Below are 55,412 nucleotides of genomic sequence, written 5' to 3'. Positions count from 1 at the left end.
TATAAGACCCTATAACAGAATAAATCAATGTAAGCATCCTGCCACCTATCTATCTCTTGTGAATGCCAGCAGTAAGTAAAGGTAAGGACAACTAGGCTGGGAACAGGGTTGTTAGGTTCTTTTCATGAAATATATTCCTCGTGTTGTGTTTATCGCTCTGTGTATAAGTTGTAACGTCCATCCAGTTAACATTAACGCATCACAGACAGACTCCCCTGCCAACCTTTTCAGGGCCCTGTGGTACTTTCAGGATTTTTAGGCATCATTAGTGGTTTGGGATGTGGAGGCTGACACTGCATGTGTAGAGCGGGACTGTCTCAGGTCTCGCACCTCACACTACTGCGCAGTCACCCTCTAGTGTTTATTTTCTCTCAATCATCTGAGGGTACGACCATCACTGCATATTTACTCTCTCATCTTATAAGAAAGTTGGTCTTGGTCTTATTGTGAGCGACTCACTGGTGCAAAGCCTTTTCAAAGAGAGAGAGAAAAAAAGTTTGTCTCTGTAATCAAAATGTAACATCTTGCTTTGGCGCTGAAATGACTTTCTTTTCTGGCTGATGTCACCAAGCTCTCTTATTTTTCAACTCCTCCACCTTGTCATTTAGAGACCATTTTTCATGTTCCAATCAATTCCAGATGGATAAAATCAAGTTTCACCATACGTTATTTTATTTTATTTTTTTCTCTTCGAATATCCTGTTTCACTTTAAAACACGTCACATTACTGAAGTAAAATGGTTGGTTGATTCAGTGATCCAACATGTCACTGCAATTCTGTTTAATGCTGCTAGTGGATAAGAATTTTCACTTAAGGTCAAAATGCAATTGCATTCACAACCTAGTTTACTTGCATTATGCATTTTTTAGAGTTGCACATTGTATTTAGCTTGTTGGTTACTGGCCACATTTTGGATATATTGACAATCTTTAAAACACTAATGTAATAACACAGTTATAACATATGTTAAATCCACCTTAAGCTACTATGCTTGTAGTGATGTGTAGCATTTAAAACAACAGATTTACATTTTTAGTTAGGTGGAGCAAGTTAATACATTTAGAATATTTTCCTTGAATTATTTACTGAAAGTTTACTGTAAATGGGCTTGAAATGAATTCATATAGCCTATTTTGTGCAAGAATTCACCATGTTTCAAATTTATGTACCCTGTCCTTCACAATTCCTTGATGGCTCCTCAGACAAACTAGTGCTACTCTCTTCATGCATTAGCATATTGGTAAAAGGCAACAGGCATGTAAAGAGAATGTAAAGAATTCTTTTTAAGCAACATTTCCTCAGCTAATAGGTCTAGTCCAGAGGAGCCCTCCTTTCGAGGAACGTGCAAACCAGAATACAGCTTACATAGAAACCATCGACCACTGTTTGTACAGTGTGCATTAATGGACTTTATTGCATCGAATGCATTAGTGCATTACTAAGTAGTAGAGCAGCAAAGTTTGTCTACGGAAAGTCCCTGTCTGTTAGTGTCCTAAATATCAGTTAGCTACTGTTAATGTCTTCTCTAATTGTTGTGAAATGCTTCTGCTGATATGTAATGACATGTAGGAGCATGTCCATCTCCTTGAGGCTTTCTCTGTAGACTCCTTGTCCTCACAATACAACTTAGTTTTCTTAGTTAAACATTATAATGGAAAAATATTCCTGGGGCTTAGATTCCACGGCTGCCGGCCCTGAGGTAAACACAATCAACCCCATCATAACAAGAAAAGAAGCTGATTGCTTGTAGTTTAGAAATGTTGAAAGCAGCAAGGTTAGTTAGGTGGCAATGTGATTGTGAACACTGACCGTGTTAGGCATCAATGTGTGTATAAAGCACACATATTAGATGCAACTCAATGCAATTTGAAGTATCCATGCAAAAGTGTTTTTTGTGTAATTCATATTCTTTTCTATTGCATCATGCATGTAAAATACAACTGTATGTAAATACATGCATGCGAGTGGAGGTTTTTGTTAAGTCTTTTGAAGTAGTTCCCCAAAAAATAATTCAATTCTTTCACTGACCCTGTGTACAGGTCAGACTGTGTTACAATCTGGACAAGTTGATGCCAGTTGCTGAAAATCTGAGTTGACAGATTCCTAGAAAATCGTGCAGTGTATGATGGTCACAATATGACTTCTTCCAGTTGGAAAACATCAAATGTTTGATATTTTGAGTCCATTGCAGAACACATATTGTGTTCATTCTCCTAGCAAAAAGGCATGTGTTTCTGTGTTCAGAATGACTTTAAAGTCTGTATGCCTGATGGCCAGCGTTTCCTGTGCAAACATTTTCAACTTCAGCAAGTACTGTATATGATGTCTAGTGTTCAGCTTTAAAACACTTTAAAGAACCAGACAAGTGTTATTTACTCAACTTCGTGTGTTCAAAAGACTCCAGTGAGAGTTGGAAACCAAAGCAGGACACTTTCCCCTTGTTTTCAGTCACTATTCATTTTCAAATTGCTCAAAAATGCAGATTCATTCACAAATATAACAGCACCATGCACGAAACATGATTGAGACGCAGAAACATGAAGGTTTAAACCTTTGTCATGGAAAAAAAAAAACATTGTTAACGATTTCATATTCCTCAAAAATGAATGTGGTTATTCAATTTGAATTTGAGCTCACACTGTGAGCATTTTCATTCGTAAAGGTCAAACTTTAGCCATATTGTTCTGTAGTTTTAAATATGTTCAGTACAAAATGCTTTGTGCTTGTTGGATAATCCGTGTAAAGAATATTTGTTTGATTATGTGTTTTGAATTATTTCCATATCTTTTTTTAAATAAGGCATTTGGCTTTGGGTATATGCATATAATGTACAATAAAATTGTTTCAAAGTAAAGTAAAATGATATTACAGGTGGCCTCTTTGCTAGCACCAGATGGAAAGTTTTTTAGCAGTTGGGGCAAACCTGTAGGACTTTCCTCTGCACTGATGCTGGATTAACCTACTGTTAAACATCTTCCTCTTTCCCTCATATTCCCAGTGTGTTGTTCATGACAGCCAGTAGTTTAGACATCATTCTCTGCCAGAATATGTGTGCTGCACACCACAAAACTGTTCACCAGACCTCTGTACTCCACCTCCTGCCATAAATTTCATCTCATCTCTCTTTCCCCCATTCAGTGAGCTATGTAGCATCCAGTATAGGGAACAGTGAATGAGTGAGCAGTTTTCTATGAACAGATTACTTTGTCTACTTTGTCCTGCAGTTAACATGATTCTTAGAGCTTTGTCTTAGTCTATCAAACCTGATAGCTGATGAAAGCTCTCTGTGATCATCGAAGAAGGCACTACCTTCACCTTTCCTGCCCCTCACTGTATCTTCAGACTCTGGGATTGACAAAGTGACAGCAGTGGGCGAGCGCTTCCAGGGAAGAGCCCAGTTTTCAAAGGTTGGGGTCAGATAAGCAGGTCAGCAAAGGGAGGAACGAGGCATCCTCCCGACTGATCTCAGCTATGTAATGACTGGATGGAATAAAGTTGACGTAGATGGACGTGGCTGTAATGAAGCTGGTGTCTGCAGTAACTAAGACACGGTCAGATATTATGTTTCCTCTCTTGTTTCAACAGGTGGAGGAAATGATGAATGAACAAAGATTAATATTTGCCGCAAGAAAGGCTTAATACTGGGATTAGTCTTGTAGTTAGTGTTAGTGGAAGCAGAAACATGCTGTATTAGAGCATGTCTCTTTAAATGCAAATGAGCTGCGGCTTTGACCCGGCCCCTTTTCCAGAATAGAGTTGTGCCATTACAGCTCATACCTGCTATAAACCATCTGTTTTGGTTCTGATTATTATTATAACTTCTGATATATGGATTTATGAGTGCACACGTACAGAAAGCGGCTGTCACAGCATGTGAGAACTAAACAGAGTTTTCATTCACACACACGTTTACGTTAAAATCATGCAAATCTATTTTGTCTGTGAAGGTAAACAGTTGGGAAATAAATTGCATGTTTATTTTAGATCGGTGTGGCAGCAACAATATACAGTCAATAAAACAATAAATCCACTGCTTTGTTGTCTCCTCGGAGGCTGGGACTCTAAACAGTGTTCTGTGCTCATCTGTGTAGTCGAAGGCAGAACAGTTAGCATGTTTTGCTCAGACTTTCACCATGGCATTAGAACTGGTACATTAGAATGACGACGCCGTGGATGAAAATTTACAGATTAAGGGGCGATAAAATTATAATGAGATCCCAATGAGATCCCTTTGCGCTCATTTCTTCAGACGCTTGCAGAAAAAGGCTTAGCAAAACAAAGTTACTGGGTTAATCTTTTTCATGTTTTCTTGGTTGGTAGATGCACCCGGGAGCTGATTATAGCACTTAAAACCTGGAAAAGTCAGATTTTCATGATATGTCACCTTTAGTGTAAAAAGTAATGCAAGTTCCATAATCAGATTACTTTTTTTACAAGTGAATAGTAAAGTAATGCATTTTTTTTTAATGGGATAGAGGATCAGGAAAGGTCCTTCAGCCGGATTCGAAACTCAGTACACCTGTAACACAATGGCGTTATATGTCTATGAGTTATATTAGCCTTTTTCAATTCCTTCAGCCTGGTGGAAGAAAGGGCTTTTACATTTGCCAAAGTTAGAACATTTTATATTAAAAAACAAACAAGCAAGCCCAGCCTAAATGAGAAAAAGTAACTCAACATTACTTTCCATAAAAAGTAACAATGTAACAAAATGTTTTACTTTTTTAGAGAGTAATGCATTACTTTTAAAAGTAACTTTCCCCAACTGTGTTCAATTGCAACACAGAATAACACACTGCAAATTCATTCGAACTCAATTATCGACTCACTGTAAAATGAAACTTCAGTACTTTGGACTTCAGTATTAATTGCAGGGTAATGGTAATATGTTTGCTTTCTTCTTAAATTAACATTTTATTTCCCCGTCTTTATTTATGTGTAATTAGTGATACAACTGTACGTTATGCCTTGAATATTCGTCTTGTCTGAACTTCATCTAGGTTCAAAGGCGTTTGTTTTTCTTCATGGAAGCTCTGCGTTTAAATAGCTAATAAAATATTTCAACTAGAATCAATATTTTGTGTCTAAGTATTTACTTATGAGTCAAGTAGCCTTGTAATAAGTGGGATAATGTACATCCAGCCATTTGTTATCACAAAATAAAATAAACCTCTCCAGGTCTGGGTTTGCTCTGTGATAACAACTGGCTGGATGCACATAGTCCTTTGCAAAACACATGCTACCAGAACAAGAACTGCAAGAACTCCCTTTCAGATTTGCGGTATATCTGTTCCTTATTCACTGCACATTTTGCTCTTTACTCAGTGCTACTCATTGCTCTCCTACTGGCCTGAGATCTCTGGCTGGGTCAGGAGTGGCAAGAGCGAGACAGATCAAACACCTGAGAGCTATGTCATTGTGCTCTGTCCTAACATTCTCCTCTGGAATTCAGAACGCTCATAGATTTAGCTCAACAACAAAAGGCAGGCTGTTGTCAGTGACAGTGAGTCATCAAAAAGTTGACAGTTTGATTGCAAAAGCTGCACATTTGCATGCTGCAACAATGCCTAGCTAAACAAGACAGTAAGGAATTGTGATTTGTAACATTTGTTATTAAAGATGTGTGTTTCCTGAACACACCCCTATCACACTCCTAGCCCAAACTGGTCGAGGTCGAGGAACTGCTGCTGTGTCAAAATGATGGGAATGCTAAAACAAACAGAGAAAGGTTTTTGGTAGCCATCTACAAATGAATCAACATACAGATGATTTGAAGTTGTCCCTGCATATTAAATAAATATTTAATATATTGAACACTGCTATAACCAAATTTTGAAACAATACTGACCTCTAGTGGTTTTTAATCTACAACCATTCATCCATGAAGCCAATCTAGGTTGCTACAAACAAGTAAGATTCAGTTTAGTTTGTGCCGACCTGGGTTTTATGCACCAAGTGAGTGGCTTGGTTTTTACCAGAGTAACTTCTGCTCCATGGCTAACCTGCTTTGTTTCTGCTTTTGTTCTGGGTAAGAGATCTCAAACCGAAGTTGGTCCAGCTGTAAGCACCCCTGATGTAATAAAGTCACTCCCTCAGGTTTTCTGTGAAGGTTAGTTCACAGTAAGAGAGTTTTAAAGACAAAATCTCCAAGCTTTCAGTGATAATTCATTCAAATTAGTTTGGTCCATTTCTCACTACTAACTATGACTTTTCTCCTTGATAAACTACTAATTTGATGCTTATTAATAGTTAGTAACATCATTTAGGGGGCCAGTTTAAGGAATCTAGAATGGTCAAGGAGAATAAGAAATTAACGTGCTTTATATGTACTAATAAGTGTTACCATTATTTTACATGATTTATATATTATACCATATCCTTAATCCATTACAGTTTATCAATTATCCTAGCAACATGCTAATCATGCTAGAAACATGCTACCATCATGCTAATCATGCTAGCAAAATGGTAGTTGCATGCATTCTGTCAAACTAATCTATCTATCATTCTTTTGAACTAATCTATATCATTCTTTCTAACTAATATATCTTTCTTTGTTTCAACTAATCTATCAATCTAACTTTAAACTATAAACTTCAAACTTCTTTAAACTTCTTCAAACTTTCTGGTCAGGCTTTCTCAAGCCAACTTAAAGTTTGTCTTTTTTTTTAGTTTTACAATTAATATGCTTTAGTTGCATACAGCATGAAATAAATAAGCTTAAAAAAACTACATTTAGAATGTTAAATATTAATAAGCTAAATTACCTAGCTCGCTTCCAGATATTGTTTCAGTCATCTTTCTGTGATGCCACTGAAGTCAGATTTTAATTGCTCACGCTCCAAATTTGATCATGAACTCAGGATCAAAGCCTGGAGGGCCACTGTCCAACTCTAAATAAACACACATGATTAATTAAGCTAATTAAGGTCTTCAGGATTGCTATAAAGTTACAGGCAGGTGAGTTTAATTGGCATTGGAGCTAAACTCAGCATGACAGTGAGCTGAAGAGCCCTATCTTTGAATAGCCCCAATGCACAAGTCAACTGTTTTTATAGCTAACCAGGAAAGTGAAAGTGAGAAGTCATATTTTAAAAGCAACTGCTACCGTACGACTGGCTCTTTCCGTTGCTATAACCTTGAAAAACGTAATCATTCTCTTAATGCTTTTGCCTGCTTGCAACATTTCATTTCTTCAGGTAGCCTACGCCACAGACCCGGTCCCTTGAGATAGACCTGATCTGACATTTCTTCTCTCAAGCTGCACAGATGTTCCAAGCAGTGAGTCAGCATCTTATGAAAAGGAATATGAGATATACCACACGGCCGTCCGCCTGCTGTGAAGGAAAGTGAGGCTGAGGGGATTGATGGGGCGCTCGTCTCAGTGGCTGATATAAGACAGGATGCGACCACTTTGGGTTTTTAAGTCCTTCAGAGCTCTCTGCTCATCTGCTCTTGGAAAATCGATTTTCTTCCTGCTGTGAAGAGACAAGACTGGAATGTATTCATGTCATCTAGAGGAAATTATTACTACAGCCTTATGGGTCACAAGAAGAAGAAGAAGAAAAAACAGTGATGTACAACATTTTAAAGCAACTTTTAAAGCAACAATTTGATTTAGCTTTTCACTCCAGTATAAACTGTGTCACCATCTCATACAGGATATGTCTCCAGAAAACTGTCAGCGAGTGAAACTCGGGCCTAAAATCATGCAGTCTATACGCTGTATTATTGTCATGATCTTCATTTCAAGTAATTTTAGTCAATTCAATTGTCATTTCATCCATTGTTATTAAGGACGTAGCACTATCTGATCACTTCTGTATTTTCTTTGATATATTGATCTCTGCTACCACTGAATCTAGATCTGTCTCTGTCAGAAGGAGATGCATAAACGAGAACACAAGTGTACTATTTATGGAGGCTATATCTTTAACACCAAGCATTTCTGCAGACTCTGTTGATACTCTCCTTGATTCCTTTAACTCAAAAGTTAAGAATGTTATTGATGATATTGCACCAATAATAGTCAGTAAGAAAACAAACAGACAGAAATCAGTTTGGAGAAGATCAACAGCAGTTCAGACTATGAGAAGACAATGCAGAAAAGCAGAGCGGATGTGGAGGAAGACGAAACTTGAAATTCAACTATAGCATCTATAAAGACATCCTTCATGCTTTTAATGTGAAACTAGCCACAGCTAGACAGAACTTCTTCTCAAACCTAATAAACAGTAACTTAAATAACACCCATACTCTTTTTGCCACTGTTGAGAGACTGACAACCCTCCCAAATCAGATTCCCAGTGATATGCTTTCAGACAACAAATGCAATGAGTTTGCTTCCTTCTTTTCTGAGAAGATCATCAATATCAGGAAGGTGATTGGCACATCCTCAAGCAATGCAGAGGTCAGACAGACTAGGCCAAAATATCAAAAAGATACTATGTCTATTTTTGAAACAACTGATAGTAAAATTCTGGAAGACATAGTGCAGCACCTAAAATCATCAACCTGTTGTCTTGACACACTTCCCACATCTTTTTTCAGAAGTGTGCTTGACTGCTTAAAAGCAGATCTCTTAGAAGTGGTGAATGCCTCACTTCTTTCTGGGACATTTCCAAACTCCCTAAAAACTGCAGTTGTAAAGCCCCTCCTGAAAAAGAGCAATCTTGATAACACAATTTTGAGCAATTTTAGACCAATATCTAATCTTCCTTTTATAGGCAAAATTATAGAAAAGGTAGTTTTTTATCAGCTGAACAAATACTTAAACTCAAATGGATACCTGGACAATTTTCAATCTGGTTTCCGACCACATCAGAGCACAGAGACAGCACTCATTAAGATAATAAATGATATTCGCTTAAATTGTGACTCTGGCAAAATATCGATGCTGGTATTGCTAGATCTCAGTGATGCGTTTGACACGGTCTATCGTAACATACTACTAGAGAGACTGGAAAACTGGGTCGGGCTTTCTGGGATGGTACTCAAATGGTTAAGATCATACTTAGAAGGGAGAGGCTATTATGTGAGTCTAGGAGAGCATAAGTCTAAGTGGACATCCATGACATGCGGAGTCCCACAAGGGTCAATTCTTGCACCACTCTTTTTTAGCCTGTATATGCTCAAATAAAAAGTCAAATAATGAGAAAGAACCAAATTGTCTACCACAGCTATGCTGATGATACCCAGATTTACCTAGCCTTATCTCCAAATGACTACAGCCCTATTGACTCCCTCTGCCAATGCATTGATGAAATTAATAGTTGGATGTGCCAGAACTTTCTTCAGTTAAACAAGGAAAAAACTGAAGTCATTGCATTTGGAAACAAAGATGAAGTGTTTAAGGTGAATGCATACCTTGATTCTGGAGACAGACCTTAGTTTCACTAGTCATGTCAAAGCAGTAACTAAATCAGCATACTATCATTTAAAAAAAACATCGCAAGAATTAGATGTTTTGTTTCCAGTCAAGACTTGGAGAAACTTGTTCATGCCTTCATCACCAGCAGGGTGGACTATTGTAATGGGCTCCTCACCGGCCTTCCCAAAAAGACCATTAGACAGCTGCAGCATATCCAGAACGCTGCTGCCAGGATTCTGATGAGAACCAGAAAATCTGAGCATATCACACCAGTCCTCAGGTCCTTACACTGGCTTCCAGTTACATTTAGGATTGATTTTAAAGTACTTTTACTCGTATATAAGTCACTAAATGACCTAGGACCGAAATATATTGCAGATATGTTCACTAAATATAAACATAACAGAGCACTCAGATCACTAGGATCAAGTCAGTTAGAAATACCAAGTTTAACTTCGAATCGCTTGATCTTATGACTGTTTACGAACTGGAAATATGCTTGGACTTCTTCATGTTTACAGAATAAATAATATAAGGGGATAGTTCACCCTAAATTTAAATTCTGTTATCATTTAAGAAAATTAAGTTTCTACAATATATTTAATAGTAGCTTATCGGTGGTGACTGTCAGTTTATGTACATATGGCATAAATATACAGAAAAATATATTAAAGACGTAATCAAACAAAAAATGAACACTATTTATATGTTGCAATTGAACTAATAGCAAAATTTGGTAGTCCTGTATGTTGTTTCAGGGTTGGCATCATCTCTTGTTCTGGATCCAGAAGCTTGTGTAAATCCTAGTTACAGAAACAGAGAAACGAACAGAGACATAATTAGCGTGGCTGCTGATCCAACCAAGTAAAATGAGTTAGTTTAACCCAAGCTAAAGAATAATAATGTGCATTTGATCAGATATAGCTTCAGTACAAGACTATGAGATGCATTATTTTAATGCTTGGCCAACGAGATGGTCCAGTCTAGAGGTCATGAATGCATGAACTAGCTTTTCTGCATCAGAAACAGATAACATGTTTCGTAGCTTGGCAATGTTTCTAAGATGGAAGAATGCTGTTTTTTGTAACATGGGAAATATGATTTTCAAAAGACAAGTTGATGTCTAATATAAAACACAGATTTCTGACTGCAGAGGAAGTAACAGTACATCTGTCTAGTTGCAAACTGTAATCTACAAGATTCTGTGTAGTGTTTTTTGGTGTCTTATCCTAATTTAATAGGAGAAATTATTGGTCATCCAATCTTTTACATTTTTAACACACTCTGTTAGCTTAGATAATTGAGAAGTTTCATCTGCTCTTGTTGAGATACATAGTTGAGTATCATCAGCATAACAGTGGAAACTAATCCCGTATTTTCTAATAATATTACCAAGGGGCAACATATATATTGAAAATAACAGAGGACCTAGGACAGATCCTTGTGGCATATTTTACTGGTTATAATTGAGATGACTCTCCATTTAAATAAACAAAATGGTAGCCATAGTTTTCCATAGTATTTATTTTTATTATATCCATATATTCCATATTATGAAAATCAAAGGCTACCAACTCTTATATTAAGATTTTTCAACCACTAGATGTCACAAGGGAGCAGGGTTATTATAGTTAACTATTAAAATAAAATTGAAAAAAATTAACACAAAACAGCAACTAACAGGACATTTACCTACACAAATCTATGGTCGCAGATAGCAGTTTCAAATGGAGGGACTCACATACAGTAACCATGTGGCTGCTGAAAAACTTCTCAAAAAAGCTCAGATTACAACACACACACACACACACACACAGGTCCTGACTTCACTCTCAGCTCTGCTAAATAACAAATCATCTCTCCTTAAAAGAATAGTTCACCCAAGAATGAAAATTCCACCATTATTTACGTAACTCACTCTTATGTTGTTCTAAACCTGTATACATTTTTTCTTCAGTGAAACACAAAAGGATATGTTATGCAGAATGTCCAAATTCATGCTCTTTCCCATTCAACAAAAGCATATCGTGACCAAAGGCGATCAAGCTCTAAATACAACCATAAAAGTAGTCCAGAAAACTTTTGTGCTTGAGATATCTCATTGCTCAATAAAAATCCTGCTCTCTGCTGTAGCTCTCACGTTTGCTTCTATTGTTTTAAAAGAGCAGTGTGAACAACATCCTTCAGAACATTCCCTTTAGTGTTCCACATGTTAGAAATTTGGAACGACACAAGTGTTTTAGTAGTTTTTTAATTCATAATGTTTTTCATTATGTGTGATCTCTTTTAACATCCACATTAATATCCACCATATTTTCTGTTTCAAATAATGCTGGACTGAAAACGAAGACCTGCTCTATGAGGTAGAAGGTGTTGAAAGAGAACTTGGAAGGAGGGAGGATGACGTACAGCTAATGTGGAGGTCTGGCCCACCCAGTGCACTTACTCTCCTGGATACCACCTTGACTTTGAATTTCTCCTCATGACATAATGGTCTCGTTGAGGTCAGAATAGGCGTGTGAAAACACCATGATGTTGACACAAGGTCCCTCTGTTACCCACAGAAAAAGTGAAAGATGGGCAAAAATGATTGAGGGTGAGAGATTGGGCATTTAAAAGCTGTGAAACCAGGGAAAATATGAAAAGATTTTTAATTTAGTATTGTCCAGAGGTCTTTCCTCATTTTTTTTTTTCTTTTCAACAAATGACAAATGTAATTTCCCTGACATTATTTATTGTGTTTTGTGGTAGAAATTACATTTTCAACATTTTTAGAAGTAAAATAGCTGTCTTTTCCCTTGTGAAAGCTAATTTCATAGTTAGCATGACATTTTCACACATAATAATATACTCAAATTGAAAATAATTTGTGCTTTACTGACACCGTTTGTCTCCATGGATGCCAAGAAGTTACTCAATTAAACGTTGAAAAAATCATGACGTAGAAAAAAAAAATGTTTTTGTTGGATTTTTGGTCAGGGTAGATATTAGATCACAGCTGAGACAGCTTAATTATTTATAATATTTCAAACAAAATAAAGTTTTAGCATGGTTTTAGCTGGGACAAAAATATTAATGTTGAAGAAACACCCAGTTATGCCTTAATGTTTTATATTCACCTTCCACCATGTTATAGTTTAACATTAACTAAAGTAATGTGCTCATGTATGTCTACAGTAGCTCTGCTTGAAGGGTCATGAATTGAGAAATCAAATTTTCCCTGATCTTTTGACAAGAGGTCATTGTGCTAAAAAAACATTAAGATGCAATACTGCATGAAGCATTCTATCATGTGGTTGTTTAAGTTCAATAAAGTGCCTGATTATGTCAGTGGGGCATAATTGTTTATGTCACTACAGGACGCATGCCTGATCTGTGATAAATGACTTTTATGTAAAAGCTCATGAAGACTCATTATATCTACACATCAGCAAAATCAAGCCATTGACTGAACAGTTGTGTTCAAATTTTTAGTAGCATAAAAAATAACTGATATTTAAATTGTGATTATATACAAAAGAATGCTCACTTTATAATCGCTGAGATGTCGATCACTATAGTTAGGCACAAGTTCTGCTCTCTTCCATTATAATCACTTAAACTGTCTATACTCCATATTAATCTCATATTTACATCGTTTATGCACTTAGTTGTTTCTTATGAGAGAAATAGTGAGTGTATGTGAGCACATGCTGAACAAAAGTTTGGCCATTGCTCAAAAAAAAAACAGTATTCAAAGTTTTATTTGATGGGGTATATATTGTAAAAATCGGGACTTTTCCTCAATTAGTTTATAAAATGTTATTTCAAAAGTCCCATGTGTATAGCAATTATTTAATATGCAAAGATGTGCAATTGAAGTCTTAACCCTCTGGTCACACTTGTGATCTTCATGGTCAACGTTTTACTTTTTCCCCCCAGTAAAATTAATATAATATATTTTTGTTCTATAATATTTTCTATATTGTATTTTTAGATAATTTGCTGGTACTAATTAATTTTATGCAATAATTATGACCAATTTATTCCCATTGAAAATAATACAAATGTTTAAAAAATATATATATATTTAATATATATTTCAATTAATGCAGTATTTTGTGTCAGTGCCTTTAAAATCCAAAATTCTGAAGCCTGATTGTTGCCATCTGGTGGGAGTAAAATAAGAAAAACATCTGCAATTTCATGGTTTAGCCCATAGATCCCTATATAGCTCTAAATAAAAGGCCTATAAACCCTCTCCTTGTTTTTAGACAATAGTTATTTTTTATTAAGTTGTGGGTTTAGATATATATTTAGACATTCTCAAAGACAACTTTTTTAAAAGGTTTCAATTTTTTTAATGTTGATTTGAAGCTTCAATTTGTCTTTTTTTTTTTTTTTTTTTTTTTTATTACCACAGTGAAACCTGAACACAGAGAAAGCATTTTATTACACAAAACATTAAAATCTTTAAAAATGTATCAAAACTTAACAGGAACGTTTTATCAGAGCTTAATTATTCTTGGTCTGATCTGATTTGAGTTTTCTGACTCGTTTTGGCTATTAGGAATTTAGACATATTATTTTATTTGAGTGTGTATAATCGTGTATATGTGTGTGAGTGGATGTGTCACTTTTTTACTGCATTGTAGTTGAATTCTTGCTTATATTATTTGCTGTGTTACTGTCCCGCCAGTTCAAAAGTGTGTGTGTGTGTGTGTGTATGTGTGTGTGTGTGTACACGTGTGTACAGTGGATGTGTGTGTGTGTGTGTGTGTGTGTGTGTGTGTGTGGATGTGTTGGTTTTACACTGTTTTAGAGTTTCACCCCGTCATTGGCGTGTAATTTTTTCTGCATTGTGGCAGATTTGTAGATTGTACACACAAAAATTCTCTCTTTTGTTGATTTCCCGTTCACTTCCTGTCATTTTTGACAGAAGACCACAAGTGTGACGAATAATGCCCTTCATTTTTTGGTGTTCACATTGCGAATGCCAAATGTCAAGAATTTTTAGAAAAACTTAATCAACATGAACTGGTCATGTTGAGTAAAGAGGAAAAAATGTGAAGGTTCACTGGGTTCATATTCACCTGGGGGCAATATTAATCATATTCCATTCTCATGGCTGGAATAATAGAGCTGACACTGTGCCCATATACTGTAACCCATGACTAAACAACACCTCACCCTGTTCAAGCTCTGTTAGCTGGACTCTGAAGCAGAACCTCAAACATTTGAGTCTGTTTCACCGGAGATGTTGTGGACCGGACTGCAGCTGACGTTGTTCATGTCATTTGAGTATGTTTTCAGTCCTGACTCTGACTGTGAGGTCACGATGATCAAAACGGCTGGAAAAAACGCCTCGACTTCACACCTCTGCTGTCTCTTTTCCAGAAATAAAAAGTAAAAACACTCTGTATCATGCACAGTACGTGCTTTGACAAAAACACCTCCTAACACCCTACGAATAGGTGTCTGCATGTAAAAAGTGTATGTTTATAATGACAATAAAAAATTAACTTAATAAAAATACTCTTGTTAATTGAACTTGTGGTATACTGGTATACTTAAAGTGTGATCAACTAGAACTCATTTTGTACTTAATGCACTTTAATTGTGCAGAAGTTGTGCTGAAGTCCAACTAAAGACATGCTGAACTATATTTGATTGTATAATTGCTATGAAGTATACTTCATAGCTTGCATTAGCATTTAAAGACTGATATTATTATATTATTAAATCCTCATCAATAGTGATATTAAAACACATTTTAGGCTTAATATTAAGACATTTGCATGGTGCACAAGTAGTACTCTTAATAAAGTTTAATTATACTTTTTATATCGGTCTTTTAAGTCTCAAGCGATATGTCATGTTTATAGATAAATGCATTTCAAATATATTACTTTTTCACTAGCGTAGTTTGTCTTTACTAAATATGAATAATTCAAAGCTTGAAAATGTAACAGAGATCATTTTTGCGTAAGCCATTCCTTTAATGAATATCTAATCCCAAAGTTAATTTTCTCATTCAACACAGGTAAGTCATTTATTACAACACAGAGGCATTCAGGAAAAAAAAAAAAACTTCCAGAAACCACTAGTTTCTTGATTAAAGGCAATAAAAGTCAGTCATACCGGAAGGCTAATTTGTCAACGAAGGGATATTTCACGATGTATATCTCAAGGCAACGCAGCTCTCTTTATTACAAACATGATTCTTCAGTTTACTCATTAATTCACACTCCAGGAATCTGTGGTTACTTTATGAAGCATTTGGGACTAATATGCAAATCTGGTGATAACATGTTATAACAAATGTGTCTGTTGTACCGTTTTTCTTCCACTAGAGGGCACAGGTTGAAAGCTTCAGCCAGAGAAAGTTCATTCACACTGATGTTGTGGAAGAGATGACATTAGATACTCACGGACGGTACTCACTGTGTCCAAACATTAGCTTCGTTTAAAAATAGTCAACACCGTGTTTGCTGCTGCTCAGTGCCACTAGATGGAGACGTGTGAAACAGAAATGTGTTTGAACACACACACACACACACACACACACACACAGTCCTGGACAGATAACACATCAGCTACAGTCTTTAGAAAAGAATGCATGGGAAAATGATTATTCAAATATTACACATCAAAAACACGAGTTGTTATAAAATGGGTGAAACGACTCGGATGTGAAGATATCTTTTTTTTTTCTAAGTATGAATATACTGACTTGAAGAAACTGGAAGCAGGTCAGTCATCGTTAAAAGCAAGTCTTTAAGAGTCTCTATGACATTTGAAGAAATGTAAGCCTATGTAGGCCCATAAGGAAATCTGTTATCTCGTTATCCTATTAGGATATGCAGTTTGTGTCGAAGTTGATCAATAGTTATTTAATAGTCGGAAGGAATTCTCTGATTAGATCTGTAAGTTAGTCATTCCATGTAATGAAGAGGGACACCGTGAGATTCATTCGTTCATTCATTAATCAGCGTTTCCTCTTTACTTGATGTGAGCTTATCCTTTAGATCTAGATACATTTCCGTAAAGGACCTGTTTCGTCTGAGCAGGTGTGTGTGTGTGTGTGTGTAGAGGATCGATGAACATGAATACACACGATGAATACACGTCCAGAGTGCAACACGTGCTTTAAAGCAATTTACTCTGAAACTTGTAGAAATATTGCAACATCTGCATATAAAAAGATCGTTTCCCATTTGAGGGAAAACAGCATTATATTTATATATATATACTTTTTTTGTATTATTATAGCATTATGATTATTTGTATTAACATTATCATTAGTATGATCATCAGTTAAAATAAAAATCACGATTTTACCCTTTCATTTAAAGTTGTTGTAAAATGGACAGATCAGAGCAGAGCAATATTGTCCGCGTTTAAAGGTTTTCATTGGATTCGATATATTTGAAATGCAACCAATTTATTTGAAAGGTAGCCTAATTATGGTTTGGTATCTTGACATTTATTTATTTGTATAGGCTATAACAGCATTTAAAAAAAAAAATAGGTTCAATTTATTTGTATTAATTTTGTAAATAGGCTAACAAAACAGCTCGATCGTTTGAACACAGCAAAGCAAGCAATAGCGCAAGAAAAACTAACACAAGCCAAGCAAGCAATTCACACGTTTTCATTTTTGCATATGAGGGGCTTTAAACCGGGGGGTGAAATCCGGACAGGTTGTTATAGCTACCCAATCCACAGGGGTCCCCCCACCCACCCTTAGACAACCTGATATATATAACACACAAAGCCTCGCATGTCCCAATAACTATTAAATCAGTGCGTGTCCCGAGCTCTGCGGTTCAGACTGTCTGAGTGACTCTGTCAGCAGAATTTCGCCCGTGGCAGAAGCCTGTGATTGGGTCCGAGCGCAGAGCTGCTCTTAACTTTAACATGCGGCTCATGAGCGCGCGCAGGAGAACACTGTAGGATTATCGGAGAGAAATATCGCTCATCATCACCTCGCGCTTTCTCATTGACACGCGCGGGCGAGTGTGTGTGTGCGCGCGCGTTAATGTGTGCGCGTGTATGTGTGTGTATATGTGCGTGTGTGCGTGTGCGTGTCTGTTTAAGCCTAACTTTTTAAAGGATGATATATCTTGGATATTTCCTGTTTCTTTTTTGTGGGCTCACGCGTACGCGTGTCATGGCAAGTTACCCGATATGGTGGTAAGTTTTATGACTTTTTTAACCTTTCCTTGTGAAAAAACTATGAGTTTAGTAGTCTAGAACGCGTAAATGACAAGCTTTTCAACTTGACAAAAATTTGGGGGATTGAAAATATCTATGACGTCAGTTGTAATCTATCTATCTATCTATCTATCTATCTATCTATCTATCTATCTATCTATCTATCTATCGTGCACCTGTTAGTAGGTTCAACAAGTAGAAATTGCAGGATACATTTTTATCAACAAAGATTTATAATCCTGTGTAAATCATGTTCAATTCATTAATTAAACGTTTTATTTATTAATTAAAATTGTTAGTATAATTATATAATTCATCTACTTAAAAGTTTAACGATTGCAAAAAAATAAATAAATAATAAATAGCCTAATAATAATAAAAATAAAAAAATATGTGTCACTGATGCATTTCACGACAGGCTGGCCGTCAAACCGGACCGTCTTTAAATAAAAACCATGCGATGAAATGTTATTTGAGTTAGGTGTTATTTGTAATAGATCCGTGCTGTTAATGTAGTACTTCATTTAGTTAAATCTGCTCAATTTCGTTAATCAGAGCTAAACTTTGTCGGAAATCATTTAAATAAGGCTTACAGCATATTTGTCATTTTAGTTTTTGTATTTTTTAATCAACATTATTGTATGCTTTTGAAAACGTAGTTGTGATCATCGTATTTTGAACGGCCTGAAAGACTTCTAATAATGATAAAGTAAAATTGTGGCTGATGAGGTTAGAGAAGCACATTTTACTGACTGTTAAAAGTATGCAGTATCATCAAACTTTCAATGCATTTTATTACAAACATTCTCTTAAAATAACTTTATGCTTGCACAAAAAAAAGTACAGTTCATAACAGACACATTGCAAACGTTTAAGGTGTTTCCAAGACTCACACACCTAAAGAAGATTGTTTCAGCAAGGCAAGACAATAAAGCAGAGTTTTCTCAGTGGTTGTAAAAGCTGTAATTGAGTAGGTCATTAGTCACAGTCCAGGCCGCTCTTTTTTTGTTAATTGTTGTCTGTCTGACCCTCTTGAGATTTTAAAAGCTGTGCTTTCCTTCTCATTCACAATGCCAGTTCACAGGACAGCATCCAGAAACTTCTGTTGCTTATTACGGGCAGCCAACCCTTGAGGAAAAAGATGTGTGCTTAATTGTATTAAATGTGCACTTGTTATGTTCTTCAAATCTTACAAGTATTTTTTAAAAACAAAACTGTACTTGCAGATAATATGAATGAAATAAAAGCCCACTCTTAAAGAAAATACACACTTTCTTGCCTATGTTTCGTAACACATTTAAGTGCACTTTTAAAAAGTGCAATGAAAAACTCAAGTGAAAAGTTTTACTTTAAAGGACATTTTCAAAAAATTTTTTTAATAATCTTCTGAAGAACATCAGTTACTTTTAAATGCGGACCAACATACTAACATACATGTAAAGTATTTGGTTATAATTTTAACTAGCGCAGTTGTTAAAAAAAATAAGTTAATATATTTGTACTAAATTACAGCTTTATCAAAATGAGTGTGTAATTACAAATACATTTAAATGCATGACATACAAGTTTAAACAGAAATGGCATTACTTATACATAACTGCTTGTCAGTAATGTTAGCACTTTAACCAAATTTCAAAGACTGTAAAAGTAATCATGAAATTACATATAAAGAACTTAATTGGATCAAAACACTCTTAAATTCAACTAATTGCTTTTAATATAAATGTAACCTTTAACACTTTATCATTTAATTATAAATAGCATGCAATTAGGTTTCTGAAAACAATGCATTGTGTTCGCAATTAAATATGTTCCTTTAATATTTTCATAATAAGCACTCTGTGTAAAATGTCACCAAATGTGTCAAAGGTTAAAACAATCAGCTTCTGACAGAGGTATATGTAAATTAATTGAAATTTCCTCGATTCAGTTTTCAGGCGGAAAGATTGGTCTTTATTTTTCCCAAGAAACAAGCCACAGAGTTTCGGTTTCCTCTAACATATATGTGCAGGGTGCTCCAGCTGAGAGTCATGTGATATGATAACCTGCTAATGTCCATGCAGAGGAGACCTGGACAGCACAGGTGTATCTACACACGTCCTGCTGGAGAACACCGAAACTAATGACCCGTTCTGCTTTGTATCTTTGTGAAGGAGGTTTGTGATGTAGGCCAGGTTTAGAGACCAGGTTCATGGCTTCCTGCATCTCCTCATGACATAGTGTTGCCTGACTGCACCTCCACCCCTGCGCTCCACCTTAAAAGATAAATACCTGGAGGTGAAAGCTTGCCGCACATTCCTTCTCCCAAACACTTCGCTCTTGATGTCAAAGTCGGCTCTGTGCCCCCGGGGCCTACAATTAAAGCGGTAATTCAGAGGCGCACTTGCTTGGGCTTGCTGAAATATGCATTAAAACCTAGACTGGATACACTTCAGATGAAAAGTGAGCAAATATATCCAAGAGTGCAGAGCAAAGGGAATGTTCATTTCTGTCCTGTTGTCTTTGAATTACCTGGCTTTAGGAGATTTGGGGGGATGTAAAGACGGTACTGTTCTGTGGAGGGTTGATGTCAGTTGGTCATCCTTTCGTTTGGGATATCGCTAAAATAGCAAAGTTGCACACAAATGAGGACAAACCTATAAATGCTTGTGTTGCATTTGATTATATCAAACTCCCGATAACTGAAATACCAGCTCATCCAATCTCAGTGCAGTTGTGGCCCAATGTGCTTTTATTTGGTTTCAGAGGGCCTGGGTTGTCTGCTCTTACTAAATGATGGTGATCTCAGTATCGTGAGCTACAACAGATGACGACGGGGCAGACAGCTGAGCATGAGGACATGTCATTGAAACACCTGTTCACCTCACTCAGCGGCGGTGACGTCTCAAATTCATCAGCTTCTGGCAAAGTACAATACCGAAGTATGAGGTGCTGATTCTAGCCGTCAGCAGAGCCTATTAATTATCACTTTAGTCTTGACTGCAGAATACCTGAGGGCTGTCCACGCTTGACGGCATCTTTACCCACAAACCGTTTCCAGCTAAAAAAAGTGAAATAGTAGAAACAATAGTTAAAGGTGTAAATCTGATGGATGAGCCACGGTTGAAGCTGTCATAAAACAGCCAATGCATGCATAAATTAATTCTATATTTGTACGTTTTCAAGGTTTTGATCCTGTGTGTTCATTTTGTTTTAGTGTTGTTTTAATTTTGGTTTTAATGCCTGTGTACAGCACTTTGGTTGCAACTTCTGTTGTTTTGAAATGTGCTCTATAAATCAATAAACTAAACTAACTAAACTATATTAATGCATGCAAACCTACATTACTTGCAGCTGGTTTAATCAAGGCTTACCTGTATGAAATAATTGTAGGGCAGTCTCTCTTAGGTTTTTGGGTGAATAATAAAACCTCTCAATGCCATTAAAAAATTACGAATTTGAATCTAATTTACAGCTCAATTGAAACTGTAAATCTCTTTCTGATTACGATGCAAAAACCATGTGCTTATAATGATTTACTGTTCTTCTTATTTAAATAAATCAGCAGTTATTTCTCTATCACAGTAATGAAAATGTAGAATCACTAGAGAATCATTATTGAAAACAAGAGTAATTATAATGGTAATGGTAAAAATAAATAAATAATAATAATCCTTTGATTTTTGGGTTAAATGCAACCTGGGCATAATTTTGTGCAACTTATCCTATTGCATAAAAATGAAATTTAAACTGGACTGTTTTCGTGCCTACCACACAACTGAATATGAATAGCATTTAATTGTAATGTAATTGATATATTTTTGAGTTCAAATGCACTGTATTTGCGCATTAAACTACAGATAAATATGAAATGTGTGCCTCATAATTGTGATCTCAGAAGTATATTTAGCCCAAGGACATGTGGTATGCATAGTTTTAATCATCTTCACGTTTAATCAATGTTCATCTACTTAAGCTCTTTTGACATCCATGCTTTTTGGGCACTTGTTTGACTTGCGCTCGACATTGAACTGAAGTTGATTTGCGCACCTGAAAAGTCTCCCGTAAAGAGGCGATACTAGATCTAAATAACCATAAACCTAAAAAGAGACAGAAATGGCAACTGACTGATATTTTAATCACAATTCAAGCTCCTCGGTCAGTTCTGCCCTTGGGTAGCACTGAGGGTTGGTTGTGTATTTATATGCATGTAAAAGAAAAGCATGCATCACCGTGAGACAGACGGGGCGGGCGGGGATGACGTAAACGTCCCGTACCATTGGTTTGAGAGGCTACTTGGCCCCTGAGGCGAAGGACTGACAAAGGCTAAGAAAAGGTCAAATGTAATGTGAACAAATCTTCATAGTTTCGCTACACCCTGCTAGAAGAGGTTTGGATCTTCTCTCAGGCCAGTTTCATTCAAGTTCCCTCTTGTTCTGTGCTCCCTTAGACTTTAAAGTGAAATTCAGATTAAGCTCCTTACAGAGAAAGATGTAAAAAGGACTGACTCAGAGTCAAATAATGCCAGGGATCAACTTATACAAAGCATAGCCTATTGAAGTCAGTTTAGACAAGAGCAGACTGACAAAGAAAGAGAAAGAGATGGAAGCTGTTGGCTACCCAGCACTGACTGATATCCGAACTTCTTTCTTTCACATTTCTCAAGCGGAGTTCAGTTCGAGGACTTTCTGCGCTCTTTAAAAAAATCCAAATGATGTACTGCGATTACGAACAATGAAATTCATGACTTATGCCAACGTGGTCGATCTAAGTAATCATTCATTTCCTTTACAACCAGAGATCCATAACTTCCCCCTCAGAACAAAGGAGGAGAGGAAGTGTAGTGGAATGCAGCAGGTAAAGGAAGCGGTTGGTGGCGCATCAGCTGATGAGGGAGGGTCGTAGTCTTTGTCATTGAGAGAGCCCTTCAGGTCTAATCACTGCAGAGGTCAGGGGTCACCGAGGGGCCCTCTTGTTGTGGTTAGTAATCAGCTCATAACACAGGTCAACACACATCTAATTGAGACTGCTCACACCTTTAGAGACACGTCTTGTTCATTTTAGCTGCAAATAGTCAATGAATATGTACATGCATTAGACTTTAATTTGAGTGGAGCATCTCAGATCGTGAAAAAGTCCAATTTACAAGTTTGCTTGTGTTTTCATTTATCTGTGCATCTTCTGTAATGTAGAGAAAGCACGTGCACATAGTTGCCAGGTTGGGTATATTAAGTAAACCACAGGCAGAAAATATAATGATTAAAGAAAGGCTCTGACTTAAGGACTTTAACTCTTGATATCTGGCAACCATGACAGCATGCGAGCGCTTGTTACCAATGCAAAATAACACAAAAGCCTATAAAAAAAGAAAAAGGTTCATGCTAAATAACCAGCAGGCAAATATCGCAAATTATTATGTTTAATAAATCGAGAGAAGCAGAAGTCGTGATCACAATTTAAATATGATTCATCGTGCATCCCTACCCAAAATGTTTAACATAAATAAAATAAAATAGCCTGTAACAAATTATAAGTATTATATTTGATATTTGTAGGAATGTGCAAAGCCAGTATCTGTATCTGTTTTTAAGACAATATTATTTGTGACGGTATCTCTTGGGATAAATCCAGAGGTGGGCGGGGCTTAAAACAGAAGTTTGTCCTAACTATATAAAAAATCCCATCCACTGTATTATTTAACGCAGAAGTAAGCAATTTTCTGTGAATCTGTGCGATTTTGGCACTACAAACCAGTGCTCTTAATAAAAACGTAATACATTAAAATAAGACACAACAGTTTGCAACATTAAGAAGCAAAATCATTTTTTAGCTAAAATGTACAAATGTCCATACATATAATAGTTATCCATTGTGTGTTTTATAACTATTCCTTTTATTACATTTCTGTAAGTATATTTTAATATACTAAATATCTAAATGGTAAATAAAATTGAAAAAGTAGTTTAATAAGAAAACAGTTGCTTAAGGTTGTTGGGGAATTCACTGTGGGATTTTAATTCATAGAGTTTACTCTTTCACTTCACAGTCACTATTGCGTTTTTCTGTTTTGTTTTGTTTTTAATCTAAAATGTGGGTTTTGAAATCCTCAGAGGTGTTGTGATGAGATGTGTCTTGTTCTTAATTTGAGCTGTTAGCATATCAGATACAGTACTTGAAGTTTTGTTTTAATTTTTCATAGTTAAGATAGAGTCAGGATACAGACTGTGCGTTCGATTTGAATTTGATGACAACCGGGTAGAAAAACAGTAGCAAAACCCCTATAGTACCGACTGACGAACTGACAAACTTTCCACAACATTGCAATGGAAACTCTGAATTGTAAGTGAAAAGCATGTCAGCACATGAGTTGCATCTGAGCCGTGTGTCATCAAAGAATGGTCGAGTTCAAACTAACATAAGTCAAGCATCCTCTGATGCTCAGCCAGACCAGTGCACACTGTGTCATTACAGCAAGCCACAGGGCTGTTTCACTTTTGGACAGTTCAAGGACGTCGGTGGCCCTTAATGACAAGGTACCTGTCCCGCACTGTGAATCCTTGATCAGTCTTCTGCTCCTGTCTCAGCTGGGGCTTTCATGTTTGTGTTACGGCTTCATCTGAACCCCTCCCAGCAAAGCCAAAGATCTTCAGTGCCTATGACGGCTTCAAACACAAGTTCCTACTGCGAAATTGTCAAACTGTTGTGGTGCATATACAACGCCAAGAGTCGGATTGATCTGGAGTCCATCCACTCGTGTTACACTTTGATCCTGTAATTGTTCAAATTACACTGTTTGGGCTTTTTCACCTAACTTGAAAAGGATACACCCGTGATAATGCAGTAAATAGGAGTAGTTAGTAAAGGAGGGTCTGTGCTTTGAGCTAAATTAAGCTTATTTTGGATCCTGGCACCAAATGTTCTGGTTTAGCTCAGGCCTCTTAACTAGCTAAAAACATTAATATCACAGACAATCATGCTCAATAAATTGAGAGAGACACAAACTCCGTGAACACGACCAACTCTGAACTGACTTGAGCTGAATAATGGCACTATTTATTGTCTTTGAGAGCTGCTTTACAGCAAAAACTGAACAGTCTCCATGCTATCTTCGTGTTGATCTGTTTATACAATTTGTATTGTATAAAAGCACTACACAAATAAAGGAGACTTGATTTAAACCATCGCTGCCATTGCTAATGAGCAGGTCCATCAGCTAGACCAGCAGCAAACCGCCATGCACAGGTCTTTTCACTAGAGATGTGTTGCATTCACTTATTTATTCGCCACCGTCTCTGTGAATTTTTGTAAATTCTGATGCAATGACCAGTTTGTCAGTAATCGAGAAAACGTTCATATTTTAGGTAGCAATGAAGTTTAGCACATGACAAATGTAAGAAAAGATTTTCCAGTATGCGTAGAGTGGACTTACTTACCCCCCAAAAAAGTATTAAGAGATAAAAGGCAACTACACGGATTTAATAATCTACAGCCTCAATAATCTCCTAATTTTGCTGTTTTTATTAATTATTACCAATCAGACTGGAGTAATGATGCTGAAAACTAATAATAAATTACATTTAAAATATATTCAAATAGAAAGCAATTAATTTAAATCGTAAAAATATTTCACAATATTACTGCTTTTTAGATCAAATAAATGCAGGTTTGGTCAGCGGACGAGACCTCTTTAAAAACATTAAAAATCTTACGGTTCGAAAACTTTTGACTGGTAGTGTAGTTCTTAATTTTAGGTACAGGATTATATTTAGGGCCATGCAGAATAAGGCATTAATATGATCTTTATAAGTACTAATAAACAGCCAATATGCTAGTAACATTCATGCTTGTTAATAGTGAGAAGAATTGCTCATTCAAATAAAGTGTTCCTTGGTAAGCACATCTAGAAGAGAAGTACTCACCTGCATCATGTCTTCCTCGGCAGGTCTCTGGCGGTGGGACACCAGTACTCGTCTCTGGGTACTCAGCCCATCCTGTGCAGCTCAATCCCCGGCCTGGTACCCAAACAGCTCCGCTTCTGCCGCAACTATCTGGAAATCATGCCTAGTGTGGCAGAGGGGGTGAAAATCGGCATCCAAGAGTGTCAGCATCAGTTCCGAGGCCGCAGATGGAATTGCACAACTATTAATGACAACCTGGCCATCTTTGGACCGGTGCTGGATAAAGGTAGGCCTAGAGAATCAATGAGAAATGATCAAGTCATTGTATAATTAAGGGTACATTTCATGTCCATTGATAATCATTTTTTTATAATTTTAATATTGTAACCATGCAACTATTAATACGTTAGAACACTTAGCAATTCATTGTTACACTATGCATTTTAAATTTGTTATTGTATTACAACTCACATTATTAATCATTATAATGCATTATACCATTTAATAACCCTTTAGAATGCATTATACATAATGGCTTTAAGTAAAGTGTTAAGATTGAGTTTATTATTTTTTTACAGGAAATAAATATTATCATTTGAGGTTATCAAGAAAATGACATTTGGTTGGCCAGAGAAGCCTGCCATTGAAATAATGAATCAAAATGATGACATTTTTAAACCCATACAGTTTGTCCATAACATAGCTGACAAACTCAGCATTTCTTTGTAATATCAAAATGATGTGGTACGATTAAGCTTGGCAACTAGCAGATAAAATATATCAACTTAAAGCAATAGATGTTTCATTGCGAAAGCTTGTTTTTCCTGATGTGAAATGTATCCTAAATTATAGAATGATTGAATATTTAGCCCGTTTCTACATTTTTAAAATGGGAGAACAGGAATATGATCTGCCTTTATCCACCCCATAATGAAAGCTACTTGAAAATCATATTTCACTCAGTGCTTCTTTGTATTCAGTGACTATGTAACATTATGACTTCTCAATTACAACAAAAGTCCCTGTTTGCACACAGCTCTGATTGCTGAGATTACTCTGTTGTTCTGTGCACATTATTTATTTGCTGCTCTCTAATCCTACTCTCAATGGGCATTAGTCAGGTGCACTGGACTATGACAGTTTGTACAGATGTAGTGATGCACGCGAGTAAAGTGGGTGGGACGGGTTTTGTTTGTTTCTGTCAAAGGGAATCCCCACATTTCTCATTGTGTTTGTCCCAACACAGTGAAGGTAATGCATCTAACAGCAGCAACACGCTGACGTTCCTAAAAGGCATTTCAGAAGTATCTCAGCATGTGTGTCACACGCACACATTTACAGACATACTTCACTGTGCGCTCAAACGGATTACATTGCCAGCGTGTGTGTTTATCTAAGGTGAAGTTATGAATGTGTTGTCTTGGTCTTTAATCATTTGGGATTCTTGTCTAAGGCACAAGTCTGTGCATAACACAGAACATTTTCAGCAAAAACTCCTAATCAACTGTTGCTTAACTAGACCAAACTAGATTGCTTCTTAACAGAAATCTATATTTTGTTAAGCATTATTGCTTTTGCTCATATTAAACAGCTGTAACTTGACAAGATACTTATAAAATTTGAAGTCAGTGGCATTTGTTTGTGGGTTAATGTTCTTGGTCACACTTTAGTTTTGGAACAAATTCTCGATATTAACTATTAACTTGATTTTTGCGTCAATAAACTCTAAATATTTTACTGCTTATTAATAGTTAGTAAGGTAGTTGTTAAGTTTAATTGTGGGATTTAAGGGATCTAAAATATGCTCATGCAGAATAAAACACTAATATGTGCTAATCAACAGCCAGTATATTAATACAACCTGTCCTCCAACCAGTACGCTTGTATAGGTCGTTTGTCCAAATCCCTGAAATACGACCCATCAGAGCGTATACTACAAGTGCGCCCCTATCGGCAAAAGGTCGTTTTCATATGAATGTTTTGTACTCTTTTATTTGCCCTCTGGTTTGCGTTTCGTGTAGCTCAGTTGGTAGATTATTGCGTTATACCTTGATATGTAATCATGCTATCATGGGTTCGATCCCAGGGAACGGACGTGCACGAAAATGTATATGTTCAATAAATCATAATTTAGCATGATTTCTGTGAGGGGTAGGTTTAGGGGTGGGGTCAGGTGTGGTCATTCGAACGAATAAGCCACCTACAGTAGTAAAATATGTAGGAATTACTGTGAGATCGGTGTAAAACGGCCACACATTGCATTTAAATAAATGTGCGTTTTAACTGGTAATGATGTTATTCGTCAATTCATGACGACAGACGCAACATGATACAGTCATTATTTTTACGCCCGCTAGAGCGCGCTTAACTTTAAAACGTAAATATAGGTCGTAATAAATGCTTAGACAAACGACCTATATGGTCGTTTTTTGTTGGAGGACAGGCTCTATTAATAATAAGCACTAGTTAGTTAATAGTGACAATTAATCCCTTTACTAAATGTTACCATATATACCAAAAACTGAGATGAATAGCTATAGTTACGAAAAAAATATTATAAGAATATTTAAAGGATTGTTTTATAGTAATATTTAATTTGATCATATCCAAAAATAAGACACAAAATGTTGCAGTGCACCAGTTTTAACTGATTTAAAAACAAACTGCTTCGTTAAAAGAAATTCCATTTTCAATAGAGTTATTCAGCCGTGATGTCAAAACCCTTCACCGTGGGTTCCTTTGAGATTTTTATAATTGGTTTTTCCAGTTTTTCAGCAAAATAAGGTCTGTAGTGAAACTAACGATGCTAAACAATGATACTTGGAAATTTGGAAATACTCACCGACCAAACATTCTTATGTAGGTCCTCGTTACAAAAATATGTTTTTAAAAATAATGAATGGGTGTGTGAAATACCCCATTAGAAAAGAAGAATTATTATTCAATGTTTTGACGTTACAAAGGAGCATCTAAGGCAAGTTTTTGGGTTTGATTTTACATACTGCAAAAAAACTAAGTGCCATCCAAAACCACTAAATTTGTAAAAAGTAGCTTGGAGAAATTACTCCATATTCAAAACAGCTGAGCTGTTGTACTGTTTCAGTTTGTTGCTCCCAGTCACTAGATATTTCTCTGGTATCTCCGCTAGATTAGTTAATAAGCATTTGGCTTCCTGTTGCTGCTTTAATGCCCTTCTCATTACAAAAAAAAGTTATATCAATTCAAAGCTGGACCAGTTTAGTCCTCTCACAGTGTCCAGGAGAAATGAGGGGTCAGGGTACGAGGAGACAGAGCGCATCGAGAGGCCGCAGCTACGGTGGGAGGCGGTGACAGCCGCGCCAATTGCTTTTAATAAACTCTCAAGCAATTGTTACATTGATGGAGAGGGCTTGAGCCCAAGCGGGCTACTGATGATGGGAGGACTGCTCGGGTCTTCTCCATTGTAGTGTTAATAGCCTCTCCATATCCCCTGCAGTTCCCCCTCCTCCGGTCTAAATTGAAGGGGAGATTGGTCAGGGACAGGGGTGACGGGGGTTTGAACCAGGTCAGTCATCGGGGTCCAGGGGTGGCTTTAGTAAATCATTTTGATTGGATTAAAGCTTCTGAAGCTCTTAATAATGTGAGAGGTCAATGCGGGTAGATTAAGTGCTTTGTTGGGGGGCGGTTTAAGGGCCGCTTCGAAGCTCAGAAGCTTTTCACAGAGCTTAGAGAAGAGCACCTCTCACTTTCGCTCCTTTGTGACTAACTCTGTCACTTTTGCGGAGCTAGTGCTATTGTGCGCTGGTGTTAATGTCTGTGGCGCAGACAGTTTCCTGTTCTATTTTGTGCTGGGCTGAATGGAACGCTGATCTGTAGTAGGTCTTCAACGGCTTGTTACTGACAATCACACAGCTGTCTGAGATCAAGAGACGTGGATGATGCTTCCTCGGCATTCAGAAATGTACATTCTCCTATGCCTGTGGGGCTATCAGAATACGTTTTGTTTGTTTAATCATCCCGATCATGTTGACACTGGCTCAACTAATGATGTAACTTAGGGTGGGACCTCTGGAAGTCTTCTGGAAACCTGTCTGAAAACAGACATTATTTTTTTAATTCCTGATATAAAGCGCACCTTCACTGACTTTCACTGACTGTTTGACAGCTTTCATTGGTTACTTCACAAACCTAGACATGGAATATCAGTTTGGCCACCTAGCTTTGTATCTCTCATAAATCTGTGTGTATGCCTACAGTTTTGCACCTCTCCAGTCTCATCCTCTTCTATCTATTTCACAGCTCTGCCTCGGGCTACGTCTGCATCAGCGCTCATTAATTTACATTAACCAAAGTGTCAAAACATGGCCCACTGGAATCCGTGATGAAAGGAGAGTCAGCACAGGAGTTCTAGAAGAGTTTGCAAAACACACCTTCAGCAGATAACGTTGCCAGTCGCATGCGAGTTGTAATTGGACACCAGAATTAGCTTGTTCTCACTGTCACTCAAGACTCTGTTGTTACTAAAATCAGAGCGTTAAACTGAAAGGCAGTGACTTGACAGACTTTGCATACATTGTTCTGTTTCTGTGATATTTGATCAAAATAGCCTCTCCTGGCAATTTCCTCAGACGCTTAACAAGCAATAAAATTACATCTGGGTGTGAATAAAAGCCTTTTCATTGGAATTCCTCAGGGGCATCCACCATGTTGCCCACCACCACAAAATGAAGTAAAGGAATCCCATGACTCTCAATGCTAACACCCTCAACTAAACCAACTTTGCATGAGGTCAAGCTACCTAGGTTATGACCTTTGCCCTCAGGAGGAGAAACTGTTACAATTTAGGATGTACTGAGAGCAGCGTGGCTTTCATCAAATGCATGTTTAACTGTGCCGGGGGAGTTCTGCTCACCAGTATATCATTAACTCTGCCCAAGAAAGAAAGAAAGGGGTGTGGCAAACGGAGCTGATGGTGGGACCTTAGCCCCGCCTCCTGCTGGGCCCAACTCAGCACACAATATCTGGGCGACCATAAGATTAAGCCAGAGAGAAAGCTCCTTTCACAATTCACACGCCCTTTAGATTGTTTTATGAAACCATTTCAATGGGGATTTCCCCGTCTGCCGACAAGTGGGGTCCGGCCAATGCATAGTTCTCTGTTGCTATGACTTAACTTGGTCCCCACTAATCACTGGCAAGGGCAAATTTCATATAAAATATCGGGGGGCTTTTGTGTGTGTAATTCGCCGTGACAGTGGCAGCACAATGAGGGATTCAGGGTCCCAGCAGGTAACAGGGACCACTTGCCATGTGCGGGTCCAGCAAAGTTAGCTAGAAGGTGGGCAGCAGGGGCAAACTGTTGTCACAAATAATCAGTCTAATCTGGCTTCACCTGCATTCTTTTCTCAGGTAAAGACCCCCTACCGCTCTAAAGTGTCTCCGTTTCTCCCATTTATTCGATTTGATCCATTCTTCATCTGGATATTAATCTGCCCCCACTTTCCCTGACGCCATCTCTACTTTATTCCCCAGACCGGTCTGCCATGTCATTGTCAGCCGGCCGCATTTGACCCACGTTTTATTGGCTTCCTGATCATAAAACACAGGTCACTCGGTGGGTTTTAAATTGTAATTGAATGGCCCTTTCGGACCCGACTATTCGTACCCCCAACTACTATGTGATTTAACTGATGGAAGCAGAAGTTGCTCATTGTTTGAACGAAGAGAAATCATAGGCATCAACTGATATACATTTTAATAGTTTTGTAGTCAAGAACAAAGAAACACTGCGTCATGGTAGATTTAATCCAAACATCCAGAGGCACCAAATTTTTTTGCCATTATAATTAGCATTGTGGAATAAGAATGAACTTGTGGCCAGTTTTGCAACATCATTATCTCTAGCCTTGATTTATCTAACCAGTTGAAACCTGCAACAAAGGAAGACTTGATTCACGGTGTCTCCATAGACGTTTCCTCTCTCCTGCAAGTGCAAGACTACACAAGACCACAGAGTATTTATCAAAATTACCAACCTCATTAGCTGTCTGTTGGAAAGCACTTTTAAGTTTGTATGGGGCCCCTCGTCAGCAAGGATCGTCACAAAATCCCCTGTCAGACAGAATGTTGGATCATCTTGGAGATTATAATCAACCTAAACTTGCATTGTTCATTCTTCAAATTAATTCCGAAAGTAACGCGTTGGGTCTTGTAATAACAAATCGACAGTGAGTCTTAGCAATGAGTAATACAGGCATATTTCCCCACCTCAGAGTTGCTTAATTAAGTCTTTCTAATTATACACTTGTCAGCCTTGTATTTGCCTTATCTGGAAAGATATGTTTGGTCTTCCCTGACTCATGGCATACCGTGTCCACAATGAGACCTGGGTGAACTGTCTTAACCTACAAATTTAACCACATGCTCATGAGTGTTGAGAAGTTTAATTAAGCTCTATTAATGTAACAATAATATCAGGACAAATAAAAGAACAATTCATAGACATTCTGAGGTATAACATATGTAACAATGCTTGTTTTCTCTATGCACTTCCATAGCCACTCGAGAATCAGCATTTGTCCATGCAATTGCCTCAGCGGGGGTAGCGTTCGCTGTGACGCGGGCTTGCTCCGAGGGCTCCGTCACCATCTGTGGCTGTGACACGCGGAGGAAAGGACCACCAGGCGAGGGCTGGAAGTGGGGCGGCTGCAGTGAGGACGTGGAGTTTGGCAGTATGGTATCCCGAGAGTTTGCTGATGCTCGTGAGAATCGGCCAGACGCTCGCTCAGCTATGAATCGACACAACAACGAAGCTGGACGTGTGGTGAGCAATTTTTTTCCCACTGAAAATAATAAAATGCTTTTCCACTCTAGTTCAGGTTACTTTATTCTCCTTGCTGATGGATTAGTTTATGTTCAAATATAGTTTATGCTCAGGTTAATCTATCCCAGAAAGCAAGCAGTTTCGGCCCAGATCTGGCCCACTTCTGGCCAGCATGGAAACCATGCAACCATATGGTTCATAATATTGTTTTGGTTTACATGCATGCAAGGTCAAAAAGCGTTTTCCCTTTCTCAAGATATGCATTTAATTTCACTTAATTTTCCAACGATTTTCGAAAAAATCTTTGAAGCAGATCTAAGACTCAGTTTCTTATAGACCCCTACTTTCCTTGCGTCTTCTCTCTTCTGATTCATCAGATGGCCCAATCTGTTCTGATTGGTCTGCCACAAACAGCGCATTTTGGAATCAATACACCATTGTCATAGTGCTATATTTTGAACGCTCTATGGAAAATATAAGCATCTGTTAATTGCAATATTAAAAGTTGTGATTCAGTGGAGCCAGCTGGTACGAATAAACAGGGTACTGAGCCATCTTTCAAGAAAAAGCCTTTGCGAATCCTTTGCATACTGCATGAAAGGCAATATCTTAAATGGTATAATAAAGGCAATTTATTATCCTCTGGAATCTCAGGGCTAAGATCACTATTCTGTTTTTCATTTTTCCACTAGTCAATCACAGACCACATGTACCTGAAATGTAAGTGTCACGGCCTTTCGGGAAGCTGCGAGGTGAAAACCTGCTGGTGGTCGCAGCCTGACTTTCGGGTGATAGGCGACTACATGAAGGACAAGTATGACAGCTCATCAGAAATGGTGGTGGAGAAACATCGGGAATCACGAGGCTGGGTCGAGACCTTACGACCAAAGTACACCTTCTTCAAGCCCCCTACCGAAACTGACCTGGTCTACTATGAAAGTTCGCCAAACTTCTGTGAACCCAACCCAGAAACCGGCTCCTTCGGCACCCGTGACCGTATATGTAACCTGACATCACACGGTATTGATGGCTGCGACTTGCTCTGTTGCGGCCGAGGCCACAACACTCGAACTGAGAAACGCAAGGAGAAATGCCACTGCATTTTTCATTGGTGCTGCTACGTGAGTTGCCAGGAGTGTACGAGAGTTTATGATGTCCACACCTGCAAGTAAGAAACAAACAAAACCACACTGAACCAGACATTTGGGGTTGTAAACATGCGAGAACCTTCTATCCAAAACTTGTGGACTGAGTTGAATTGAGTTGTTTGTGGTTTTACTAATAAGATAATCACAAGAAAGGGATACAGTGGACATTGAAGTAATTCTAGAACACCTTCAAAGAAAGCTGTTTCAACAGACACAAAGAAAAACCCATAAAGGCTTTGTTCCCCATTGTTGAGGACAAATACAGGCTTGTGGCTCAGCTCTGGAAGGTACTTATCGTTTCCAGTCTGATACAGGAGGGGATAAGTGATGGATCAGATTACTAGAGACTCAGGCCCTTGGGACCTTGACCAATTGTGTCTCCAAGAAAAGAGAAGAAACCTTACAAAGGGAGAGGGTTTGTCGACACGTGGCAGCAAACTCAGACGGGACAACTCTGTAACAACAAAGGCAGCGCAAACTGAATACCAGGGTTTACCCACAAGCGCCTCTGAAATGTGGTGATAGTTGCATTATTAATGATATCCTTACTACTAACACCATTAAAGAAGCTATTTGTATCTTTTTAATACAAAGTGCATTCCTGAATACCAGCAAACAACTGATTAACCAATTCTTTAATGACATATAATACACTTTACGTTGTCTCTGTGTGCAAGACCAAACACTGAACTTACATATTAGGTTGAGTTTATTGTAAGTTACTAACATTAGGTTACGAATGCACTTGTATCTGAGTGAATGTCCATGCATTGTGTCTATGTCACTGTTTTCTTGAAATGATTTAAGATTTTGTTGCAAGTATCAAGACCTATTCTAGATCATGTTTTTTAGAGTGCTGTTGCACTTGGGTTTAATTGCTTGGTCCAAACCAGAGTTCTGTTGCTTCCCCTTTTCCCTGACCCTTCTGGGTTGTATTCACACTGTATTTTTGGGTCCAAACCATGGTTAACATATGTAATCAAAGCAGCAGCAGCTGTTCACCCTCTTGCTAGATGCCTCACGCAGGAGAAGGCTGCGAAATGGACAGCCTTTCTCAGTTTTGTACTTTGTGTTTTTAACCCTTGGGCTTCTTTCCGAAGAGTCAACACGGAGCGGCACTTGCGTTTGTCTGCGCGAATGTATTGCAAAGTTTCCAAAGAACATCTTCTTACCGTGCATCAGGAAAGTGAGTCAGCCACTGATCTATATTCTTTATTTTAGATCGGCGCACACACAAGCACATCATTTGACTATAATATGCCATCAATTTATGATGATTGCATTCATATCTGCAGTCAGTTTAACTTGTGGGTTTGTGTTTGGTTCAAATTTGAATTTGAATTTGAATTTTGGGTTCAAATTCAAATTTAAGTATCCACAGAAAACTGTGTTCACATCATCCAAACAAGCTGAAATCTGACTTCAAACTAACCCAGTCGTGCACCAGAAGTGCTAGTGTGAAAGCATCCAGTTTTCCCCAAAGATCAATAATCTATTCAAGCTAAAACAAATAGATGTGAGCACTTCTATCTTGAAACATTCATTTGCCTTATTTGTGTGTGACAGTATTATTGATATTTCACAAACAGAGAGAGGTCCATAACATTTCAAAATGAATATAGGTAATTGTACCTTTATTCAGTAGCTGAAACACTGTTCATTTTTAAGTCACTTTGGATAAAAGCATCTGCTAAATCAATAATATAAATGTACATGCAGGGCCCAAAATTAACATTTGCCAGGTGTCTCCAGTGCAAGTATATTATAACTGAAAATAATCATCATTGTCATCATGACTGGTATATTTTCTCAACTCACCCATATTTGACAGATGGTGAAAAGTCTTTTTTGTAATTATTATTTTTCATTTATTGATTTTTATTTTTGTTTGGTAAAAGGTTAATTTTGGACCCTGTTGTTGCTATGACAAAATTAATTATTTAGTTTGAATTCACAATTGTAACACTCAAGTATTTTTCATGTTTGCCATTAATAGCCATTATATGTGAATTCATGACCAAAATTAATGTTTTTTTATTCTAATTTTTCCTACCCAGTTAGCAGCAGTACAGAAACTAAATGAACTACTCTCATTTATAATGCTGCTAACTAATAACAGGTTTGTTGTTATATTTATGCGTGATATTGTGCTTGTGCATTTGTGTTTCTCTGTGTAAATCTACTGTATGTGTCTTGGTGTTTGTATGTAAATGTGTCTGTATATGTGCATGACTCTTTGTTTTCTTCTTTCTGTGAAAGACACTGTGTAAACGTAGTTAAGAACTAAAATGTGAAGTTTTCTACTAATGGAATCTTGATAGAAAGTTTGTGTTCGTTAACCAAATAGAGATATTCTAACACTTCTGTGAGTCCTTTTGAACAATAGATTATAAAAGATGCAATGTATGAAAATCAAAATGCATATTGTGTTATTAAAAGCCACGCTATATTTTGACTAAGTAGCATGGAAAAATTACATTCAACCAGTTTTCTGAAGAAAATAAATACTGTCTATTCGCCATTATTGATGTTACAGTTAACTAGTAAACATACAGGACATGAACTGTTAGTCGATCTAATATTGCAAGGAAATGTGAAAAGGCAGAGATAAAACCCCAGCTTGTAAAATTCTTTGGCAGAAGTTCTTTTCGCAGATATTTCCTCAAAGAAAATGAACTCATGTTTCCTCTTGCCCATCTCACACTGATTTAATCTCTCATCAATCAGGGATCATTTCAAAGCACATGCCCTATTCAGCGTTCAACAATGCTTTATTTAACAGTGATTCGCCCCTAACTACAAAAAAACAATACTTGATGTTTTTATGTGTACATCACTGCATCTGAATTTCGATTGTTTGCTTCCACACAGTTCAATTTGTATTCTTATCATGGTCTTAAATTCCAAAGTTTTGTATGGACTAGTTCTGTGTTTAAGGATTTCTGGAAGTTTTGGATTTTTTTATGATTATTTATTTTACTGTAATGTGTATATATTAGCAAGAGTATATATTTGCTGACAAAAGACTATTGCTTGTGAGGAAAATGTTGTTTTGTGTTGTTGCTTATTTTTCCACTGACCACATAGGATGCACTGTATGTCCTGCTCTCTGTTATTAGAATTCTAGCTGTTAATGTTATAACCGAATTAAATAAAATAAAAATATGTCTCTGTCATTGACTTTTGATTCAAGAGTGTTTTTGCTTCATGGACCCAGATCTGACATTAAACATCAAGTTACACGCCAAAGTTATATATTTAGGTTTAGTGGTTAGTTTAAATCAAAATATGAGCAATAAATTATAATTATAAAAATAAATAATAAATCTGAAATGAGAATGTCCCCACCTTTCATTAACTTGCAACCAATTAGTGACAGAAAGAAGGAATCATGGTTCATGGATTTTAAAAAAAGCAATTGGCTATTTAAGAAAAGAAAAAAGAAAAGAAAAGAAAAATAATATCCTCTAACACTATAAATAAATCTGTAATGTCATGCATCCTTTAAAGGAATTCTACAGGGTTTCAACCTAATGTTAATGTGCCACATATGGTATGTCATCAAGTATCACAGATAATAATTTTGATTCTCGTCTCTTGTGTAAAAAAAAAAACAAGATATGTTTACAGTAAATACACTTATAAAGCAAGTTTAACTGGCAAATGGATGGCATCGCAAAAAAATAAATAATAATAATAATTAAATATGCAACTATGACTTTAATTACAGCTTTTAATTCATGTCATGACCAAGTTATGTATTAACATGAGGATACCAGGAAGGGAAAATGAGCAACGCAGCGTAACTACATTTTTTCAAATATATTCTCTATAGTCACCACCAGGGGCACTAGTGAGGGAAAAAAACTAAACTTTCACTTATACACTTCGATAGGTCAAAAGACCTCTTAAATACTAATAACGTCTTTATATGTTTATCAGATCTTATGGCCACCAGCTTATAGTTCTTTTGTAGCGTATTAAATTGCATTAATATTATCTTAAATAAGCCCTTACAAAAAGAAGTGTTCTTCAAGTTAACAAAAATCTAAATTCTGTTATTAATTACTCTCCTTTGTGTCGTTCTAAACCCATAAGACCTTCAGTTGTCTTCAGAACAAAAATTATGATTATTTTGATGCAATCCAAGAGCTCTCTGATCCTCCATAGACAGCAAGGGTCCTTCCACATTCAAGGCCCAGAAAGGTAGTAGGGACATTGTTAAAATGGTCCATGTGACATCAGTGGATCAAGCTTAATTTTATGAAGCATTGAGAATACTTTTGTGTCCAGAGAAAACAAAAATAATGACTTAATTCAACAATTTATCATTTTCTGTGTCAGTCTTCTTCATGTTCCGACAATGAAATAAGAGAGATGGACATTGTATGCTAGAACGCTGGTTTCTGCTTTAGCAGCATTTCTATCGTTATTTATGTTTTGTGCACAAAAAGTATTATTGTAGATTAATAAGATTACAGATGATCTACTGATGTCACAATATCCTTATACCTTTTTGTTTGGGCCTTGAAAATCTCAATTGCATTGCTGTCTATGCAAGGTCAAAAAGCTCTCGGATTTCATCAGAAATATCTTACTTTGTGTTCTGAAGAGGAATGAACGTATTATGGGTTTGGAACAACATATATAACAATAATGCAGTACACATTTCAAATTTTCTGCTTGTTGGTTAAATTGCCTTTAGAGACGAGTTTGCATTCTGTTCATTTGCAATGCAGTGCTTCTTGGAGGATCTGGCAGAGGGTAGTCTTGGTCTCAGGCATAGAACCCCCCATGAGTTTTGATGATTTGGTCTCCTGGACTATTAATTTCACCTTCGACGGGGTAAGTCACAGGCCGAACCACTGGAAATTCACTCTGTTCCTCTCCTGATGGAAAACCACCTTATCCTGAGCCCATGCAAGTGGGCAGATTGCAGCTGTCTTTGGAGGAGAAACAGCAAAAGTTGTTCAAAGGGTTGTTCTGAATCTTTACTGCGATGGACAAGGCTACACTACTTTGTTTGGTAATTGTCTGGCAGGTCAGTTGTTCCTTCCTATGGTCCACTCTATGGTCTTCAAGTTTTTCCAAAACTTTCTTTCTTTCTCACATCTGCCATCTGGGAGTGAGGAGGGTCTCTGGCCACTTGTTGTGTCTGGCCATGGCAGATGGTGTCTTTAAGTTTGTGGACACATGCTCAGTTTGTGTTCTAAACAAGTTTGTCAACATTCTCCCTCCAACCAGCAGCAATACTGTCTTCCAACATTTTGAAACATCTCTCCAAATTGCTCCACTTTATTCCTGTTCCCAAATTCCTGTTTGCCAGGGAGATGGCATGGGTGGTTGTAGACCACATCTTCCGGATTCATGGTATTCCAGAGAATGTGGTTTCCGACGAGGAACCCCAGTTTGTCTCTCACTTTTGGAGGGGTTTCTGTTTGCAGATTGGCACTACTGATAGTATTTCGTCAGTATTCAAACCAAAGACCAACGGCCAGACCGACCATGCAAACCAGGATTTCAAATGATTTCTGGTCTCCCACCCATCTTCTAGGAGTCAGCAGTTGGTTTTTTGGGAATAGGCCAGTAGCTGCTTTTCCACTGTCGGGCCAGTGCTTTCAACAGCCCGGACGGGGCTAATAGCCTCAGACCTATAGCAGTGATCTACAAATCATGCTGTCTTTCCACCATCGGGCCAAAAGCTCTGCAGCTAAAACCAGCCCTTTACACGTTTCTTTGGAACGATGTCACACAACCCCATCATTCCACCACCAAATTTAAGATTCATCAGAAAACTAATAAAACGTAAATCACTGGAATTAGCAAGATCACAAAAAAACAAAGCCACTGACAAGGCATGATCAAGCCCCAGAATTGACACGACCATTTTTGGCCTGACAGTGTTAACACGGCTAATACTCCCTGCTGGTGTAATAGACCAGGTTGTCCATGTTGTGCTGTCTTGGCTTTTAACTCCCTGTTTCCTTCCTAGGGTTCTAAAGCTGCTGTTCCTTCGGCCCAGGTGTTCATCCAATGCTGCGCTGAAGAAGGGTCATAGAGAAAAGGTGATAAGGAAACGGGAATGCATGGGGGGAAAAAACACTGACTGACATCAGATTGTGGTTCCCTATTACATCTGTGGGCAAAGGGTGTGGATCTCCACTGAAGACCTGCCATTTTGTGTTCCCACTCAGGCGGTGTGATCAGTATGGGGGGATCTGGACCATGTGCTCATTGAGGATTTCCACTGCCAGCAGTCTGCTCTGCCCTATGGGGTGCCAGGTGGAGCGTCTTTACTTAACTTTTCTTTGTTTGCCTCTTTCCATGGAGTGCCTGTGCTCTCAACTGTCTTCTATTTTAAGCTGATCACTTGCTTTTTATCTGCCTGCTCTCTAAATCACTTCAGTACCAGAGTGTTTTTGGACAACACCTCTGCTCCTGCCTATCCTGTCAGTCTCATTTCCTGTTGGTATGGTCTGTTCTCATCTTCTTTGGATTGATCCCATTCATCTGCCTGTTTATTGTGGTCTGAACTTGAGCATTGTCCTGAAGATCTTCGTCTGTGATCTACCCTCATGCTACCATGGACTGGTCTGTGATACCAAAGTCTGCCTGACTTTGACTTTGTCTCTGCATCACCCCTTGAATTTTGCTGGATTGGACTGATCACTCAGTGCTGACCTTTGTCTTACTACCCATTTATTGTCTGCCCTACTGTCTTGAGCTGGTTAGGAACATTGCAACCAACCAGAATTGTGTTGTTTTCTCTGCAAACGCAATACATTTCAGTTCTGTAATCCTCTGCTCTTAAGTTCTCACTATAGCATACCTGACAGATGCAAGTGCCATTCTGTCCATGTTAAGATAAGGAAAAAGTATGAAACAGATCAATAGAAATAGCTGAATCTGAAATAGCTAAAACTATGTACAGGCCTTTAAAGAGCTTAGAGGACATTCTAGCACCAGTCTATATGGAATCTGCACCCCACTGACTCACTGAAGAGCAAACCATCCAAAAAATAGACCAGATTAAAACTTGGGTTAGTTGTCAGTCTTGTCCACAATTAGGAGCTGGGAACACACAGGACACAATAGCATCATTCTTTCTTGATTTTAGTGTGAGAGAAAGAAGGGGAAAAAATCCCTTGATAATAACTTGATTCTTTTGAGAGAGCTCAGGAGCCAGCTTAGTTCTCTGGGGGACAATAAGGGCAAAATTCTCTGTGGTGACAGGACTGCATCAATGATCAGCCCCTGAAGCAGATTATAGGCCAATGTGAATAGAGCGTACCAATACTAGGGGCTAATAGAGGACCCCTGATAACTCATTCTTCCTCTCACAATGTCCCTGCCAGAAGCTAGGTCTAAGTATCGCCTAACTCCACCATCCAAAAAATATTGACATGCACGGCCCCCTCATTTTTTTTTAAGCGTTAGTGGTTGCCATCATATAATTGCTTGTTCAAAAACCTGAAAGAGAGTATATATTCAATTTATAATATAATTATATTTATAAATCCATCAGAAGACCTACCCTTGTCTAAATATGCCCACTTCCCGACTATGTATTAGACAAAAACAGTATGTGAAATGAGTATGTCTGAATTAATTTAGAGATTCTAAAGTGTGCATCCAATAAATGCTTTACTATCCTGCTAGGCCATCAGACAGGAGTTGTGAATGGCAGGAAACAACATAACTGATATTGTAGGTCACATGGCAATGGCAACATGACATGATTCATATCTATACGGCTAAAATGCTAGCATATGGATTACTGCATATTGCGCAGTATATAATGTGAATGGCATATTACAACAACCAAAAAATTGATTAATTTAGTGATGTTAGCTATGTGTCCACAATTCGTGTGAAAATTGGTGTACATGTGAACAACTCAGATTAAAATTATTTTCTTGTTTTCTTGCCATGCTGTAGAAAGGATTGAAATTATGTTATTTTTCTCACAATATTATGGAATAATCAGTTTGGAATAGGGGAACAATGGATGTGCAAGAAAAACTGTGACATATACAAATGCAAACATTTTGGTAATTCAATAGCACAGGTTACAAAGTAGCAAATTAATGGAATTTAAAGCATGCAGAAAATGTATTTAAGGTATACAGTAAACACACTGCAGTTTCTTATAATAGGTAGTGAGATTTTAAAAATACATAGTCATTGCAAAAATAGTTACACTGTTTAAATACTGACTGTCCAAATAGCAACAATTACGTTACAGTTTTTCCCAACTGTTAACACATTGCTTACTGAATCTTTGACCTATTGTCCCAAAACTCTAAACACAAAACAAAATCCTTTCAAAAAGATTTTTTGCACCAAAATGACTCAGCCAGATGTTGTATGAATAGATCAATCTCCAAACGAAAACACACTGATGTGCTAAACAGAAAACCCTACTATGAATATTCCACGAGTATACTTATACCTTTTACACTGCATAACCTACAGCAATGTATTCCTACCCAAATATACATAAACACACAAATGCAATACAGTAGCCAACATTTAATTGACAATATTTCCAAAATTCAGTATTTTTTAACTTTTGTGATGTATGTAACACTTTCCATATCCAACAGAAATAAACTAGGAAAAACATTTAGCAAGATACAAAGTTTTGTAAAATGCATGTGTTTTCAGCCCTAGATCCCATCTAACATCAGACAGAGAGGCACCAGAGCCAGACTCTGATTCACAAAAGTAGCCCGAATCTACAGTAGCCGAGCACCTCACCCTCAGGCTGAAGGAAATTGTCTGCTTTCACAGAGCAGAAACCCACCTAACAAGCTTGTCACCAAGGTGAGAGCAAGCTAGTTAGCAGGTAATTGCCTGAAGAGGACTTGTCAACTCCACTGCGGGAGACTTCGCTCAACGAGTGTGAGAACTTTGACACAGTCAAAGCGGTACCTCCCAATAACCATATAAATAGAAGACAATGGACCTAATTGCAATCAGTGTTCTCCAGCTCTACTGTCTTTATGTTCCCACACTTCACTCACTCTTGTTCTAATGACCTGAAGTTCAGTAGACTTTTACAACAGCATATCAATGCTTCTGAATGCTGGGTCTCTCGTATGGATCTAAGGTCCAACACAAGTTGATGGATAAATGCCTTATTGGGTGAATGTTAAGAAGTGAAGTTAGGTGGAGCTACACAAAAGTCACACCTCTGCTCAAACAGTTCTCGTTTCACACGTGACAAGTCTTTTGATGTCTGAGCTTTTTGCAGCTAAATTACTTTGCTGGTAAAAGGGCAAGAGATTTTCATCTAGACACTGAAAGGACAGCAAATGTGGAGTAGTAGGTGCTGGTGATATGTGAGAGGTCAGTAATGTGGTACAATAAAAAGGAGTAAAGTTTAGCACTTGGCAAGTAACTTCATCATACCCTTACTACAAAAACTAACTGATAAGTAACGTAGAAACAGTAAGCAATTTCTCTTTATTTTATGTCTGATTGTTGTTGCATCCAACTATTTAGGTTCCTTGGCCCTGAATGGATTCTTTCAGTGATATTAACGTATGAGTGGTGGAGCAGAAACCAAGCCTGCTGTTCTCTGTATTAATTTCTCAATAAGTAAATTGTCCGAGCTTATTAATCAATATCAGAGCGAGGGATCAGAAAAGCCACCTCTCCTAAAAAAATCATATTAAAACAGCAGGTATAAGTGGGAATGTGTCTCCCTCATCTACTTATGATCTGCTCAACCAAAAAGCATTTTAACACCAGGTGTAAACAAGGGGCAAATTAAGATGAACAAAACAGTAATGGCACATCAGTACATCCAACTTCATCTCCACACAGTATACTCTCATACCACAATTCTGTACTGCTTGATTGCTTGTATCATCACAAAGTGTAAACAATCTGCTAAATGCAACTAAACGGCATGAAGATATTATCAACATCCATATGATTATGTTCTGCAATGCTGCTTTGAAACAATGTGTATTCTGAAAAATGCTATACAAATAAATTTGACATGAAGAATTTAACATTTATTTTTATTATTATTAAAAACAATGGACCTTAAGTGATGCTTTCAGATCTAGTGCATGAATTAATTGCAATAATGGAGCATTTTTCTTTAACTAAGATGTGATATTTTAGGGTTTAGTATGCTGGTGTTATGGAAGGTTTCAGGTAGCTTTTCTGGAGTGCTAGATAAATGACTATGAACAGTATGTAATAGTATGTTGGGACACACAGTTGTTCTTGTAATGTCATGTTTTGACTGCCTGCTCCGTTTGGATTCAGCCAAAAGAAACCTGAGCTTAAAACCTCTGAATGTATCATTAAAGGGCTCTTCTTTTTTTTTCTTTTTTTTTTTGGTGTGTGTTGTTGTTGTAATTCTTGTTGTGGCCACTATGCATAGTGTGTATGAAAATTGTGTGTTTTTATAAACCTATCATTACAGTCAGCTCCAGCTCAATTCTTGTCACAACCACACTTTAAACCCTAACTCTCAAAGTAGATATTTGTATGGAATAGGGGGAAATTAAATATTAAATTGTGTTGATTAAAAAAATTAGTTTAAATTAATTAACATTTTAAATAACCAGACTTGTTTTAATGTTTTGATTGGACTTTTGTCTTTTTAAATTTACATGAACTTAAAGGTGCTTTATGTAGGATTGACACAGAGTGGTTGAACTAGTTATTGTATTCAAAATACTGGAGAGGGTTTTTTTTCACCTGGCCTCTCTTCCTCAGACTTGACGCACACGCAGGTTGCCAGATTGACAACACCAACAGGAAACGAGCACACTTGACTAATTTAATTAAATATGCAGTGTTTTCCACCAACTGGCAACCCAAGTTGCCGAAATACAATTGGGTAAACTGGCAGTGGGCAGGTTTCACGAACCAAAACAGAGACTGACATTCCGGCCTGGAACGCACATTTTCAAAGGAGAATAACTGACTGTAGCATTGCTTTTCAGGTAAACAAATATGTTAACTTATCATGTTTCTTAAATATCTAAAAACATATTATGGTATTTTTATGATTTAGTTGAGTCAAAAACTTACATATCGCACCTTTAAATTTTTTATGTTTTCTTTTTGATGATCACATCGTCATGGATATGTATAGATCCATTGCAATAACCTGCAGCTGGCAACCAGTAGCTCTTGACTGGTTATCTGGTGAAGCTAAGCAGGGTTGAGCTTGTCCGATACCTGCATGGGAGACCTTCTGGAAAATGAAGGTAGTTTCTGAAAGAGTTGTTACTCTGTATCAGTAAATTAAGAGCTCTTTCATTGGAGTACCACAGGGCTCAGTACTAGGACTGTTTGCTTTTCACTCTGTATTTGTCTTGGGAGACATCAATAAGAAATATGGAGTTAGTTTTCACTTTTACACTGACAATACTCAGCTCTATATTTCTTTGCAACCCAACCAAACATACCAATTCACAAAACTAACAGAATGCATAGCTGATATGAAAAACTGGATGACTAGTAACTTGATAACTCAAGCTGAATAATGGCATTGCTGCCTTCAATAGAACTGTTTGAAAATAGATCAACATTAGACTCTTATTAAACTGAACTAAACCAACACCGAACTGACTTTAGCTGAATAATTTAGTTGAATAACTACACTATAATTACTCATTATTAGAACTGCTTACAGCAGAATTTGTATTGAAGTCAATTCATAAATTTAGTTTTTTTCTATACAAGCATGTTAATTGCAGTGAAATATTGTCTGAGCACACTCAAAAACAATTTAATTGCAGTTGTAAAGGGTGCAAATGTTAATTAGTTATTGATAAGTAGTCCAACCTGCCAAAAAAAAACTGCCTCCAAAAATTAAATCCAAAGATAGTCACAATATATACATCAAAATATCTTCACAATCAATGTTAATAATTTTCCATACACCAAATTTATTCAGGTTTGAGCTCAAGCCTATACTGTGCCTTTTTATTTTATTATTTTACTTTGCATTCAATTTTCCATTGTGGTATACAGATACGTTTTGATTTTTTTTTTTTTTTACATTTTTCATTAATTAGCATTCTGTCTATTTGTGGATGATGCATTATAAGGGTCAGAATTGATAGATTTGGATTGGTTTACATGTAAATGATAGTGATGGGAAGAAAACTCTTTCACTTTTTTAGCACAGCTCCTTTGTGTGAACCCACCCTGCAGTGAAGTGTGCTTATATCAGCGTAAGTATATCAATGACAAGGTGACTAGAGGGGGTAGAGGAGAGGGGTTATCATTAGTGAAGCCCTCTGCTGCTGTTCACGACTAGTTCCAGTAATTACTTCACAAAGGACGGTTTTCGCCATCCCACTGTTTTTCCCACACAGGCCAGGCACAGAATTCCAAGTGGCCTCAGACTTGCAATCTCCTTGCTTTAACCCAGGCAAATTGCTAAGCTTGGCCATTCTTCAGGCACTGTAATTGCATTTTAGTGCTGTTTTTATTGGTGCCGGCTTGCCCAGCCCCCCGGTCTGACCGCTCAACACTAAGAATGCCATTGAACGCAGGGTAAATAGAGAGTAAATCATTTGTTTATTGGGAGGTTCAAATTAGGGGTTAATTAAGGATTTAGAATGAACCGAGGAGGAAAATATTAAATTAAATGGATTTCTGAAATTGAACAGTTTCTGCAACTTGCAGCACTGTTTATAGAAGCGATACTATATAAAAAAATAAGAAAACAAAATTGTGGTGTTCAAACATGTTGCTTCATGTGATAAAATCAAGATTAATTGGTGATAGTCTGTATTAATCTGACAGGTTACATCCACAAAGGTAGTTTTCATTGGTTAAATCTAGCAAAAATAAATAAATAAATAAAAGAAACACAACTTATGTTAACAACTGCAATCCCCAGTGAAACCACAACAACTTTTCTTTTCTTTTTTACCATTTTACCCATTTTTTGAGGTTTATTCAAATGTGAATACTTAAGTTCATCTCATTAAAATACTCAAAGAGATCTAATTTTGTTCTTGGCACCATTGAGCAGTTCTTCTTTCTCGAGTGTCCCTGCTTCTAATTCTACGGTTCAGATGCATTCCAGAGCTGGACAACTGAGCAAGTGCTGTTTGCACTGAATTGAAATAACAGCAGAAAACTGAAATGGCCACAGGATTAAGGGATCTGAACAGGATAAAAGGATAAAAGATTCTTGGTGTTATCCATTTTAGCTTAAAAAATGGAGAGTCTTAACCAGGATTTTGGACCTCACAATGCTTTCGAGTCTTTATAGAACATGGTTGTGCAGTTTGTAATGATCTAAATTTGACATTCTATATTCTATTGTGTCATTGAGTAAACGGATTAGAAGAATGACAAGGTTTTGAGTGCTCAGAGTCAAAGCTTCTCTGGTGGAGGTGTTATAGCTGGAATGTAATAACTAAGTCAAAAGAGTTTAACTCAGTCAATATAATTTTGTGTGGAAATAACAGTGGTCAAATTAGTTTAATTCCAGAGATGAGAAAAGCACAGATCAAAGTACATCCAGCTGTGGATCGGGATTTTTGGAGAAGCCGTTTTGAAACATTCCCACAACTTTCACAAGCGTTTTCTGAATGTTCTCATGATGTTGTTTTTACTTAGCGTTGAGAGAAACCATTCAGAAACCAGTATTCTCAGAATGTTCTTATGATGTTATTTGTTCTTGAAACAAAAAAAAAGTCTCATAGTGTTGGTAGAAGATATTGTTAAAATGTTACAAATAAATAATCAAATAACGATATATTTGGGTAAAAATTAAGTTGTACGTAAGGAAAGTTTTAGTATACTTTAAATGTACTAATCACGACAAGACAATTCGTCAATTAAACGTTCAGATAACATTAGATTTTGGGTAAAATTACAATTAATAGAACATTGTCAGAAAGGTTTAATAACCTTTAAATAACCTGTAAACAGCACATTTGAACGTTCTGAGAATATTAAAAAATACATTTCCAAATGACATTTTATTTTGGGTGAAAATAAAGTTAGCAGAAAGTTGTTGTCACACCATGTCACTGTTCGCACTTTGTTTTCAGTTTGTTTTGTTTCGCCCGTCTAGTTAGTTGTCATGATTTGTGTTCTTCGTATTTATGGAGTTAGTACAGGATGCAATAGTCTGGTATGTGGCTTATTTCCAAGATAACACATTTGGATTTAAGTCTATTATAGGCTTGTTATTGTTTGCTGTTTTTTATAGCAAGATCTGGCAACACTGAGTCAAGACCCACCTCCTTCCCTGTGATTTCTCTGATACACGTTTAAATACATCATTGTTGTCACTACCTGACTTTGTCAGGAGCTTTTATAACATCAGCCATGAGAAAACTCAAAGACAAACCTGCGTATGAGAGAAGGACAAGATAAAACTGAGGATTAACACTGTGCGCAAAGACCCAATTTCAAATCAGTTACGGCATGCATAAAAATTCCTGTGATGCTCCAAACGATTTTACTGCACCCGAACATCCCGGACGGTGCATTTTGTGCAGATGTGCTTGTAGAAGACTTTCAAACACAGCCTTGACTAACATTCCAAACACGTACACACACATAGAGATAAAGTCTCTCAAGTGGCCTTTCATGGTGGAAGCATCCCTTGTAATTATGAAGCTCGGCTGCTCGGCTGTAATTTGTGTGGTAATCAGTGTAACCCACCTCTCGCTCGCAGTGGCCTGACACCTTTGACCCCACACACAGTGTCAAACAGCCTGTCAGTGGGGCTTAATAAAGCAAAATGACACACCGCCATGTCAGACGGCAATGAGTGGTTGTTGCCGCCTGCCAGGTACTGAGGTATTTTATTTAGCCCTGAGGAGGACAGGTGTGCTCTGCAACAGCACGAGAGAGGGAATGCCAAAGGTCTTCGAGTTGGAAGCCGCTACAGGTGTTGGCGCACAGACAAGACACTGCGTTAACATAAAAATGAATCCTTCCATTATCAAGGAGTATTTCCATGCGTCCTCGTTTATTTACTCGTCTTTTAAATTCTGATAAAAACAACAGGAGGCTCTTTGTGACACGGGTGAAATGCTGACAACCGCATTACAGCGTTCTAAAGTGTCAAAAGTGATTCATACTTCACAATCAATGCCACAAATGCAGGATTAAATATAATTAAAGAAATTATGCCCATCAAGGAGAAAAGCCTGTCTATGGGGATTTGATCGTATCAAAAGAGACACTGGTGTGATGTGAAATGCAGTGAGAAGACACGCCTGGACCACCTTAGAGCGATGAGATCTCTGACGCTTTGAAAGCTTCTTTAGATGCTTAAACTCCCTTTAACCCCATTAGGGGAATTCGGCTGCCGTTTCTTAGCCTTCATCCTGAGAGGACAAAAACCTGTGAGGCAAGGGTGGCTTACGGATCAAAATGACAAGCGGAATTGTCTTTGGTCTCAGGTTTGCTTCGACAAGCTAAACATTTCACAAACCGTGCCAAACAAGCTACGTCGATGTATGTTTAGTCCTGCAAGTACCTATACTGCTTTTACAATGTATGTTGTGCATTAAAGGGACAGGTCACTCCAAAATAAAAATTCTGTCAACATGTAGCTCTCTCAGATCATTCCAAACTGTGGAACAAAAAAAGAATGTTTGGAAATAAAGGTTCCTAAAGGGAGTTTTCAAAGTCGTGCAACAAAACATAAAAAAGAAAGAAAAAAAAAAGAACTAATTTAAATTGTTTTTCACATTAAAAGAAAAAGAGTTCTTTTTTTTTCATTTAAAAAACCTTCTCTGCATTTAAAAGGTTCTGTGGATTTTTCAGAAGCCATCAATGCCAATAAAGAACCTGTCATTTTGAGAGTTTTGATTTCCATTGTATGGACAAAAATATCTTCTTATGTTTCACAGAAGATAGAATGCCATACAGGTTTATAATGACATGGGTATGAAAAGTTTAATTTGGGTGTGTATCCCTTTAAAATATTTAATCTGCAAATCAAGATGATTTCCAAAAGCCTATAGCTATGCAAGACTAAGGGACCTTGGTGGAAAGTAAATCACTGGTTTAATTTGTTCAGGTGCTACTCTATAACCAGGAAATATCACTAAAGTTCCCCCACAAGCCTTACTTCCTCCTTATGACCTCACACTGACTGCATGGGCCAAGTGGCTGAACACCAGATAGGTGTCATGCAAATGTGGGTGGTGATGTGTTAATGCATTTACGGTTGTGGTGGCATGGTTGCAGCAAGCTGTTTTTCCAAAATGAAAATTAGTGCATCCTGATTCGCCTTCTTATAGTATGTCCTGAAAATGTTGCACTCTTTCTGTGAACATATAGTATATATAGGATATACATAATATTTGTAAATATAAATATAATATTTATAATAATATATACTTTTGAGTATGCATCAGAAGAAAGGAAAGCTTTGGGTCACATAGAGTCATAATTGCGTCTTTAATGGACCGCTCTGTCGTTTAATAACATGCATCTTGTCACAGTTTAAAATGCACTGTCAGTCATCTTTTCACAGTTAACTTCTTCCACATTTAATTTCATTTCCTACTCTCTTCATGTATTTGCATAATGATGCATATTAAAGTTAATTAACAAATGTTCACTAGGACCGAAATATATTGCAGATATGCTCACTGAATATAAATCTAACCGAGCACTCAGATCACTAGGATCGAGTCAGTTAGAAATACCAAGGGTTCACACAAAACAAGGGGAGTCCTCCTTTAGTTACTATGCCGCCCGCAGTTGGAATCAGCTTCCATAAGAGATCAGATGTGCTAAAACACTACTCACATTTAAATCTAGACTCAAAACGCATCTTTTTAGCTGTGCATTTATTGAATGAGCACTGTGCAATGTCCGAACTGATTGCACTATATTTTCACTGTTTTATTTTATTTTATTTTTTTATGTAAAATCATTTTCTAACTGTTTTAAAATGTTTTAATCATTTTAAAAGTTTTAAAATTGCTTGTTTTATTTTTGTTATTATTTTTCTTCATGATTATTTTACTTTCTTTTATGTAAAGCACTTTGAATTACCATTGTGTACGAAATGTGCTATATAAATAAACTTGCCTTGCCTTGCCTATGTTGTTGCAGATTACTTGAATAACGTTTGATAAATATAATTTAATCATGTTGGATATTGATTATCAATCACTCAAGCCCTTTTGATCTAAAACGCTCTACTTAACCATCCTCTCACATATCTGTAGGTTTTTTTTTTTATACTTTTCATTTATGTTTGTAGTTTTAATCAAATCATCCATTGAGCAGTTTTTGCCAATTTTTTTTTTTTTTTTTTTTTTTTTTTTTCTGTGTGCACAGATCCACACTTTAAACATCCATCTAAAATAGTAAACAATCCAGGTACTTTTGGATTACTCATATTAACAGTGTGTGTTTTGGGACATTTTTAAAGCTATTTAGGATTGATAGTTTGAGAATTGGGTGACAGTGAAGGTCTTGGATTGGATTTGTTTTGAAAGTTGATGCTGAATTCTTTTTTTTTTCTTTCAAATTTTTCTTAGGGACATTTTTTATGAGCCCTTGTATTTTTATAAGACTTTTGCCCCAATCATAATTCAGTATTCAGACCAAAAGAGTAGTTCTTGAGCTGTCGGTGAAACTCAACTCAATGACATTATTGCGAAGGCAGCGCACGTTTCTTGACGTGACTGCGGAAGTGGTGCAAAATGCGATGTAAATCCCTTTAACGACCTTTCAGGCTATCAGTAATCAGCACACAAAGCTGATTGGCAGCCGACACTGAGAGGCGCATTTATTCTGGCTGTACCCAGCCCCTCTCGACGGTGACCCCTACTGTGCAAGGCGTGGGGTAGAGTGCCCAACGACTCCTGCTGCCAACACGGCGAGCCAGCGAGGGACGGGGAGGCGTGGCTAGAACCTTGTTTGTTTCCTAACCTGGATGTCTTGAGGTCCTTTTGTAGCACCATCTCTCGAGCGTCTACGAACAGAGGGGTGCTTCCACGTCTGTCAGCCTTCGTCAAAAAGCAACACGCTAACTCGCTTCCCATTATGCGATTAAGCAAGTTTCGTTGTTCCTGTCCCTGGTCAGTTCTTTACAATGAGAACAAATGGCGATGCACTTTTGCTATTGTCGTCATTCACGTTATTATGATGACAGACACGCCTAGCGCACCAGGCGGCGAGTTGCTTCTCCAAACTCTCAATTGACAAAGCCAGCACAGCACGGCTCACATCTGACACCCCAAACTCATCTCAATGCATACACATTCTCCCACAATCCCCTTGAAAAACACACTGTTCTCACACTGTGCAATATTCTGCTGTCCAGGCCCCATCTCAGAGGGGAACGTGGTTGTACCCTACTGAGCTGCAAGCCCCATTTCCTACTGAGAGGCCCGTTTTGTCCCTTGGCGGTCTTCCTCCATTGAAGCAGCGCTCCATGCTACCGATACACAAATCTAAGGGGATTATCTTCTTTTTGTGGTGAGTGACCCTATAAATAAAACCTGCAGCACAGATTGATGAGCCTGTCCACAACTATTTGCTGTTCTACATATTTATCCTTTAACTTAAGTTATTGTTGCTCTCTAATACTAACGAATCTATTAAGATGAGTGTTGCTGAGCGTGCTAAGCAAAGAATGACTGATGATGGACAGACGAGTTATTGAAAACTGCATTCAGTTTTTCCACTTATATATTTAACTTACACCGTTTTTCAAGACAGTCCGAGTAATGTAACAGCAAAACGCAACGGTCTAACCTAAACATGTTAAAGCATAAACTGACAAAGAACTGATGTGCACACTATACACTACCCATAAAATGTGAGATTAGAATAAGTTGTGTGTTCCAATGCATAGTATGTTCCCAAATGGTCTACTATTTTGGGTAAATTTTCGAAGTGTGGATCCGTATGCAATCAAATGTCTAATATTGCCCTAATTAATCTATTGCACTTTAGAGGTAAATTCAGAACTACAAACATGAATAAAAGGAGCATGGTGGATGTGAGTGAGACCGATGGTTAAGTAGAGATGTTCGCATGTTATCCATGCTATATTTCATCTGCAACAACATGTCATTAATGTTCAAATAGCATAATAGCAAAACAAATACGTTTGGCCGATATTAATTAATTCTGCTCTTCTGCTACACACTCAAACATATCTACATTTTCTTTTTTGAAGGAGCACATACTTTTAAGGCGTAGAATAAGTCGATAACCAGGACACATCCCATGCGAAACTAAACAAGGAACAGGTGAACAAAATCAGAAACCATGGAAACAAATCAAACAAGGAAGAAATACCTGAAATGGAAAGAGAGAAACAATAGATGCACAGGAATGAAATATTTGTATTTTATGTGTGCAAATGAGAGAGCATGAGTGGGAGTTTTTCATTTAAGCTATATTATAAATATTTCAGAAATAAAACAGGGGTTTGAAATAAGTGAAATATTTTGGCCTGTTGATGTGGAATTGCAATGTGGTCCAGACCTGGAACTTTTTTATATAGAGCTGTGCGATTATTAAAATGCATACAACTGTTAGTTCTGATCCTAAAATCTGATTGGCTAAGAAAGTTTGATTGTTCTAAAAGTCCTTTTTTTTAATCACTCAGATTGTCTTTGTTGGAGCATTACAGAAACACTGGCACACTGAGATCCTACTATGGTTTTTATTACTATTTGAATCAGTTTTGTATATACATTTTCAATTTTATTTTTGTAATTTTAAAGATTAAGTCATTTTAAGTAGTTTTTGTTTTCAGCAGCTTGTCATCACTGTGGATAGCAATCAGTTTAAAAACTCATCCGATCAAAAACAATATTTCCTTCAGGGAGGACAGCTTTTGAGTTTGTGTCTAAAATACTGTTTCTAAAACTTATTCACTATATTAATTTCTATTATATTTTACTGTTGTTTAAAAGCAATCTCACAGCAGTAATCATGCAGTTGTTCGGCCTGTGGCATATCACATATGGTTTAATCGCAGTACTATATTACTGTGATACTCCTAAAATAATTAGCAACTTAAAATGTCTGTCAGCTAATCAGAATCAAGGAGATTTTTTTCTTCTCCTGTGATTATGAAATGATAATCGTTGACTATAAATGAAAGTATTAAACAGATTAAACAGCTAACGACCATCTACTTTAATCTTTTTTGTTGCTGTTGGTCCAATAGGTGACATGAAGACATGATTACTTTAACCTTATTCTGCCATTTTTAAGACTCTGTATTGTTTAGTGTTTCAAGAATATGCCATATTTATTTTGATAATGAAGTGCAGACTTCTTTGTGGTTAGAACATGAGCTTCAACACACACAATTATGTTGACATGCAAATATCTTACGCACTGTTTCCATAACAGTGAACTGAGTGGATCCAGTGGCTTTTGTGTTGTTTGAAGCTCTCTTCATCTGCTGCTGTTGGGAGGGAGATGCAGCTCCTGTTGTCACTGATTCCAGATCTTTCCACTTCTCTTTCAGCCTGAACAGTACTTTGTTGCTGTTGGATCTGGTTCATTTGATCTTTTTAAGTGCATTTATTAATATGACCCCAGGATATTGACTTGGCGTAACTGTGCTGTCACAGAACTATGCTGTTTCTCACAAATGTTTCTTGTGTCAAATCAACTGTTTTGCCACTGAAATCTCTTCAACTCGGTGCATTTTATATATTTTTGGGTTAAAATTAATAATCAATTACAGAAGCTTCTCATGGCTTAGTCAAATACAAGCAGTAGAATCTTGATTGTATATTAAATATATATACATATTATAATTTGGAATGTAATGCAATGCATAATTTGACATGCATCAGTTATACTCACATACCTACATCTGTGTAAATAAAGTTGACCTTCACCAGGAACAAAATGCATATTTCTCCCCTCTTTTAGATGTGATTGTTTTCTTTCCGAGTCCTTGGGTTCCTGCTGTGATCTCGCTTTGCTGCCCCCTCTGGTGGACTGATTCACTAACTACTAACTCCTGCAAACAAAAGAAATACCATCCACACAAACAGAGCTTCTCAAAGGAACAAAATATAGCACCTGTTCAAAAACATAAAAACACGTAAATGAGAGAAAAGAGTAAGTATTTAGGGTGGAAAAATCTACAAAACAAGCAAAAAACGTACAGAGTTTACAAACAAGCAAAAAAAAGTAAACTTGTTATTACTTGCACTACTGTCTGTTCATCCAGAATACTGAGTAATCCATTTGCAAACTGAAATATTTTCTATGCACTTCACTGTCCATTGCATTAGTGTAAATTATGTTCATGTGTTAATAGTTTCTGCCTATAGTGTACATACATTTATTACATAATCCATCTGTATAGTATCTTCAAAGTAAACCTATCTGTATATCATGCTGATAGTATTTCAAGTCTGTAAATTATGTCCATGATTATACTGCGTTATTTGCATATTTATTGTACATTTGTAACATTGTAGACACTGTATATCTTTACTGCTTATTTTTTGGTTGCATTTTCCAAGTCAACACCAATCTATGGCATGATGATTCAGCAATACAGTCAGTTGTTTGTCAGGCTGTAGTTCTCCACATGCACCTGCCATCACCTCACACACAGGAAGCTTTGTGCTTCTTCGCTGCACTATTAATATCTCTGTGCCAGCGTGGAGGAGACGGGGAGCTGAGGTCTCACACTTCCACCCCCAGAGGTGATGCAGCTGTTAACCTGCCCCTGTGAAACATCATGAAAAGACAGAGCTTTCTGCTTCAGCATACTCTGATGATACACAAATGAATTAGTGCCTCTGTGTGCAAGAGAAGCAACGATATGCATAAGACGCCTGCAAAGCAAGAATAATAAAAATGAAGTTTTTTAGGTGTAAAGATATTGTGCTCATCTCAAAAAGGAGAAATTATGAAACAGTGGCCTTGCCTAAATATAAATTCAGACATCTTTTTCCAATGTGAAACATAATTACAGTTGCACTTTTTAACAAATATTTACCTAATTATTATTATTACTTCTACTACTACTACTCTTTTTTTTGTAATATAG

At 37.2% G+C, this 55,412-nt stretch overlaps 1 protein-coding gene across 1 annotated transcript; it reads left to right on the top strand.

Moving 5' to 3' along the window:
- The first annotated feature begins 17,171 nt into the window (after positions 1-17,171).
- Positions 17,172-36,564, top strand: wnt3a (wingless-type MMTV integration site family, member 3A). Its single transcript, XM_052547666.1, has 4 exons — positions 17,172-17,546; positions 25,489-25,730; positions 31,981-32,246; positions 32,939-36,564. The coding sequence occupies exons 1-4, from the start codon at positions 17,467-17,469 to the stop codon at positions 33,416-33,418; spliced, it is 1,068 nt and encodes a 355-aa protein (XP_052403626.1). The 5' UTR covers positions 17,172-17,466; the 3' UTR covers positions 33,419-36,564.
- The last annotated feature ends 18,848 nt before the right edge of the window (positions 36,565-55,412 follow it).

Source organism: Carassius gibelio, chromosome B2 (assembly GCF_023724105.1).
Source record: "Carassius gibelio isolate Cgi1373 ecotype wild population from Czech Republic chromosome B2, carGib1.2-hapl.c, whole genome shotgun sequence".
In the NCBI taxonomy this organism is placed as follows: Eukaryota; Metazoa; Chordata; class Actinopteri; order Cypriniformes; family Cyprinidae; genus Carassius; species Carassius gibelio.
The sequence above is the reverse complement of the archived record's forward strand: the minus strand, read 5'-3'. Positions and strand labels throughout refer to the sequence as shown.

Excerpts from the sequence above, each read along its gene's own strand:
- wnt3a (XM_052547666.1), top strand. The coding sequence starts at position 17,467 with ATGATATATCTTGGATATTTCCTGTTTCTTTTTTGTGGGCTCACGCGT. Across the intron at positions 25,731-31,980 it reads TGGACCGGTGCTGGATAAAG|CCACTCGAGAATCAGCATTT; the intron begins GTAGGCCTAGAG and ends GCACTTCCATAG. Across the intron at positions 32,247-32,938 it reads ACAACGAAGCTGGACGTGTG|TCAATCACAGACCACATGTA; the intron begins GTGAGCAATTTT and ends TTTTTCCACTAG.